This window comes from Salmo salar, chromosome 25 (genome assembly GCF_965601325.2).
Source record: "Salmo salar chromosome 25, fSalSal1, whole genome shotgun sequence".
Taxonomy (NCBI): Eukaryota; Metazoa; Chordata; class Actinopteri; order Salmoniformes; family Salmonidae; genus Salmo; species Salmo salar.
The window spans coordinates 35,106,532-35,178,620 of record NC_138315.1 but is presented as its reverse complement, the minus strand read 5'-3'; the positions used below and the strand labels follow the sequence as shown (position 1 = coordinate 35,178,620).

The window sequence follows — 72,089 nt, the reverse complement described above, 5'->3', positions numbered from 1 at the left end:
GCTGCTCTTGCATTGTCTCTCCTTCATGTACTAAGAAAGTAGCGAGCAGAGGGACACAGTTGATTATTTCACAGCAATAAAGCCATGTGAGGTTGAGGCACTGCCATCATCTGCTGTGCCGTTTCCATAGGGATCATGTCACAGGCCTTTCCATCACAGCCACTACTCCATATTAGATTGCATGAGGTCAATTCTCTGAGTAACAGCATATTAATCAAGTTAGGAACCTGGCCGGAGGCTTAGCATTCAGTTCAGAATATGGTGTAGAGGGCAGAGGCTTAGCAACTAGCATTCAGTTCTGAATATGGTGTAGAGGGCGGAGGTTTGTAAACAGTGACTTCTTTGAGAGAAAGAAGACAGCTTCAGTGTGTGTTCTCTAATATCTTTTTCTTGTGATAGAGAACTAGCAAAATGACTGTCACCCCTCTGTCACTAGTTACATATCCCATATCTGGGCAGGAGTAGTAACCAGATTAAATCGGGTACGTTTTTTATCCGGACGTGAAAATACTGCCCCCTATCCCAAAGAAGTTAAGAAGTTTTTAACATCATCCTTAGCTCTGGCATCTTCCCCAATATTGGAACCAAGGACTGATCACCACAATCCACAAAAGTGGACCACAATAACTACCGTGGGATATGCGTCAACATCAAACCTGGGAAAATCCTCTGCAACATCATTAACAGCAGGCTAGTTCATTTCCTCAGGAAAAACAATATACTGAGGAAATGTCAAATTGGCTTTTTACCAAATTATCGTACGACAATTAGGTAAAATGTCTACTGTTTGCTGATGATCTGGTGCTTCTGTCACCAACCAAGGAGGGCCGACAGCAGCACCTAGATCTTCTGCACAGATTCTGTCAGACCTGGGCTATGACAGTAAATCTCAGTAAGACAAAAATAATCTCAGTGTACAACATAAAACACCAAATAATGCATGCAGAGCAGAATTAGGCCGACACCCGCTAATTATTGAAATCCAGAAAAGAGCCGTCAAATTCTACAACCGCCTAAAAGGAAGCGATTCCCAAACCTTCCATAACAAAGCCATCACCTACAGAGAGATGAACCTGGAGAAGAGTCCCCTAAGCAAGCTGGTCCTGAGGCTCTGTTCACAAACACAAACATGCCCCACAGAGACCCAGGACAGCAACACAATTAGACCCAATCAAATCATGAGAAAACAAAAAGATAATTACTTGACACATTGGAAAGAACTAACAAAAAAACAGAGCAAACTAGAATGCTATTTGGCCCTAAACAGAGAGTACACACTGACCCAAACTTAATGAAAGCTTTGACTATGTACAGACTCAGTGAGCATTGCCTTGCTACTGAGAAAGACCGCCATAGGCAGACCTGGCTCTCAAGAGAAGACAGGCTATGTGCACACTGCCCACAAAATGAGTTGGAAAATAAGCTGCACTTCCTAACCTCCTGCCAAATCTATGACCATATTAGAGACACATATTTGGCATTGTTTAAAGTGACAAGTGATACATTTATTACATCCAATTTTTCATTATTAAAGTGACTAGAGATTTGAGTCAGTATGTTGGCAGCAGCCACTCAATGTTAGTGATGGCTGTTTAACAGTCTGATGGCCTTGAGACAGAAGCTGTTTTTCAGTCTCTCGGCCCCAGCTTTGATGCACCTGTACTGACCTCGCCTTCTGGTGAACAGGCAGTGGCTCGGGTGGTTTTTGTCCTTGATGATATTTTGTCCTTCTTGTGACATCGGGTGGTGTAGGTGTCTTGGAGGGCAGGTAGTTTGCCCTCGGTGATACGTTATGCGGACCTCACTACCCTCTGGAGAGCCTTACGGTTGTGGGCGGAGCAGTTGCCGTACCAGATGGTGATACAGCCCGACAGGATGCTCTCAATTGTGCATCTGTAAAAGTTTGTGAGTGCATTTGGTGACAATGCAAATTTCTTCAGCCTCCTGAGGTTGAAGAGGAGCTGTTGCGCCTTCTTCACCCGCTGTCTGTGTGGGTGGACCATTTCAGTTTGTCCGTGATGTGTACGCCATATACATACTCACTCACACACCCACACTACACTGTCACTCCCACACAAATCCCTCACACATTCAAACACTACATATGCACACATAACACACAGCATACCGACACAACATAAAACACGCATACAGTTGAAGTCGGAAGTTTACATACACTTAGTTTGGAGTCATTAACACTCGTTTTTCAACCAATCCACAAATTTCTTGTAAACCAACTATAGTTTTGGCAAGTCGGTTAGGAAATCTACTTTGTGCAAGTCACAAGTAATTTTTCCAACAATTTTTTACAGACAGATTATTTCACGTATTATTCACTGTATCACAATTCCAGTGGATCAGAAGTTTACATACACTAAGTTGAATGTGCCTTTAAACAGCTTGGAAAATTCCAGAAAATTATGTCATGTCTTTAGAAGCTTCTGATAGGCTGATTGACATCATTTGAGTCAGTTGGAGGTGGATGTATTTCAAGGCCTTCCTTCAAACTCAGTGCCTCTTTCCTTGACATCATGGAAAAATCAAAAGAAATCAGCCAAGACCTCAGAAAACAAATTGTAGACCTCCACAAGTCTGGTTCATCCTTGAGAGCAATTTCAAAACACCTGAAGGTACCACGATCATCTGTACAAACAATAGTACGCAAGTATAAACGCCATGCCACCACTCAGCCGTCATACCGCTCAGGAAGGAGACGCGTTCTGTCTCCTAGAGATGAACGTACTTTGGTGTGAAAAGTGCAAATCAATCCCAGAACAACAGCAAAGGACCTTGTGTAGATGCTGGAGGAAACAGGTACAAAAGTATCTATATCCACAATAAAACGAGTCCTATATCAACATAACCTGAAAGGCCACTCAGCAAGGACGAAGCCACTGCTCCAAAACCGCCATAAAAAAGCCAGACTATGGTTTGCAACTGCACATGAGGACAAAGATCATACTTTTTGTCCTCAGGTCTGATGAAACAAAAATAGAACTGTTTGGCCATAATGACCATCGTTATGTTTGGAGGAAAAAGGGGGAGACTTGCAAGTCGAAGAACACCATCCCAACCGTGAAGCACGGGGATGGCAGCATCATGTTGTGGGGGAGCTTGATTAAACAATTTAAAGGCAATGTTACCAAATACTAATTGAGTGTATGCAAACTTCTGACCCACTGGGAATGTGATGAAAGAAATAAAAGCTGAAACAAATAATTCTCTCTACTATTCTGACATTTCACATTCTTAAAATAAAGTGGTGATCCTAGCTGACCTAAGACAGGGAATTTTTACTACGATTAAATGTCAGGAATTGTGAAAAACTGAGTTTAAATGTATTTGGCTAAGGTGTATGTAAACTTCCTACTTCAACTGCATATACACAATCACACTCACACACCAACATACACACACACTTTCACACATCATTTTCTGCTGCTTCTCTGTTCTTTATTTTACTCTTATTATTATCTATCCTGATGCCTAGTCCCTTTACCCTGCCTTCATGTACATATCTACCTCAAATACTTTATTATTATCTATCCTGATGCCTAGTCACTTTACCTTGCCTTCATGTACATATCTACCTCAAATACCTTATTATTATCTATCCTGATGCCTAGTCCCTTTACCCTGCCTTCATGTACATATCTACCTCAAATACTTTATTATTATCTATCCTGATGCCTAGTCCCTTTACCCTGCCTTCATGTACATATCTACCTCAAATACCTTATTATTATCTATCATGATGCCTAGTCACTTTACATATCTAGTCTAGTCATGTACATATCTACCTCAACTACCTGTACCTTGTACCTCTGCACACTGATCTGGTACTGGTACTCCTTGTATATAGCTCCACATTGATCTGGTACTGGTACTCCTTGCATATAGCTCCATTCTTGTGTATTTTATTCTAGTCCTCTTGCGTTAGTTACTATTTATTGTTTATTTTATTTTACTCTGCATTGTTGGGAAAGGTTCGTAAGCAAGCATTTCACTGTAAAAACTACACCAGGTGTATTTGTCGCATGTGAAAAGTACATTTTGATTGGATTTGACTTTAGAGAGACTGTGAAAGAGTGAGTGAAAGAGAGACAGCGAGGTGGTTACAGTTACTGCAGATATAGAATGTAAATTGACCTACACACAATACCCATACCAAGACAGATAAACAGTGCATTCAGAAAGTATTCAGACGCCTTCCCTTTTTACACATTTTGTTACGTTACAGCCTTATTTTACATAAGTATTCAGACCCTTTGCTTTGAGACTCGAGATTAAGCTCAGGTGCAACCTGTTTCCATTGATCGGCCTTGAGATGTTTCTATAACTTGATTGGAGTCCACCTGTGGTAAATTCAATTGACTGGACATGATTTGGAAAGGCACAATATAAGGTCCCACTGTTGACATTGCATGTCCGAGCATAAACCAAGCCATGAGGTCGAAGGAATTCTATGTGGAGATCCAAAATAGGATTGTGTCAGGCACAAATCTTGGTAAGGGTACCAAAAAATGTCTGCAGCATTGAATGTCACCACGAACACAGAGGCCTCCATCATTATTAAATGGAAGAAATTTAGAACCACCAAAACTCTTCCTATGGCTGGCAGCCCGGCCAAACTGAACATTAGAGGGAGAAGGGCCTTGATCAGGGTGGTGACCAAGAACCCGATGGTCACTCTGACAGAGCTACAGAGTTCCTCTGTGGAGATGGGAGAACCTTCCAGAAGGACAACCATCTCTGCAGCAGTCCACCAATCAGGCCTTCATGTAAGAATGACCAGACGGAAGCCACCCCTCAGTAGAAGGCACATGACAGCCAGGGGTGGAGTTTGCCAAAAGGCACTTAAAGTGCTCTCCGACCATGAGAAACAAGATTATCTGGTCTGATGAAACCAAGATTGAACTCGTTGGCCTGAATGTGAACCATCAAGGCTGGAGGAAACCTGGTACCATCCCTACAGTGAAGGATGGTGGTGGCAGCATCATGCTGTGGGGATGTTTTTCAGAGTCATGGACTGGGAGACTAGTTAGGATCGAGGGAATGCTGAAAAGATTAAGTACAGAGAGATCCTTGATGAAAACCTGCTCCAGAGCGCTCAGGACCTCAGACTGGGGCGAAGGTTCACCTTCCAACAGGACAATAACCCTAAGCACACAGCCAAGACAACGTGGGAGTGGCTTTGGGACAAGTCTCTGAGTGTCCTTGAGTGGCCCTGCAAGAGCGACGCTCCCCATCCAACCTGACATAGCTTGAGAGGATCTGCCTAGCTTGTAGCGTCATACCCAAGAAGACTCCAGGCTGTAATTGCTGAATACTGAGTAAAGGGTCTGAATACTATTGTAAATGTGATATTTCCGTTTTTTATACATTTGCAAAAAAATCTGAAAACCTGTTTTTGCTTTGTCATTATGAGGTATTGTGTGTAGATTGATGAGGGGGGAAAAACGATTTAATCCATTTTAGAATAAGGCTGTAACGTAACAAAATGTGGAAGAAGTCAAGGGGTCAGAATTCTTTCTGAATGCACTGTATGGCACCCATAACAATGACACTTCAGTCTGTGTGCAGTAGGCAGGGGTAAAACTTTAATCCACATATGAGTCAACACTAAGAATTCAGTTGTTTTTGAACCTGGTCTTCCTTTGTTTCAGTTTGATAGATTACAGTAGAGTAGCAGTACAATGAAAGCCTTGTAAAGGTCCATACCACTCTGTGCCTCAGAACTATGTTTAAGCCAAATAAAATAGTTGTTACAAGCTAGATCAAAGGCTTTCCTCTGTGGAAAGGGTTTTACATGGAAAAACGGTTCTACCTGGAACTAATAGGTGTAATTCAAAGTTTCTCTTACAGGGTCAGCCGCATAACCATGTTTGGTTCGGCTGTCTAGACAGACAGGGACTGGTTAGAATGGCTACTAGGCTACAGCTAGTGAAGTCAGTGAGACTCTATACGTAAATTTGTAGTCTATGACAGTGATAGTGGAATATACATTTACGGTGGATGTCTATAGTGTAGGACAGTGGTAGTAGACAGTGGTGTAAAGTACTAATGTAGAAATACTTTAAAGTACTGCTTTAAAGTATCTGTACTTTACTTGTTTTATGTTTGCCAACTTTTATGTTTTTTTTACTTCACTGTATACCTAAAGAAAAGAATGTACTTTTTACTCCGTACATTTTCCCTGACACCCACAAATACTCGTTACCTTTTCGTTACACACTTATTAAGAGAAAATCCCTGGTCACCCGTACTGCATCTGGTCTGGCAGACTCACTAAACCCAAATGCTTTGTTTGTAAATTATGTTGGAGTGTGCCTCTGGCTATCCATCAATAAAAATAAAACATTTTTAAATTGTGCCATCTCATTGCTTAATGTAAGGAATTTGAAATGGCTTATACTTTTATTTAAGTACATTTTAGCAATTCCATTTACTTTTGATACTAAGTAAATGTATATTTAAAAACACATACTTTTAGACTTTTACTCAAGTAGTATTTTACTTGAGTCATTTTTTATTACGGTATCTTTACTTTTGCTCAAGTATGACAATTGGGTAGTTTTTCCCTCACTGGTAGTAGAATATACTTACAGAGGATATTTATAGTGTAGGAGAGTGGTAATATAATATACTTACAGTGGATGTTTATGTTTATGTTGTAGCTCCTTTCTGTTGCCAGGGCAGACTGGTTGACCACACACTGGACCTGCTGCTGATTGGCTGCTCTGGTTGGTACCCTAAGCATGTGGCTGAGTACTGTGATGTTTCCGTTGGGGTACTGGGTGGAGTTAGTCACTGTTCTCAACAAACTGCCCAATGTCTTCCACTTCACATCTGCCTGTGGCTTGGCACCAGCAGCCACGCAGATTGCCAAGACAACCTCATTCTCCCCAATGACAGGAGGAACACACTCACTACTGGAGGAACTATGACCAGAAAACAAACATTCAAACAAATGGAGAATATAAAATGATACATGTGGAACTATACATGAAAGAACTACCAAAACGCACAGCCTGTCACATGAAACTTATCCAAATGCTCATGTTACATGACCAACAAACTTTAAATATACCCTTTTCACGTTATCTATCTGGTCAATTGCAATATACACCATTAGAAGCTACTCATTTACTGTATTGGAGGTTTGGGCAAATCTAGTTTTAACAGGATTTAGCTCACCATGATGAGAGGTACTTGCACCTGAGGTATTATGTTTCACACACATCACAAAATATGTTTTTCTACTTCACCAGTTCCACTGAAAAGCATTCACAGCACAGTGATTACGTCGTTAAGAAATGCTGGATATAGTGATGTATTCGGTATAGTATATTCCAACGTCTGTTCCACCATTAGGGAAACTATTGATGCCTGTACTTTCCTGGTTACAGCTTGAGTAAAAGGATACACTCTTAGAAATGAGGGTGTTAAGTACAACCAAATAGGGTTTTTCGGTTTGTCCCTATTCCTCTTTGGTGCTGGGTAGAACCCTTTGCAGAGGGTTCTACCTAGAACCCTCTATGTATGGTTCTTCCATAGAATTAGGAATTAGAATAGGATCTCTATGGGTACTTCATAAATCCCAGTGTAAATGGATCTGCCTAGAACCCTCTATAAATAATAATGTATCTTTTTAAATGTTTTATTGTCACATACACCAGATAGGTGCCTGGTGCTCAGCCCTCTATTGTCCCTCTTATCACTCTGACATAAATGCAAGTTAATTGAAAATCTAATCAAACACTTCATGAGACCCCATGAGCTCAAGTTGTGCAACATTTCTATAGGCTATGTAATTGGGTGAAAAAACAGAGTTTTGATGGCCTCTATTAAAAAGAGGAGGTTCCCATCAGCTTTCTATAGGCTAGACCAACTATATTTATCAACTTTCTTAACATTAAGCACATTGCTTCACTTTACAACAGGAGTATAGCCTACATGGCTGGCATGAAAATGAACAACCACAGGAAACGCTTCCTCCATTCGCTGATAATTGCGTCCATGACATGTTTTTTTTATTTTCATGCCCATGTTCCGAGACAGGTGCATGATAATGGTCCATTCTAAATCAAAACTAATTTCACACATATATTGTTTAGTGTATGTAAAGACGACACTAAATTAAGAATAGTCTGATGGGTGACAACATTAGCCTATCACTTGTGAATGATGCCCAGGTTGTGCAGTAAGGCAAGATATAGCGTTCCTTTTTTTTGCGACTTTTTCAAATGATAGTCACACACCTCCTGTAGCCTAGCCTATAGACCTATATGTTTTGAAAAGGTTTGTATCACAACTAAAGTGGGCAAATAAATTCTTAAAATTAAGCACATTAACCTGTCAAGGTATAGGGGGCAGTATTTTTCGATTTTGGATGAAAAGCGTGCCCAGAGTAAACTGCCTAATACTCGGGCCCAGAGTCAAATATTTGCATATTAGGAGTAGATATGGATAGAAAACACTCTGTAGTTTCTAAAACTGTTTGAATGATGTCTGTGAGTATAACAGAACTCATATGGCAGGCAAAAACCTGAGAAACATCCAACTAGGAAGTGGGAAATCTGATGCTTGTAGTCTTTTCAAGTCATTGCCTATCTAACACACAGTGACTTAGGGTTCATTTTGCACTTCCTAAGGCTTCCACTAGATGTCAACAGTCTTTAGAACCTTCTTTCAGCCTTTTGCAGTGAACAGAGAGCGAACAAGAAGGCCGGGAAGTTGGTGACTCAGAAAATGACATGAGTTTAGTGGCGCGCATTCACATGATGAGGTAGCTGTGTTCCATAACGTTTTTCAAGACATTGGAATCGTCCGGTTGGAATATTATTGAAGTTTTATGTTAAAAAGGCCCTAAAGATTGATGCTATACAACGTTTCACATGTTTCAACGAATGTAAATATAACTTTTTTTGACTTTTCATTGTGAAATTTTCGGCGCGCTTCCTACATTTATAGTAGCTTACTGAACGCGCAAACAACAAGGAGGTATTTGGACATAAATTATGGACTTTATCGAACAAAACAACATTTCTTGCGGACCTGGGAATCCTGGAAGTGCCTTCTGATGAAGATCATCAAAGATAAGTGAATATTTATAATGCTATTTATGATTTTATATGACTCCAAAATGGCGGGTATCTGTATTGCCTGATGTATTTTTCTGAACGCCGTACTCAGATTATTGCAGTGTGCTTTCCCCGTGAAGCTTTTTTGAAATCTGTCACAGCGGTTGCATTCAGGAGATGCTTATCTATAATTCTTTGAATAACAGTTTAATATTTTATCAACGTTTATGATGAGTATTTTTGTAAATTGTTGTACTGATTCACCGGCAGTTTTAGAGGAAAAATATTTTCTGAACATCACGTGCCAATGTAAAATGTGGTTTTTGGATATAAATATGAACTTTATCGAACAAAACATACATGTATTGTGTAACATTGAGTCCTAGGAGTGTCATCTGATGAAGATCGTCAAAGGTTAGTGCTTAATTTTAGCTGTATTTATGGTTTTTGTGACGCCTCTCCTGCTTGGAAAATGGCTGTGTGGTTTTTCTTGTGTTGCCACTGTCCTAACATAATCTAACTTTATGCTTTTGCCGTAAAGCCTTTTTGAAATCGGACAATGTGGTTGGATTAAGGAGAGGTCTATCTTTAAAATGGTGTAAAATAGTTGTATGTTTGAGAACTTTGAATTATGACATTTTGTTGTTTTGAATTTGGCACTGATTTTTCACTGGCTGTTGAATAGTGTGAACCGTGGGTGGGACGGTAGCGTCCCACGTAGCCCTGAGAAGTTAATCCACTTTATAACCGGTGTAGAGCCAAACTGGCATATTCAGGCTGTGCGTGAGTTTCAAGATTGGGGAAGATCATTTTCACAACAAAAACGCATCTTTATAAGATGGCACTGAAGAAGATGGCAGACGTTTTACGTGCCCCCAGCTGACTGTTTTTTTGTTTGAAACGTATTTTTTTACTTATTTTGTTTATAATGTTGTACCGTCTCTTATAACCGAAAATAACTTCTAGACATCAGGACTGTGATTACTCACCACGGACTAGCAGAATCCTCTTTTTCCTTTTACAACTCTGACGAGCCCGACGCAAAGGATACGCTGCTTCCTCGGGAACAGGCCCCGATCCCCGGGATCTGCGTGAAGAGGAGGCGGGGAAAGAGGGGCCGAAGGTACGGCTGCCTTCTGAGAATTCGTAGGCGATCAAATAAACTCCCACTTCCCTCCATTCTGCCAGTAAACGTGCAATCTTTGGACAATAAAATTGTCGAGTTACGCGGAAGATTAAACTACCAACGGGACATTAAAAATGGTAAAATCTTGTGCTTCACGGAGTTGTGGCTGAACGTGGACAACATGATGTACAGGAAGGATAGAACAGCGACGTCTGGTAAGATAAGGGGTGGAGGTCTATGCATTTCTGTAAACAACAGTTGGTGCACGATACCTAAGGAAGTCTCGAGCTATTGCTCATCTGAGGTAGAGTATCTCATGATAAGCTTTAGACCACACTACCTACCGAGAGAGTTTTCATAGGTATTCTTGGTAGTTGTCTACATACCACCACAGTCAGAGGCTGGCACTAAGACAGCATTGAATAAGCTGTATTCCACCAAAAGAAAAAAAGAAAATGCTCCCCCAGAGGTGGCGCTCCTAGTAGCCGGAGACTATAATGGAGGGAAACTTAAATCTGTTTAACTTCTTTGTGATAGGGGGCAGTATTTTCACGTCCGGATGAAAAGCATGCCTAGAGTAAACTGCCTGCTACTCAGGCCCAGAAGCTAGGATATGGATGTTATTAGTAGATTTGGATAGAAAACACTCTGAAGTTTCTAAAACAGTTTGAAGGATGTTGGTGAGTATAACAGAACTCATATGGCAGGCGAAAACCTGAGAAAAATCCAACCGGGAAATCTGAGGTTTGGAGTTTTTCAAGTGATGGCCTATACAATATACAGTGTAAATGGCGTCAGATTGCACTTCCTAAGGCTTCCACTAGATGTCAACAGTCTTTAGAATGTTGTTTCAGGCTTCTATTGTGAAAGGGGAGCGAATAAGACCAGTCACAGTAGATTGCTCAGCTGAAAGCCTTTAGTTGTTGATCGTGCGTGGCCGTGAGCGCGAGCTCCGTTCCCTTTCCTTTCTAAAGAGAACGGAATTGTCCTGTTGGAATATTATTGAAGATTAATGATAAAAACATCCTAAAGATTGATTATATACATCGTTTGACATGTTTCTACGAACTGTAATTGAACTTTTTTAACTTTTCGTCTGGACTTAGTGCCTGCGCCTTGTGCATTTGGAATAGTGAACTAAACGTGCGAACAAACATGAGGTATTTGGACATAAAAATGAACTTTATCGAACAAAACAAACATTTCTTGTGGATCTGGGATTCCTGGGAGTGCATTCCGATGAAGATCATCAAAGGTAAGTGAATATTTATAATGCTATTTCTGACTTTTGTTGACTCCACAACATGGAGGGTATCTGTATGGCTTGTTTTGGTGGCTGAGCGCTGTACTCAGATTATTGCATTGTGTGCTTTCGCCGTAAAGCTTTTTTGAAATCTGACACAGCGGTTGCATAAAGTAGAAGTGTCTTTAATCCTATGTGTAACACTTGCATCTTTCATCAAAGTTTATGATGAGTATTTCTGTACATTTATGTGGCTCTCTGCAAAATCACCGGATGTTTGGAGGCAAAACATAACATAACGCGCCAATGTAAACTGAGACTTTTGGATATAAATATGAATTTTATCGAACAAAACATACATGTATTGTGTAACATGAAGTCCTATGAGTGCCATCTGATGAAGATCATCAAAGGTTAGTTATTAATTGTATCTCTATTTCTGCTTTTTGTGACTCCTCTCTTTGGCTGGAAAATGGCTGTATGTTATTTTGTGACTACGCGCTGACCTAACATAATCGCATGGTATGCTTTCGCAGTAAAGCCTTTTTGAAATCGGACACTGTGGGTGGATTAACAAGAAGTTTATCTTTAAAATGGTGTATAATATTTGTTTGAGGAATTTTAATGATGAGATTTCTGTTGTTTGAATTTGGTGCCCTGCAGATTTCACAAATCCCAGAGAGGGTAACCAAATTTCTATCATCATGTTAAATGTGCAACCAGAGGGAAAAGAACTCTGGAGCACCTATTCGCCACACACAGAGACGCATACAAAGTTCTCCCTTACCCTCAGTTTGGCAAATCTGACCATAATTCTATATTCCTGATTCCTGCTTACAAGCAAAAATTAAAGCAGGAAGCACCATTGACAAGATCAATAAAAAAGTGGTCAGATGAAGCAGATGCTAAGCTACAGTACTGTTTTGCTAGCACAGACTGAAAAATGTTCTGGAATTCTTTGGATGGTACACCACATCAGACATTGGCTTCATCAATAAGTGCATCGATGACATCGTCCTCACAGTGACCGTACGTACATACCCCAACCAGAAGCCATGGATTACAGGCAGCATCCGCACTGAGCTAAAGGCTAGAGCTGATGCTTTCAAGGAGCGGGACTCTAACCCGGAAGATTATAAGAAATCCCGCTGTGCCCTCTGACTAACCATCAAACAGGCAAAGCTTCAATGCTAAGATCGAATTGTATTACATCGGCTCTGACGCTCGTTGGATGTGGCAGGGTTTACAAACAATTACAGACTACAAAGGCAAGCACAGCCAAGAGCTGCCCAGTGACACGAGCCTACCAGACGAGCTAAACTGCTACTATGCTCGCTTCGAGGCAAATAACACTGAAACATGCATGAGAGCACCAGCTGTTTCGGAAGACTGTGTGATCACACTCACTCACATCGGCTGCGGAGAGCAAGACCTTTAAACAGGTCAACATTCACAAGGCCTCAGGGCCAGACGGATTACCAGGATGTGTACTGCGAGCATGCGCTGACCAACTGGCAAGTGTCTTCACTGACATTTTCAACCTCTTCCTGTCCGAGTCTAATACCAACTTGTTTTAAGCAGACCACCATAGACCCTGTGCCCAAGAACACTAAGGTAACCTGCCTAAATGACTACCGACCCACAGCGCTCATGTCTGTAGCCATGAAGTGCTTCGAAAGGCTGGTCATGGCTCACATCAACACCATCATCCCAGAAACTCTAGACCCACTCCAATTTGCATACTGCCCCATCAGATCCACAGATGCAATTTCCAATGCACTCCACACTACCCTTTCCCACCTGGACAAAAGGAACACCTATGTGTGAATGCTATTCATTGACTACAGCTCAGCATTCAACACCATAGTGCCCTCAAAGCTCATCAATAAGGTAAGGACCCTGGGACTAAACACATCCCTCTGCAACTGGATCCTGTTCTTCCTGATGGGTCGCCCCCCAAATGTTAAGGGTAGGTAACAACACATACGCCACACTGATCCTCAACACAGGGGCCCCTCAGGGGTGCGTGCTCAGTCCCCTTCTGTACTCCCTGTTCACTCATGACTGCACGGCCAGGCACGACTCAAACACCATCATTAAATTTGCCGATGACACAACAGTGGTAGGCCTGATCAACGACGAGACAGCCTATAGGGAGAAGGTCAGAGACCTGGCCAGGTGGAGCCAGGACAGCAACCTCTCCCTCAACATGATCAAGACAAAGGAGATTATTGTGGACTACAGGAAAAAGAGGACTGAGCACGCCCCCATTCTCATCGACGGGGCTGCAGTGGAGCAGGTTGAGAGCTTCAAGTTCTTTGGCGTCCACATCGCCAACAAACTAACATGGTCCAAGCACACCAAGACAGTCGTGAAGAGGGCACGACAAAACCTATTTCCCCTCAGGAGACTGAAAAGATTTGGCATGGGTCCTCAGATCCTCAACCGGTTCGCAGCTTCAACATCGAGAGCATCCTGACTGGTTGCTTAACTACGTGGTATGGCAACTGCTCGGCCTCCGACCGCAAGGCACTACAGAGGGTAATGTGAACTGCCCAGTATATCACTGGGGCCAAACATCCTGCCATCCAGCACCTCTATTCTAGTCGGTGTCAGAGGAAGGCCTTAAAAATGGTCAAACACTCCAGTCACCCTAGTCAAAGACTGTTCTCTCTGCTACCGCACGGCAAGTGGTACCAGAGCGCCAAGTCTAGGTCCAAGAGGCTTCTAAACAGCTTCTCCCACCAAGCCATAAGGCTATTGAACATCTAGTCAAATGGCTACCATGACAGTTTGCAGAGCCCCCCCTCACCCCCTCTTTACCCCACTGCTACTCTCTGTTGTCATCTATGCATAGTCACTTTAATAACTCTACCTACATATACATACTGTAAGTTCAACAGCAGGTTGAAACAGTGTAAACGAAATGGACAGCAGATGATGATTCATTCAGAAGACCCATATACATATTAGAGCTTATGCATATGCATATGCATATTAGAGCTTATACATATGCATATTAGAGCGTATGCATATTAGAGATTATGCATATGCATATTAGAGCTTATGCATATTAGAGCTTATGCATATCAAATCAAAATCAAATGTATTTATATAGCCCTTCTTACATCAGCTGATATATCAAAGTACTGTACAGAAACCCAGCCTAAAACCCCAAACAGCAACACTGTGGCCCCATCCGATGATACCCCCGGACAGGGAAAAACAGGCAGAATATAACCCCACCCACTTTGCCAAAGCATAGCCCCCAGACCACTAGAGGGATACCTTCAACCACCAACTTACCATCCCGAGACAAGGCCGAGTATAGCCCACAAAACTCTCAGCCAAGGCACAACCCAAGGGGGGGCGCCAACCCAGACAGGAAGACCACGTCAGTGACTCAACCCACTCAAGTGACGCACCCCTCCCAGGGACGGCATGGAAGATCACCAGTAAGCCAGTGACTCAGCCCCTGTAATAGAGTTAGAGGCAGAGAATCCCAGTGGAGAGAGGGGAACCAGCTCCAGAGCCTTTCCGTTCACCATCACACTCCTGGGCCAGACTACACTCAATCATAGGACCTACTGAAGAGATTAATCTCGGGTAAAGACTTAAAGGTTGAGACCGAGTCTGCATCTCTCACATGGGTAGGCAGACCATTCCATAAAAATGGAGCTCTATAGGAGAAAGCCCTGCCTCCAGCTGTTTGCTTAGAAATTCTAGGGACAATTAGGAGACCTGCATTGTCACGATTCCTACCGACGGTGGCGCCCCCTCCTGCTCGGGTGGCGCTCGGCGGTCATCGTCACCGGCCTATTAGCTACCACCGATTCCCTTTTTGTTTTTTCCCTTTTTTTATGTTTTCTCACCTGCCCTGAGTTAGGTAATTAAGAGGGCTATTTAGTTCAGCTGGCCCGCACCCTATTGTGCGGGATTGTTTTTCTGTATGTCAACTGCGTTTGTTGACTGTGCTTGTCCATTGTATTTTTCCCTGTTGTTGGGAGACCTCTTATTTTGTACGGGTGGTTCTTAATTAAAATTACCACACAGTGTTCGCTGCTTCCTGCGCTTCTTTCCGCCACACCACAGACAAGACGCTACATGCATCTTGTGACCATAGCGTACGTGTAGGTATGTTCGGCAGAACCAAATCGGAAAGATAGGTAGGAGCAAGCCCATGTAATGCTTTGTAGGTTAGCAGTAAAACCTTGATATCAGCCCTTGCCTTAACAGGAAGCCAGTGTAGGGAGGCTAGCACTGGAGTAATATGATACATTTTTTGGTTCTAGTCAGGATTTTTCTGCATCATTTTTGGACAGAAAGTTTCTGATTTTTGCAATGTTACGTAGATGGAAAAAAGCTGTCCTTGAAACAGTCTTGATATGTTCTTCAAAAGAGAGATCAGTGTCCAGAGTAACACCGAGGTCCTTCACAGTTATATTTGAGACTGCTGTACAACCATCAAGATTAATTGTCAGATTCAACAGATGATCTCTTTGTGTCTTGGGACCTAGAACAAGCATCTCTGTTTTGTCCGAGTTTAAAAGTAGAACATTTGCAGCCATCCACTTCCTTATGTCTGAAACACAGGCTTCTAGCGAGGGCAATTTTGGGGCTTCACCATGTTTCATCGAAATGTACGGCTGTGTGTCATCCGCATAGCAGTGAAATTTAACATTATGTTTTTCAATGACATCCCCAAGAGGTAAAATATATAGTGAAAACAATAGTGGTCCTAAAACAGAACCCTGAGGAACACCGAAATTTACAGTTGATTTGTCAGAGGACAAACCATTCACAGAGACAAACTGATATCTTTCCGACAGATAAGATCTAAACCAGGCCAGAACTTGTCCGTGTAGACCAATTTGGGTTTCCAATCTCTCCAAAAGTATGTGGTGACCGATGGTATCAAAAGCAGCACTAAGGTCTAGGAGCATGAGGACAGATGCAGAGCCTCGGTCTGATGCCATTTAAAGGTAATTTAACACGTTCACAAGTGTGGTCTCAGTGCTAGGATGGGGTCTAAAACCAGACTGAAGCGTTTCGTATACATTGTTTGTCTTCAGGAAGGCAGTGAGTTGCTGCACAACAGCTTTTTCAAAAATTTTGGAGAGGAATGGAAGTTTCAATATTGGCCGATTAGTTTTTTATATTTTCTGGGTCAAGGTTTGGCTTTTTCAAGAGAGGCTTTATTACTGCCACTTTTAGTGAGTTTGATACACATCCGGTGGATAGAGAGCCGTTTATTATGTTCAACATAGGAGGGCCAAGCACAGGAAGCAGCTCTTTCAGTAGTTTAGTTGGAATAGGGTCCAGTATGCAGCTTGAAGGTTTAAAGGCCATGATTATTTTCATCATTGTGTCAAGAGATATAGTACTAAAACACTTTAGTGTCTCCCTTGATTCTAGGTCCTGGCAGTGTTGTGCAGACTCTGAGACAACTGAGCTTTGCAGGAATATGCAGATTTAAAGAGGGGTCCGTAATTTGCTTTCTAATGATCATGATATTTTCCTCAAAGAAGTTCATGAATTTATTACTGCTGAAGTGAAAGCCATCCTTTTTAGTTAGCTTTGCGACAGTATCAAAAATAAATTTCGGATTGTTCTTATTTTCCTCAATTAAGTTGGAAAAATAGGATGATTGAGCAGCAGTGAGGGCTCTTCGATACTGCACGGTACCGTCTTTCCAAGCTAGTCGGAAGACTTCCAGTTTGGTGTGGCGCCATTTCCGTTCCAATTTTCTGGAAGCTTGCTTCAGAGCTCGTGTATTTTCTGTATACCAGGGAGTTAGTTTCTTATGACAAATGTTTTTAGTTTTTAGGGGTGCAACTGCATTTAGGGTATTGCGCAAGGTTAAATTGTGTTCCTCAGTTAGGTGGTTAACTGATTTTTGTCCTCTGACGTCCTTGGGTAGGCAGAGGGAGTCTGGAAGGGCATCAAGGAATCTTTGGGTTGTCTGAGAATTTATAGCATGACTTTTGATGCTCCTTGGTTGGGGTCTGAACAGATTATTTGTTGCGAATGCAAACGTAATAAAATGGTGGTCCGATAGTCCAGGATTATGAGGAAAAACATTAAGATCCACAACATTTATTCCATGGGACAAAACTAGGTCCAGAGTATGACTGTGGCAGTGAGTAGGTCCAGAGTCATGTTGGACAAAACCCACTGAGTCGATGATGGCTCCGAAAGCCTTTTGGAGTGTGTCTGTGGACATTTCCATGAGAATATTAAAGTCACCAAAAATTAGAATATTATCTGCTATGACTACAAGATCCGATAGGAATTCAGGGAACTCAGTGAGGAACACTGCATATGGCCCAGGAGGCCTGTAAACAGTAGCTATAAAAAGTGATTGAGTAGGCTGCATAGATTTCATGACTAGAAGCTCAAAAGACGACAACGTCTTTTTTTTTGTTGGTAAATTGAAATTTGCTATTGTAAATGTTATTAACACCTCTGCTTTTCTGGGATGCACGGGGGATATGGTCACTAGTGTAACCAGGAGGTGAGGCCTCATTTAACACAGTAAATTCATCAGGCATAAGCCGTGTTTCAGTCAGGCCAATCACATCAAGATTATGATCAGTGATTAGTTCATTGACTACAAGTGCCTTTGAAGTGAGGGATCTAACATTAAGTAGTCCTATTTGAGATGTGAGGTATCATGATCTCTTTCAATAATGGCAGGAATGGAGGAGGTCTTTATTCTAGTGAGATTGCTAAGGAGAACACCGCCATGTTTAGTTTTGCCCAACCTAGGTCGACGCACAGACACGGTCTCAATGGGGATAGCTGAGCTGACTCCACTAAGCTGGCAGGCTGGCTAACAGCCGGCTGCCTGGCCTGCACCCTATTTCATTGTGGAGCTAGGAGAGTTAGAGCCCTGTCTATGTTCGTAGATAAGATGAGAGCACCCCTCCAGCCATCACAAATCAAAATCAAATCAAATGTATTTATATAGCCCTTCTTACATCAGCTGATATATCAAAGTGCTTTATAGAAACCCAGCCTAAAACCCCAAACAGCAAGCAATGCAGGTGTAGAAGCACGGTGGCTAGGAAAAACTCCCTAGAAAGGCCAGAATCTAGGACGAAACCTAGAAAGGAACCAGGCTATGATGGGTGGCCAGTCCTCTTCTGGCTGTGCCGGGTAGAGATTATAACAGAACATGGCCAAGATGTTCAAATGTTCATAAATGACCAGCATGGTCAAATAATTGTAATCACAGTGAACAGGTCAGGGTTCCATAGCCACAGTCAGAACAGTTGAAACTGGAGCAGCAGCATGGCCAGGTGGACTGGGGACAACAAGGAGTCATCATGCCAGGTAGTCCTGAGGCATGGTCCTAGGGCTCAGGTCCTCCGAGAGAGAGAGAGAAAGAAAGAGAGAAAGAGAGAATTAGAGAGAGCATACTTAAATTCACACAGGATACCGGATAAGACAGGAGAAATACTCCAGATACAACAAACTGACCCCAGACCCCCGACACAAACTACTACAGCATAAATACTGGAGGCTGAGACAGGAGGGGTCAGGAGACACAAAGCCCTGACCTCAATCCCATAGAACATTTGTGGGCAGAACTGCAAAAGCATGTGTGAGCAAGGAGGCTGTCACGGTTTTCGTCGGTAATGGAGGACCAAAACGCAGCAGGTATGTGTAAGCTCATCTTGACGTTTATTAACTTCCCAAAATAACAAAACAAGTGAACGAACGATATACAGCCAGTCTGGCAAGGCACAAGGCTAAACACAGCACAATCTCCCACAAACACACAGACAAACACACCCAACTAATATAGGACTTCCAATCAAAGGCAACACCACACAGCTGCCTTCAATTGGAAGTCCACCCTAATTAACTCTACATAGAAACACACTTACTAGACTACACATAGAAATACATAAACATAGACCATAAACCAAAAACCCGGAAATACTAAATCAAACACCCTTTTACCAAAACACCACCCCGGACCACATAAAACAAATACCCTCTGCCACGTCCTGACCAAACTACAATAACAATTAACCCTTATACTGGCCAGGACGTGACAGATGCCTACAAACCTGACTCAGTTACACCAGCTCTGTCAGGAGGAATGGGCCAAAAGGCAATGCTACCAAATACTAATTGAGTGTATGTAAACTTCTGACCCACTGGGAATGTGATGAAATAAATAAAAGCTGAAATAAATCATTCTCTCTACTATTATTCTGACATTTCACATTCTTAAAATAAAGTGGTGATCCTAACTGACCTAAGACAGGGAAATGTTTACTAGGATTAAATGTCGGGAATTTTGAAAAACTGAGTTTAAATGTACTGTGCTAAGGTGTATGTAAACTTCCGACTTAAACTGTATATATAGTGTCTTAACAAAGTGTTAGGCCACCACGACCTGCCAGGTCAGCTTCAATGTGCCTTTGCATCGATTCTAAGAGTGGACAGAGTAACAGTTCTCAGAGTAACAGCATATTAATCAATTTAGGATCTTGGCCAGAGGCTTAGCTAGTAGCATTCAGTCCAGAATCTGGTGTAGAGGGCGGAGGCTTATAAACAGTTACTTATTTGAGAGAAAGAGCTTCAATGTCCGTTATCTGATATCTCTTTGTCTTGATAGTTCTTTTTACAGTTTTTTGTTTTCATCAATCTCTCTGTATCACCCCTCTGTCACTGGTTACACATCCCAAAGGGAAACTCCCCATCTCCGGGGAACAGAGTAATGTGAGGGAGTCATGTTTTTGCTGTGTATGCACTGTACTGTTGAATTGTATGTGCTTTTTTGTATTTACTGCTGGCCTTCTGGCCAGGTCTCCCTTTTCTGGCCCCAACGGAACTTCCTGGTTAAATAAAGGTTAAATAAAATATTATAAAAATAGCAATTCTTTACATACTGCACATAACACGTAAACATATAATAATAATAATATAATAATAATAATAATAATAATGATAATAATACAATAATACTATAATAATCTGTAGACTCAGACTCAAACTTCTGAATGATTTTTAACAGTTTACAATATGTTCAAAAGCACTGAAACTAAAGAGTAGTTGAAAATATATTCTCAGGAAGGAAACAACTTCTAACTGTCTAACAGACATTCTAATTTCATTCTTTATCTCTGATGCAAGTTTGGTGATTGCAACAAACTGTGGTTTTCCCTGACTTCTTCTTTCTTCTTCTCCTTTTTTGAGTGGTCAAACAGCTACTGTTCACTGCAGTGCCTGGTCACTAGAGGTATTGGATTATTTTTAATTTCACTGAAGAACGAAATGCATGTCCCACTCAGTATAGTATAGGTTTAATTAGCATCCAACCAATCAGTATGTGTGAATGAAACCAACACAAAGAAATGTACACTAGTAATGTAAAGAGGGCAACGTCATGACAGTACACACACACTAACCACTGCCACTACCACCCCTAAACCCACAGACATGTCTCTTCTTGTTGATTAAAAGGCAGAAGTGCACACTAGGTTAATCTTTAGGAATGCTTCAACTTGATAAGAATTAACGTATTTTGGAAGATTTTGTTGGGAGGAAGTTGAGGCTAAAACAGTTCATGGATCTGGAGGGAATTCATCTGCCTTGAACCCCATGTGGTCTATAAGAGCCACTCCCATATCATCAATCAAGCAGACAGAACAGAGCCACAACGACCAGGAAACAGCTTGTCCCTGTGTGTTCCTAGTTCCAAGGTTGAAATACAAGGACTTTACAGTGCACAAAGCAAGGCCTTGTGAAAATTGTGTGTACATTTTGAACAAGACATGACATAACAGTCTCTTTCTAACCTGCATTCTAACAATTAACTTAGTGAAAATATCTGCATTGTAACTACTATTGTAGTGAAAAGACCTGCATTCTAACTACTAATGTAGTGAAAAGACCTGCATTCTAACTAATAATGTAGGGAAAAGACCTGCTTTCTAACTACTAACTACCTACATTAACTACTGGTGGACAAAATGCCATGCTACACTAATGCTAGGCTAAAACAACAAATAATACAGGGTTCATCAGGGATAGGGTTAATGCATGGATCATAAGGCAGCTGTTAGTGTAGCTTCTGTCCCCAGTGGATCACTAGCCATGGGTGGCAGGTAGCCTAGTGGATTGAGCATTGGACTAGTAACTGAAAGGCTGTAAAATCAAATCCCAGAGCTGACAAGATAAAAATCTGTTGTTTTGCCCCTGAATAAGGCAGTTAACCCACTGTTCCTAGGCTGTCATTGAAAATAAGAATTTGTTCTTAACTGACTTGCCTAGTTAGGTTTCATGGCTCCTCATATAACTGCTCCCTGTACCAAGACTACATATGGCTGCATACTATGAAGGAATTCATTTTAGAGCAGCTGCAAGTACCACCATCAGCCAGGGTTTGGCTAGTCATTACTGACAATATTCTCCATTTGTACATGTTATTTAGATTATACCTGGCCTCCCATTAGTTGGCTTCAACATGCACCATTCATATATACATACATACAGGAGAGTTGTTGTTCCCGCTGAAGCAACAATGCCCCTCCACCACGGCAAGGCGGAGTCCATGAGAGGGGAACAACAAACTGAAACGAGGACCAACTGTTTATAGCTGTTTAAAGCTGTGATGGAGGAGAGGCCTAGCTGAGGTTTCTAATGTCAAAGAGAATACTGCATAGGGTCCCTGTTCATTAGGCTCCCAAGTGGCACAGTGGTCTCTCAGTGCTAGAGAGATCACTACAGACAACCTGGTTTGAATCCAGACAGTATCACAACTGGCTGTGATTGGGAGTCCCATAGGGCGTCGCAGAATTGGCCCAGTGTTGTCCAAGTTTGGCCGGTGTAGGCCGTCATTGTAAATAAGAATTTGTTTTTATGTGACTTGCCTAGTTAAATACAGGTTAAATAAATGTTTTTTTTTTAAGTTGGAGAATGTGCCTGTTCTTTGCAAATGGCTGTAGCGTTGGAGAATGTGCAGACTGGAATTCTTCCCCCACATAGTGCATGTCTGCGATTCTTCTGGCACCTGTTCTCAGCCTGTCCGGTGATTTCTTTAAAATAGCAAAATAATCATACCTCATGAATAGACAATACCTCAAACAAGATATAAATAATATTAAAAATACAAAACAATAATAAAAATAATGTGTGTTCCTTACATCACGTTCCTTCTCCCTTATTCGCCTTCCTGGTTTGGAGTGTTAGAACCCAGACGTCTCAGGTTCATCTTCCTCAACCTTGTCATCAGACATTATAACAGCATTATTACATAGCAAAAAGTGGCTGATGAGATAAGTTAATCACACAACAATGGTGGATTTTAACATGGTCACATACCTGATGTGGTGCCTGGAACTGGTGATTGGCTATGATTGGACTCCTGGAATATCGTGAAAAAAAAAATATGATCTGAATTTGATCCAAATAAATATATGATCATCAAATGAAAATGATTTTTTTTTCATAATGGAAAATTCTGTTCATAACATTACAGTAGTTGATATTACCAAGGAAACTGTCCGTATTTGCACCGGTACCCTATGAGTGCAGCCGCAGCAACAATCAGACAGAGAATGACAATGAATAGAACCCAACAGACAGCAGAGGTCTCTGTGAAGAGAGAGATACAATTAATATAAGAAACAGTCTTCAATTACAATGACATGTAATCTTGTTGCCCTAGCAAACATAATGGCTCTGATGCAAACAATTTCCTGCAGAAAGCGAAGAGATAATACTACAGTCGTGGCAAAAAGTTTGAGAATGACACAAATATTAATTTTCACACAGTATGCTGCCTCAGTTAGTATGATGGCAATTTGCATATACTCCAGAATGTTATGAAGAGTGATCAGATGAATTGCAATTAATAGTGAAGTCCCTCTTTGCCATGCAAATGAACTGAATCCCCCCAAAAAACACTGCATTTCAGCCCTGCCACAAAAGGACCAGCTGACATCATGTCAGTGATTATCTCGTTAACACAGGAGATCACTCTGTCATGCTGATTGAGTTTGAATAACAGACTGGAAGCTTCAAAAGGAGGGTGGTGTTTGGAATCATTGTTCTTCCTCTGTCAACCATGGTTGCCTGCAAGGAAACACGTGCCGTCATCATTGCTTTGCACAAAAAGGGCTTCACAGGCAAGGATATTGCTGCCAGTAAGATTGCACCTAAATCAACCATTTATCGGATCATCAAGAACTTCAAGGAGAGTGGTTCAAACGTTGTGAAGAAGGCTTCAGGGTGCCCAAGAAAGTCCAGCAAGGGCCAGGACTGTCTCCTAAAGATGATTCAGCTGCGGGATTGGGGCACCAGCAGTACAGAGCTTGCTCAGGAATGGCAGCAGGCAGGTGTGAGCACATCTGCACGCTCAGTGAGGCAAATACTTTTGGAGGATGGCCTGGTGTCAAGAAGAGCAGCAAAGAAGCCACTTCTCTCCAGGAAAAACATCAGGGACAGACTGATTTTCTGCAAAAGGTACTGGGATTGGACTGCTGAGGACTGGGGTAAAGTAATTTTCTCTGATGAATCCCCTTCCTGATTGTTTGGGACATCCGGAAAAATGCTTGTCCGGAGAAGACAAGGTGAGCGCTACCATCAGTCCAGTGTCATGCCAACAGTAAAGCATTCTGAGACCATTCATGTGTGGGGTTGCTTCTCAGCCAAGGGAGTGGGCTCCCTCACAATTTTGCCTAAGAACACAGCCATGAATAAAGAATGGTACCAACACATCCTCCGAGAGCAACTTCTCCCAACCATCCAGGAACAGTTTGGTGACAAACAATGCCTTTTCCAGCATGATGGAGCTCCTTCCCATAAGGCAAAAGTGATAACTAAGTGGCTCGGGGACCAAAACATCGATATTTTGGGTCCATGGCCAGGAAACTCCCCAGACCTTAATCCCATTGAGAACTTGTGGTCAATCCTCAAGAGGCAGATGGACAAACAAAACCCCAAAAATTCTGACAAACTCCAAGCATTGCTTATGCAAGAATGGGCTGCCATCGGTCAGGATGTGGCTCAGAAGTTAATTGACAGCATGTCAGGGCGGATTGCAGAGGTCTTGAAAAAGAAGGGTCAACACTGCAAATATTGCATCAACTTCATGTAATTATCAATAAAAGCATTTGACACTTATTAAATGCTTGTAATTATACTTCAGTATTCCATAGTAACATCTGACAAAAATATCTAAAGACACTGAAGTAGCAAACTTTGTGGAAATTAATATTTGTGTCATTCTCAAAACTTTTGGCCACGACTGTAAGCTAAACGACATGTACATATGCAGTAAGAGGTAAGTGTGTATCATGACCATCTTAATTAGTGGTTATACAGTAACTTCCAATAGAAAGGGTAATGAGGCCATAAGTCTGATATTAACACATGCAGTGAAAGAGAAGTGAGCATCTTGCTCAACTTTCTTATCCATGCTACATCACATTTCTCAACCTCATGTGTTTTATGTGTATACCAGGAATGCCTGTATTGTTATCAGACAAATTTCCCCATGGGACAATAAAGTATTCAATAAATCAGGCAATCAATCAATTATAAGCAACTTGTGTGTGTGTGTGTGTGTGTGTGTGTGTGTGTGTGTGTGTGTGTGTGTGTGTGTGTGTGTGTGTGTGTGTGTGTGTGTGTGTGTGTGTGTGTGTGTGTGTGTGTGTGTGTGTGTGTGTGTGTGTGTGTGGGCTCAGGTGCATCTCACCAGAGGATATGTGTACATAGAGGGAGCCAGTTGCTCGTCCGTAGGGGTTGGAGGTCTCACAGACATAGAAACCATTCATCTCAGAGCTGAGACTGAGGAAGTGCAGTATGTCTCCCTCTGCTTTCACTGAAGACCCAGGCCATGGCTGGACCACTCTGAGGGGGAGAGAGAGAGAGGAGGAGAGGGGCTGAGTGTATGTGTGTGACTGTGTGTGTGTGTGTGTGTGTGTGTGTGTGTGTGTGTGTTAAAGACAAAGGCATGATTTGACTGCCAGCATAATTCAACAACTGTCCTTAAGCTAATTTAGATATCATGTCTTAACAAGTGCAGATAACATTTACATTTAAACTGAATTGAACTAGTTTACATAGGAGTGAGTACCTGCTCCAGGTGTAGTTGGGTTGTGGGTTACCATCTGCTACACATAGTAAGACTGTGGTTTTAGAGGCCTCACTAAGTGTGATGTTCACTGACTGAGGTGGATCTATGAGAGAGAGAGAGAGAGAGAGAGAGAGAGAGAGAGAGAGAGAGAGAGAGAGAGAGAGAGAGAGAGAGAGAGAGGTCAGCCTACAGGGAAGAAGTCAAAAACTTAGCAGTGTGGTGACCAAGGAGCTGTTTGTGGACTATAGGAGAAAGAGGGGAGAGCACTTCCATCCACATCGATGGGGCTGTTGTGGAGTGGGTCGAGACCTTTAAGTTCTTTGGCGTCCACATCTGTAAGTACTTAACATGGTCCACACTCACCCGCACAATCCTGAAGAGAATGGGCCCTCAGATACTCAAAAAATTATACAGCTGCATCATCGAGAACATCCTGACTGACTGCATCATCGCTTGGTATGGTAATTCACCTGCCCTTGACCGCAAAGCGCTACAAAGGGTGGTTCAGACAGCCCAGTATATCACAGGGGCCAAGCTCCCTGCCATCCAGGATCTCTATAGCAAATGGTCCCAGAGGAAGACCCGAAAAATTGCCAAAGAGTCCAGCCACCCAAACCATAGACTGTTCACTCTGCTACGGTCCGGTAAACGGTACCAGAGCATCGGCTCTCGGACCAACAGGCTCAGAAACAGCTTCTACTCACAAGCCATAAGGCTGCTAATTAATCAATTATGGTACCTAAACTATCAGCACTGACTCTATCTTGCACTGACTGTACACTTTATATATACACTGACCTGATACATACTGACCCTACGCATACTCACTAGACTATATATGCACACCATATACACACACACACACACACACACACACACACACACACACACACACACACACACACACACACACACACACACACACACATACTGACACAACACAAACACACAAATACAGACAGACACTCACACACCAACATACACACACACTTTTACACATAATTTGCTGCTGCTACTCTGTTCTTTATTTTACTCTTATTATTATTACTATCCTGATGCCTAGTCCCTTTACCCTGCCTTCATGTACATATCTACCTCAAATACTTTATTATTATCTATCCTGATGCCTAGTCACTTTACCCTGCCTTCATGTACATATCTACCTCAAATACTTATTATTATCTATCTGATGCCTAGTCACTTTACCCTGCCTTCATGTACATATCTACCTCAAATACCTTATTATTATCTATCCTGATGCCTAGTCACTTTACCCTGCCTTCATGTACATATCTACCTCAAATACCTTATTATTATCTATCCTGATGCCTAGTCACTTTACCCTGCCTTCATGTACATATCTACCTCAAATACCTTATTATTATCTATCCTGATGCCTAGTCAATTTACCCTGCCTTCATGTACATATCTACCTCAAATACCTTATTATTATCTATCCTGATGCCTAGTCACTTTACCCTGCCTTCATGTACATATCTACCTCTAATACCTTATTATTATCTATCCTGATGCCTAGTCACTTTACCCTGCCTTCATGTACATATCTACCTCTAATACCTTATTATTATCTATCCTGATGCCTAGTCAATTTACCCTGCCTTCATGTACATATCTACCTCAACTACCTGTACCTTGTACCTCTGCACACTGATCTGGTACTGGTACTCCTTGTATATAGCTCCACATTGATCTGGTACTGGTACTCCTTGCATATAGCTCCATTCTTGTGTATTTTATTTTAGTCCTCTTGTGTTAGTTACTATTTTTTTTTTTTTAACTCTGCATCGTTGGGAAAGGATTTTAAGCAAGCAATGCACTGTAAAGTCTACACCAGTTGTATTCGGCGTATGTGACAAGCAACATGTTATTTTTTTTAATTTGAGAGACAGAGAAAGAGAAACAGAGAGGTGGTTACAGTTACTGTAGGTATAGAATGTAAATAGACCTACACTCACACACCAATACCAAGACAGCTATATTACAACTATAACAATGACAGGAGTGGAACTTTAATCCACATATTTTTTTTATTTTAATTGAACTTTTGTTTAACGAGGCAAGTCAGTTAAGAACAAATTCTTACTTACAATTATGGCCTAGGAACAGTGGGTTAACTGCCTTGTTCAGGGGCAGAACGACAGATCTTTACCATGTCAGCTCAGGGATTCAATCTAGCAACCTTTCAGTTACTGGCCCAAAGCTCAGATGAGGCAAAGCCTTGTCTTCCTTCATTTCAGTTTGATTACTTGCAGTAGAGAAGCAGTACAATGAAAGCCTTGTAGAGGTCCATACCACTCTGTTCCTCAGAACTATGTTTAAGCTAAAGAAAATAACAGTTGTTACAGGCTAGATCAAAGGCTTTCCTCGGTTGAAAGGGTTTTACATGGAACCCAAAAGGTTTCGACCTGGAACCAAAAAGGGTTCTACCTGGAACTGATAGGGGGTTATTCAAAGGGTTCTCCTATTGGGACAGATAAAAAAAATGTTGGTTCTAGGATAGAACCTTATTTTCTAAGAGTGTGTAGACCAGGGGTGTCAAACTAATTTTAGCTCAGGGGCCACATGGAGGAAAATCTATTCCCAAGTGGGCCTGACCGGTAAAATCATGGTATATATAACTTAAAAACAAAAACTTCAGATTGTTTTCTTTGTTTTAATACGATCAACATAAAACTGGAGCCTGAGGACAGTGTGTCCACAATAGTACAAGCACAACATCACTATTAATCATAAAACACCTCAAGTTTATTTGAAAATTCTAAAGAAAAAGAACACACAAACACACAATGCCTCAGTGATTCACAGAAGTATATCACAGATCACAGAACTATATCAGGGTCTCTCATGCAGCACTTTAAGTGGGGTTGCATAGTTTATTTGACTCCTGATACCTGGCATCTTTTAGCTTTCACCAGCGCATCAATAACAGGCGTCACATCCTGAGTGGCAGCCAACTTCAGGATGCGATTCAAGTGCTTGTGCGTGAGCCTTGAGCGCAGCTTTGTTTTATTTATGCTCATTACAGAGAAAACTTGCTCACAAAGATATGTGGTTCCAAACATGCACAACAGTTTTGCAGCGAGGGCTGTCAAGTTGGGGTAACCTGGCAAGAGATTCTGATAAAATGTGTCCAAGCCAGCTGTGGCAAATTTGCCCTTCATATCCGAGTCACACTGCAAGTCTATTATTTCATGTTGGATGCTGACGGGCAGATCAGAGGGATTCACGGTGAATGGCGAGCAAAAAACGTTGAAGTCTTTCTCCAGTTCACCAAAAATCTGAAAGCGTTGCTCAAACTCCCGTAACAGTCCCGTTATTTTATCTTTGAACCGCTTCATGTCTGCCACATGTTGGGTCGCGCACACATTTTTCAGACAGGGGAAGTGAGCTGCATCACCACCGGCGAGTTGCGTCTCCCACAATGACAGCTTCAACTTGAAAGAACGTATGCTGTCATAATACTGGGTGATGACTTTGTTGCGCCCTTGCAGCTGTTTGTTCAAGTTATTCAGGTGCTCTGTAACATCCACCATAAATGCAAGGTCCTGCATCCATTCTGCGGAATGAAATTCTAACACTGGTTTGCCCTTTTCTTCCATGAACTGTTCAATTTCTTCTCTTAAATCAAAGAAACGCCTAGGCACAGCACCTCGGCTTAACCATCTTACCTCAGTGTGGTATGGCAGGCCATAGATGTGGTCTTTCTCTCTGAGAAGGCTGTCAAACTGACGGTGATTCAGGCTTCTGGATCGGATGAAATTAACAGTTTGGATGACCACCTTCATGACGTTATCCATCTTTAATGACTTGCAACACAAAGCCTCCTGGTGCAAAATACAGTGAAAAGTCCAAAAATCACGTCCTCCATTTGCAGATTGCACTTTCTCACTGAACATTGTCACAACGCCTGCTTTTTTCCTGATCATTGAGGGCGCACCATCTGTAGCCAGGCTGACAGCGCGGGACCAGTCCACTCCGACCCTGTCCAGCGCGCCGACGAGTGCGGTGAAAATATCAGCTGCTGTCGTTGTATCTGTCATCTGCACCAACTCCACGAACTCCTCGGTGACGGTCAATGTGTCATCAACTCCGCGGATGAAAATGGCCAGTTGTGCAACATCTGTAATGTCCGTGCTTTCATCAATTGCAACTGAAAACCCAATAAATGACTTTACTTTTTGCTTCAACTGGCTGTCCAAATCCACTGAAAGATCGGAAATCCTGTCTGCAACTGTGTTTCTTGTCAGGCTGATATTTGCAAAAGCCTGGCGCTTTTCAGGGCACACAATCTCCGCTGCCTTCATCATGCATGTTTTTACAAATTCACCCTCACTAAATGGTTTTGAAGCCACTGCGATTTCATTAGCAATGAGGTAGCTAGCTTTCACTGCAGCGTCACTGATGTCTCGGCTGTGAGTAAACACAGACTGCTGTTTCTTCAGACCCGCCAACAGTTCATTCACCTTCTCCGCTGTCCTTGAAAGTGACCATTTTTCTTGGAACACTCTGCACTCTGCGTCCACTTTTCTCTTTTTTGACAGAGACATATTGGGGCAATGAGGGTGCCAAAGCACATAATGTTAAAAGTAGAAGCCGTAATAAATATCGCGGGCAAAACAAAGTAGCTCATCCGGACTGGCTGCACTTGCTTGACCTACTTGCTCTGCTCCGGTATTAACAGTTTGCTTGCTTAACACAATTGCTATTGCGCCTTCCAGTGGACGCAATTGGAACAGCAGTTTCTTTTATTGAAAAATTGCAGCTCATTTTTATACTTTACAAAATCATCTCGCGGGCCGGATTAAACCCCTTTGCGGGCCTGATCCAGCCCGCGGGCCGGACGTTTGACACCCCTGGTATAGACAGACATGGACTGGTTAGAGGGGCTACTAGGCAACAGTCAGTGAAGACAGTGACACTCTATACATACAGTGGATGTCTATGGTCTATGACAGTGATAGTGGAGTATACATTTACAGTGGATGCCAATAGTGTAGGACAGTGGTAGTAGAATATATTTACAGTGTCTGTCTATAGGGTAGGGCAGTAGTAGTGGAGTATATACTTACAGTGGATGTCTAAGTTGTAGTTGTAGCTCCTTTCTGTTGCCAGGGCAGACTGGTTGACCACACACTGGACCTGCTGCTGATTGGCTGCTCTGGTTGGCACCCCGAGCAGGTGGCTGAGTACTGTGGTGGTTCCGTTGGCGTGCTGGGTGGAGTTAGTCACTGTTCTCAACAAACTGCCCAATGTACCTGTCTTCCACTTTACATCTGCCTGTGGCTTGGCACCAGCAGCCACACAGGTTGCCAAGACAACCTCATTCTCCCCAATGACAGGAGTAACATCAACTGTCACATTCACCACTGGAGGAACTATGACCAGAACACAAACCAACAGAGAATAGAAAACATGAACAAGTCACTCATTGTAAATTTCAGACTATACATGGAAAAACTACCAAAACAGACCTCACATCACGTGAAATGCTCATGTTATATGTCCAACAAACTTTAAATAAACCATATTAAATAAACCATATCATATCATTTATTTGTTCCATTGCAACATACATCATTCGTAGCTACACATCTACTGAATTGGAGGTTTGGTCAAATCAAGTTTTAACAGGTTTTAGCTCACCCTGATGAGAGGTACTTGCACCTGAGGTATTATGTTTCACACACATCACAAAATCTGTTTTTCAGCTTCACCAGTTCCACTGAAAAGCATCCACAGCCCAGTGATTATGCCGTTAAGGAATGCTGGATATAGTGGTGTATTCTGTATATTCCAACATCTGTTCCACCATTAGGAACACTATTGGTGCCTGTACTCTCCTGGTTACAGCTTGAGTAACAGGATACACTCTCACAAAGGAAGTTGCTAAGTACAACCAAATAGGGTTATTTAATTTGTCCCTATACGGGATCCCTTTTTTGTTCTACCTAGAACCCTCTACGTAGGGTTCATCCATAGAATTAGGAATTAGAATTGGATCTCTATGGGTTCTTCATCCCCCTTTAAATGGTTCTGCCTGGAACCCTCTATAAATAATATAATCTATTTTAAAATGTTTTATTGCAGTGAAATGTGTTGTTTTACAGGGTCAGACATAGTAGTACAGCACAGCTGGAGAAAATTAGGGTTAAGTGTCTTCCTCAGCCAGAATGAAGATATCCAACAGTTGGAACTTTTAATCGCCTTCAATATGCATTTTAGAAAGACTGCCAGGTTAGGGAAGTATGATAAAATATCTACCTAAATAATTTAATCTGGAACAATTATCTCAGTAACGGATGCAATAAGTCTAACTATTAAAAGATCGGAAAAATTTCGAAAAATATTGTTATTTTTTTACGTGTAGCATAAGGTTAATCAACTAATCAATTCACATACAAAAACACAGATATTGAAACAAACAAATCTACCTGCAATAGATGCATGCTGGGAAATATTATAATAATGGGCATGGTTATGGGTGTTTAGGCTTCTCCAAACTCTGATGCTGCTGATGGTCATTAGTAACCTACCAATCTTGCTTACTGCTTGGTACTCTGCACACTACTGTCCCTCTAATCCCTCTGACATCATTGCAAAGGTAATTGAAAATCTAATCAAACACATTTCTGTAGGCTATGCAGTTGCATGAGAAAACAGAGTTTTGATGGACTCTATTAAAAAGGGGAGGGAGTATCCCATCAGCTTTCTATAGGCTAGACCAGTGGTGTAAAGTGCTTAAGTAATAATACTTTTAAGTACTACTTAAGTCGTTTTTGGGGGTATCTGTACTTTACTATTATTATTTTTGACAACTATTACTTTTACTCAACTACCTTCCTAAAGAAAATAATGTACATTTTACTCCATACATTTTCCCTGGCAGCTAAAGGTACTCCTTACATTTAAAATGCTAAAGCAGGACAGAATTATGGCACCTATCAATATAACGCTTTGTCATCCCTACTGCCTATGATCTGGCAGACTCACGAAATGCAACTACTGTGTTTGTAAATTATGTCTGAGTGTGCACCTGTCTGTCCCTAATTAAAAATAATAATAAGATCGTGCCTTCTGGTTTGCAAAGTATAAGGAATATGATGTATAGCACTTACTTTTACTTTGTACTTTTACTCAAGTATGACAATTGAGTACTTTTTATACCACTGTACTTAAGTATATTTAACTTATAACCTATACTTATTTGAACCTTTATTTAACCAGGCAAGTCAGTTAAGAACAAATTCTTATTTACAATGATGGCCTATCCCGGCCAAACCCAGACAACGCTGGGCTAATTGTGCACCTCCCTATGGGACTCCCAATCACAGCCGGATGTGATGTAGCCTGGATTCGAATCAGGTACTGCAGTGACGCCTCTTGCACTGAGATGCAGTGTCTTAGATCACTGCGCCACTTGGGAGCCCAAAATTATGTGTGCTTATTATATACAGTGGGGGAAAAAAGTATTTGATCCCCTGCTGATTTTGTATGTTTGCCCACTTACAAAGAAATTATCAGTCTATAATTTTAATAGTAGGTTTATTTGAACAGAGAGACATAATAACAACAAAAAAATCCAGAAAAACGCATGTCAAAAATGTTATAAAATGATTTGCATTTTAATGAGGGAAATAAGTATTTGACCCCTCTGCAAAACATGACTTAGTACTTGGTGGCAAAACCCTTGTTGGCAAGCACAGAGGTCAGACGTTTCTTGTATTTGGCCACCAGGTTTGCACACATCTCAGGAGGGATTTTGTCCCACTCTTCTTTGCAGATCTTCTCCAAGTCATTAAGGTTTCGAGGCTGACGTTTGGCAACTCAAACCTTCAGCTCCCTCCACAGATTTTCTATGGGATTAAGGTCTGGAGACTGGCTAGGCCACTCCAGGACCTTAATGTGCTTCTTCTTGAGCCACTCCTTTGTTGTTTTGGGTCATTGTCATGCTGGAATACCCATCCACGACCCATTTTCAATGCCCTGGCTGAGGGAAGGAGGTTCTCACCCAAGATTTGACGGTACATGGCCCCGTCCATCGTCCCTTTGATGCAGTGAAGTTGTCCTGTCCCCTTAGCAGAAAAACACCCCCAAAGCATAATGTTTCCACCTCCATGTTTGACGGTGGAGATGGTGTTCTTGGGGTCATAGGCAGCATTCCTCCTCCTCCAAACACGGCGAGTTGAGTTGACGTCAAAGAGCTCCATTTTGGTCTCATCTGACCACAACACTTACACCAGTTGTCCTCTGAGTCATTCAGATGTTCATTGGCAGACTTCAGACGGGCCTGTATATGTATTCTTCAGCAGGGGGACCTTGCGGGCACTGCAGGATTTCAGTCCTTTACGGCGTAGTGTGTTACCAATTGTTTTCTTGGTGACTATGGTCCCAGCTGCCTTGAGATCATTGACAAGATCCTCCCGTGTAGTTCTGGGCTGATTCCTCACCATTCTCATGATCATTGCAACCCCACGAGGTTAGATCTTGCATGGAGCCCCAGGCCGAGGGATATTGACAGATCTTTTGTGTTTCTTCCATTTGTGAATAATCGCACCAAATGTTGTCACCTTCTCACCAAGCTGCTTGGCGATGGTCTTGTAGCCCATTCCAGCCTTGTGTAGATCTACAATCTTGTCCCTGACATCCTTGGAGAGCTTTTTGGTCTTGGCCATGGTGGAGAGTTTGGAATCTGATGGATTGATTGCTTCTGTGGACAGGTGTCTTTTTTACAGGTAACAAGCTGCGGTTAGGAGCACTCCCTTTAAGAGTGTGCTCCTAATCTCGGCTCGTTACCTGTATAAAAGACACCTGGAAGCCAGAAATCATTCTGATTGAGAGGGGGTCAAATACTTATTTCCCTCATTAAAATGCAAATCAATTTATGACATTTTTGACATGCGTTTTTCTGGATATTTTTGTTGTTATTCTGTCTCTCACTGTTCAAATAAACCTACCATTAAAATTATAGACTGATCATTTCTTTGTCAGTGGGCAAACGTACAAGATCAGCAGGGGATCAAATACTTTTTCCCCCCACTGTACGTATTACGGACACAGTATCTTTTACATTATTTATTTTGTGTTCAACTGTCTCTGTCTCTTAAAACCATCTATATTTGATTTCTATTTGCCATATATTTCAACTGTTCTGTGATGTTCCACAAAGGTTCTGAACCTTTCTATTCTCATTGTTTCTACAGATTATACATTGAAAATACAATGTTTGCTGAAAGTATTATTATATTATTGATCGATTGACTATGACTTTTCAGATCACCCAGTAGTGCAATCTGCAGAGTTAGCTCCAGGTAAATATTGCAATTCTTCAGTCATTTCTGGACCTGTGACCAAAAACAAGCTACATATGGACAGTATCAAAACAAATGATCTAATGATTCTGTCTCTTCGCAGCAAAATCTGCAGAGCTGGGAAGGTTGTATCCCCCATATAAATAGCATTATTTTGGTTGCAAAAATGTTGTATAATAATTTAAATGTAACAATTCAAAGTTTTGAATCGGTGTCATTTTGCATATCTGTTCATAAACCATGTGCCATTTACAGTATACAGTGACTTAGGGTTCATTTTGCACTTCCTAAAGCTTCCACTAGATGTCAACAGTCTTTAGGACCTTGTTTGAGGATTCTATGGTGAATTTGAAGGGAATAACAGCCCAAGGAAGTAGGTGTTCCATTATAAGGCATGGGTTCAGTCACGCACAGAGACTTGGGAGCGAGCTGAATTCATATTAATTCCTAAAGAGAACGGATAGGTCCGGTTGGAATTTTATTGAAGATATATGTTATTAAAAACAACTTAAAGATTGATTCTATACATCGTTTGACATGTTTCTACAAACTGTAGTTTAACTTTTTTGACTTTTCGTCTGGACTAAGTAAGCACGCACGTTGTGGATTTGGATAGTGAACCTAACGCGCGAACAAAATGGATGTATTTGGAGATAAAGATAAACTTTATCGAACATTTATTGTGGAGCTGGGATTCCTGGGAGTGCATTCTGATGAAGATAATCAAAGGTAAGTGAATATTTATAATGTAATGTCTTAGTTTAATTGACTCCAAGATGGCGGGTTTCTGTTTGCTTGTTGTTGGTGTCTTCTGGGATGTACTCAGATTATTGCAAATTGTGCTTTCGCCGTGAACCTTTTTTGAAATCTGACAAAGTGGTTGCATTTAGGAGAAGTGTATCTATAATTCTGTGCATAACACTTGTATATTGATCAAAGTTTATGATGAGTATTTCTGTGATATGTGTGCTCATTGTGCTCATTCACCGGAGGTTTGGAGGGAAAACATTTCTGAACATTACACGCCAATGTAAAATGGGGTTTTTGGATATAAATATGAACTTTATTGAGCAAAACATACATGTATTGTGTAACATGAAGTCCTATGAGTTCCATCTGATGAAGATCATCAAAGGTTAGTGCTTAATTTTAGCTGTATTTCTGTTTTTTGTGACGTCTCTCCTTGCACGGAAAATGGCTGTGTGGCTTTTCTTGTTTAGGTGGTGTCCTAACATAATCTAATGTTTTGCTTTTGCCGTAAAGCCTTTTTGAAATCGGACAATGTGGTTCGATTAACCTGTTAGGGCTAGGGGGCAGCATTGACACGGCTGGATAAAAAACATACCCGATTTAATCTGGTTACCACTCCTACTCAGTAACTAGAATATGCATATACTTATTACATATGGATAGAAAACACCCTAAATTTTCTAAAACTGTTTGAATGGTGTCTGTGAGTATAACAGAACTCAAATGGCAGGTCAAAACCTGAGAGATTCCTTTACAGGAAGTGGCCTGTCTGACCATTTCTGGAACTTCTTTGCCATCTCTATCATTTACTAAGGATCTCTGCTCTAACGTGACACTTCCCACGTCGTCCATAGGCTCTCAGAGCCCGGGAAAAAAGAGAATGTCGTCATTCCAGCCCCAGGCTGAAACACATTATCGCCTTTCTCAAGTGGCCCATCAAGAGACACTAGCTTATGCGCGTGACCCCGACCGCCCCCGCCTTTGGGATTTTTTCCTCTGTTTGCCGAAAAGGAGATTCCCTGTCGGAATTTTATCGCTTTTCTACGAGAAAAATGACGTAAAAATTGATTTTAAACAGCGGTTGACATGCTTCGACGTACGGCAATTGAATACTTTGAATTTTATTGTCAGGAATTGCGCCAAGCGCGCGACACTTCTTTACTATTTCGGATAGTGTCTGGAACGCACGAACAAAACGCCGCTATTCGGATATAACGATGGATTATTTTGGACCAAACCAACATTTGTTATTGAAGTAGACGTCCTGGGTGTGCATTCTGACGAAGACAACAAAAGGTAATGACATTTTTATAATAGTAAATATGATTATGGTGAGTGCTAAACTTGCCGGGTGTCTAAATAGCGAGCCCGTGATGCCTGGGTTATGTACTTAGAATATTGCAAAATGTGCTTTCACCAAAAAGCTATTTTAAAATCGGACATATCGAGTGCATAGAGGAGGTCTGTATCTATAATTCTTAAAATAATTGTTATGCTTTTTGTGAACGTTTATCGTGAGTAATTTAGTAAAATGTTAGCGAATTCCCCGTAAGTTTGCGGGGGGTATGCTAGTTCTGAACGTCACATGCTAATGTAAAAAAGCTGGTTTTTGATATAAATATGAACTTGATTGAACAAAACATGCATGTATTGTATAACATAATGTCCTAGGGTTGTCATCTGATGAAGATCATCAAAGGTGAGTGCTGCATTTAGCTGTCTTCTGGGTTTTGGTGACATTATATGCTGGCTTGAAAAATGGGTGTCTGATTATTTCTGGCTTGGTACTCTGCTGACATAATCTAATGTTTTGCTTTCGTTGTAAAGCCTTTTTGAAATCGGACAGTGTGGTTAGATTAACGAGAGTCTTATCTTTAAATGGCTGTAAAATAGTCATATGTTTGAGAAATTGAAGTAATATGATTTTGAAGATTTTGAAAATCGCGCCACAGGATGGCAGTGGCTGTTACGTAGGTGGGACGAATTCGTCCCGCCGGTCCCATAGAGGTTATGGAGAATCTTATCTTTAAAATGGTGTATAATACTTGTATGTGTGAGAAGTCTTAATTATGAGATTTTTGCTGTTTTGAATTTGGCACTCTGATTTTTCACTGGCTGTTGTCAAATCGATCCCGCTAACGGGATCCGCCTGTTAAGGGGTCACTAAGAGGTTTAAATGAAACTGGTATACTTTTTTATTTATCATACATTTCTTTCACCAATTATGGTCTTTAATGCAGGGCAGACAGACAAGTTCCTTACTTTTTCCCCCTTCCACTTTACTCTTAAATTTTTGCGGTATTTCTGAAATGATTTGGTTGTAATTTTGGGTAGAGCGGACATTTCCACATGTTTTTGTTAGCTGCATGTCCTGCCTATGATATCATTTGCAAAGATTACCTTATTTATTTATTTTTTCAAAAAGTATGTATTTTTTAATCAATTAGTGTATTTGAGTTTAACCACAATATTTGTTGCATTATTTGTTCTGTTGTTTTTGTACCCTTTACATAGATTGTTTTAATATGAAATTTGTAGAGTTTATTTTAAGGTTAGGGATAGTGCCACTTTTTAGGATGTCAATATAAATGTATTCATGCTTGTTTGTCATTTAATCATTATGTGTGTTATTGTTTTTACCATTGAGGACCACTTTGGAAACAAGCGTTTTAATTAATACTATATTCTGTTATCCAAAATCATTTCAATTCAATACATTTTGAATGTTCAACAGAACAGGAAAATTGTGAAATTCACTCACTTATCAAGAGAACACATGATCATCCCTACTGCCTATGTTCTGGCGGACTCACTAAACACAAATGCATCTTTTATAAATAATGTCTTAGTGTTGGAGTGTGCCCGTGTGTCACGCCCTGGCCATAGAGAGGGTTTTATTCTCTATTTAGGTTAGGCCAGGGTGTGACTAGGGTGGGCATTCTATGTTCCTTTTTCTATGTTCTTTATTTTCTATGTTTTGGCCGGGTATGGTTCTCAATCAGGGACAGCTGTCTATCGTTGTCTCTGATTGGGAACCATACTTAGGTAGCCCTTTTCCCTCCTTGTGTGGTGGGAAGTTGACTTTGTTTATGGCACATAGCCTTTAGCTTCACGGTTTGTTGGGTAGTGTTTATTGTTTTGTTCGGCATCTTTTCTAATAAAAATAATATGTACGCTCACCATGCTGCACCTTGGTCCTCTCCTTTCAACCGACGTGACACATTGGCTATCCTTACATTTTTAAAGCAATAACATTGTGCAGTCTGATTTGCTTAATATAAGAAATTTGAAATGATTTATATTGTAAGTTTTACTTTTGATACTTAAGTGTATTTTAGCAATTACATTTACTTTGATAATTAAGTATATTTAAAATCAAATACTTTTAGAGTTTTACTCAAGTAGTATTTTACTTGGTAACTTTCACTTTTACTTGAGTAACTTTCTATTAAGGTATCTACACTTTTATTCAAGTATGACACGTTGGTAGTTTTCCCACCACTGATGATTTGAAAAAGTTGCAAAAAAAGTTAAGCTGTGTCTTGCCTTACTGCACAACATGGGCTTCATTCCTAAGTGATAATACATAATTCACACGTGATAGGCTATTATTGTCACCTATCAGACTATTCTTAATTTAGTGTCGTCTTTTCATATACTAAATAATATATGTGGGAAATTAGTTTTTATTTAGAATGGACCATTATCATGCACCTGTCATGGAACAGGGAGAGGTTGAGGGTAGAGGAAGGACAGGAGTAAAAACAAACAAAATAGAACAATTGTGAAATTGACTGTGTCTATAAAATGTATATAGTATTCACTAGTTTACTCCAATTATGGGAGGGTTGATAGGATTAGAAAGTAACAAAGTAAAATATATTTTAAAAAATGGGATCTGTATTTATATACGTGTGTATGTATGTGTATATATATATATATATTTGCAAAGAATATATGGGGGATTGGAAGTGATGCAGACAATTACATTGATGGAAGTTAGAATCTATCTGCAACATTAAAGCTGATCTACCCCTTAAAATAAAAGTACTATGAGTTGTCAGGGAAAATGTGTGGAGTAAAAAGTATCATATTTTCTTCAGGAATGTAGTGAAGTAAAAGTTGTCAAAAATATAAATAGTAAAGGAGAACCCGTTGGACACCTTTTTTTCTAAGCGCAGAGATGAGGGTTCTGTAGATGAGGGCTCTGCTCTTGCTTCACTTGAATTATGAAACTACCAACTTCTTACCTTTCTAGTATTGATTATCACATTCAGTCTTTCCACACTGTCAATCATAGAAACAGTGATGCAAAGAGTGAAGGAAGAGTTCTTACCAAGCACAGTCAGGGGTATCTCTGTAGTGTATGCTCCACTGGGGTAAACACTGAAGATACATGTGAAGGTGCCTTCATCAAACAGTCTGACAGCTGTTATTCGAATAGATCCAAGGTTTTCCAATGGGTTCCCAATAAATTGGACTCTACCTACCAATCCATTCTGTGCAATAACCTTAGTATCCCCATTGGGATAAATCAGCATAAAATTATGGTTCTGTGTTTCTTCCCAAGTACTTTTCTGCCATGTTATCTGTTCGAGATCCTCAGTTGTCTCTATCAGTCTGCAGGATAAATCCACATCCTCCCCCTGTACCACAGTCCTGTGTCCTCCAATCACCCGTGTACCTGAAGAGAAAACATAAGCCAAAAAAACTGTCCAAAAGATACCTGTAGAATAGATGTTTATGAACTCTAATAAACAGAGATGTTACCTAAACACACAGATAAGGCCATTATTAGTATTTAGCTGTGCTTATGAACTATGATATCCTATTGATGGTGAAATGTGGCTATTGTAAAAACAAATGAGCCAATTGCTCAATATTTTACCCTAAGCCAAATTGGGCAGCCATAGTCAGAGGAGATGGCTAAAGCACATACTGATCTGGGTCCAGTCTCGGCTGAAACTACTTAGTGAATATGTTATTAGAATAATAAGCCAAAAGCCCTGACTCTATTCTTACACTTAATCAAGACTAAGATATTCAATACATTCCCAGATACTTGTGCATGCTCAGCATGTCTCAAAACAAAGGACAAGGACTACAGCTGAATGGTGGGATTGTGTGTTTGGTGGGTGTTATTGTCTTGCCTTGTGTCAGTAAGAAAAAAGAGACAAAAACATGAGCTCAATAGTATGGCATTTTATGACATCAATTGGAAACCTACTTTCTGTATCCCTCTGGATCATGAGTAGAATAACACAGCACAGATTCCGTAACATGCTTTGCTCTTCTCATTGCTATGGTCAGAGGGGAAATGTAATTATGGAATTATATAACATTTTAAAATTGGTGATTTGTAAAAATGAGGACCTATTCATTGTTTATGTAAGACAGTTATGTAGGCTAAACTCTATGTAAAATAATGTTGTGTGCAATAAAATGTATTCAAGCAATGGTCTCCAATCATCACTCTTTGATGGAGACTATGCACATCTTGCAATGTAGCCCAAACCTTTTCACAAAAATAAACAACCAGTCCTACATTGGTCAGTAATAATGGAACAAAACAGATGCTTCTGTAAATTTAATAGACCACTAACCTTTGATGAATGGAAGTTCCTCTGCTGTAATAGCTGAGACATTTGTTTTTGACGTTTGTGCTGACAGAAAAATGTCCTCCTGCTGTAGGAAAACGCTAATTCAGTAAGCCACAGCAGCTATAGCACAATGGGGTGTTTCATGGATGAGACAGTCTCCACCCCACTCGCAGACTCCGGGCTTTTCATAGGCTGTGTGCTTCCTCTTTGAAAGCCTCTACCACCTTATACTGGTTATGAAACATACAATTAGCCCTCATTACAAAAAAACAAGAATGATGGGACAAAATTATGTATTTTCTTTAAGAAAAACAAAGTTAAAAACAGCAACAGGCCAGAATCTGTATGACTTGGGACCCCCCTCTCTGATGATGCACTATATACACTACCGTTCAAAAGTTTGGGGTCACTTAGAAATGTCCTTGTTCTCCATGAAAACACACATGAAATGAGTTGCAACATGAATAGGAAATATAGTCAAGACATTGGCAAGATTAGAAATAATGATTTTTCATTGAAATAATAATTGTGTCCTTCAAACTTTGCTTTTGTCAAAGAATCCTCCATTTGAAGCAATTGCAGCATTGCAGACCTTTGTCATTCTAGTTGTCAATTTGTTGAGGTAATCTGAAGAGATTTCACCCATGCTTCCTCCACCATGCTTGTCAGATGGCGTCAAGCTCTCCTCAAGCATCTTTTCATTTGGTCTGCGTCTCACGAATGTTCTTCTTTGTGATCCGAACACCTCAAACTTAGATTTGTCTGTCCATAACACTTTTTTCCAATCTTCCACTGTCCAGTGTCTGTGTTCTTTTCCCATCTTAATCTTTTCTTTTTTAGCCAGTCTGAGATATGGCTTTTTCTTTGTTTTGCAGGTAACATTATTGCAAAAGGGTTTTCTAATGATCAATTAGCCTTTTAAAATGATAAACTTGCATTAGCTAACACAACGTGCCATTGGAACACTGGAGTGATGGTTGTTGATAATGGGCCTCTGTACGCCTATGCAGATATTCCATACAAAAACCAGCCGTTTCCAGCTACAATAGTCATTTACAACATTAACAATGTCTACACTGTATTTCTGATCAATTTTATGTTATTTAATTATTTTAAGTGACCTCAATCTTTTGAACAGTAGTGTACATATTACCTCAATTACCTTGACTAACCTGTGGCCCCGAAAATTGACTCTGTACCCGTAACCCTGTATATAGCCTCTCTACTGATATTTTACTGCTGCTCTTTAATTATTTGTTATTTTCATTTTTTACTTATCTATTTATTACTCTGAACTTTTTTTTACTGGATTGTTGGTAAAGGACTTGTAAGTAAGCATTTCACTGTAAGGTGAAATTTGATTTGATTTATTTCAGAAATAGAGCCCAGGAGTCAAAAAAAAGTATTTAATTTCAGGTAAACAATCATGTTGTCACGTCCTGACCAGTATTAGGGGTTATTTGTATTGTAGTTTGGTCAGGACGTGGCAGGGGGTATCTGTTTTATGTGGTTCGGGGTGGATGGTTGTTTAGAAGGGTGTTTGATTTATTATTTCCGGGTTTTGGGCTATGTTATATGTTTTGTATTTCTATGTTCATTCTAGTATTAGTATTTCTTTGTTTAGGTCATTGGGTGTTGGACTCTCAATTGGAGGCAGGTGTTTCCTAGTTGCCTCTGATAGAGAGTCCTATATATAGGTATGTGTTTGTGTTGGTAGTTTGTAGGAGATTGTGCTAGGTATAGCCTTAATGCTTTACTGGCCTGTTATTCGTCATTGTGTTTTGTGTACGTGTTTATTTTGGTTTTTCCTTCTTTGCCAATTAAATAAAGGAAGATGAGTGCACATAACCCCGCTGCGTTTTGGTCCGACAATGATTTTTCTTTATCATCTGACGAAGAAGAATGTGACACGTTCATTTTCAATTGTTTGGGAACATTTCCCCAATCCCCCCCCATCAAACACCCCAAGTCAAACATTTCAATACATTTTACAATTACATTTATTGTACCAGCCGTTATAAGCCTACTTTCCACAGTAGTGCTTCAGGGTGTGGTATTTGCAATAAGCAAGGAACTGCACACAAGGCTGTGTTACATGACTCACACCTGTACTTGGTCATCTTCCTTTGTTTCTGTCATCGGGTAGATGTTAGACAGACCTTGCAATGCCTCCTTGTGCTTTTTTCTTGCAGGGTGGTCTGAGGGACATCACTTGGAAAGTGGTGTCCAGTGAGGTGTAGAGGATTGTCAGAGGCAGTAGACGGACAACGAGAAGTGTGGTGTGGTTTATCCTGTACTTCTGGTATAAGATCACCTGTCCTGTGACCTGCCGTTGAACAATGTGGCCGTTGAAGAGACCTACAATATGTCTCTTAGCTGGAAAAATTGCTTCTTGTACCATTTAAAGGACTTTCTGGCACCCTCAACAAAACTGTTCTGCATGTCCACTTTGTCAACTGCTCCCATCTTCTTGTTGTACTTCAAGACACAGTCTGGCTTTATTTTCCTACCTCCGGTGACATAGTCCAGTTTTCCTGTGTCCTACATTTTGGAGGTAAACACAGTGGACAGAACAAGAACATTGCGCTTGTCATGACATTTCACTGCCATTATCTTCCCGTTCATTTGGAACTCCACCTCCCCCTTGCAATTTTGTTTTTAATATTGTCATTCTCTTCCTGTTGGATCTCACTGTGCCACAGGCCCCTGTGTTCTCCCCCTGTGTTCTCCCTACTGTAGCAGTGTCTTCCCTGTGGCTCAGTTGGTAGAGCATGGTGTTTGCAACGCCAGCATGGTGTGTGCAACGCCAGGGTTGTGGGTTCGATTCACATGGGGGGACAGTACAACAAAAAAAAAAATCCATGAAATGAAATGTATGCATTCACTACTGTAAGTCGTTCTGGATAAGGACGTCTGCTAAATGACTAAAATGTAAAATGTAAAAATGTTATGCTCCACTGGGGATAACTTGTTATGGATAGGGGGCAGTATTTTCACAGCCGGATAAAAAACGTACCCGATTTAATCTGGTTACTACTCCTGCCCAGAAACTAGAATATGCATATAATTATTAGCTTTGGATAGAAAACACTCCAAAGTTTCTAAAACTGTTTGAATGGTGTCTGTGAGTATAACAGAACTCAAATGGCAGGCCAAAACCTGAGAAGATTCTGTACAGGAAGGACCCTGTCTGACCATTTCTTGGCCTTCTTTGTCGACTCTATACAAAACAAAGGATCTCTGCTGTAACGTGACACTTTCTAAGGCTCCCATAGGCTCTCAGAAGGCGCCAGAACGTTGAATGATGACTCTGCAGTTACTGGCTGAAAAACAGTAGCGCATTTGGTAAGTGGTCGATCTGAGAACAATGAGACGGGCGTGCGCATGCACGTGAAGAGTCCATTTTACTTTTTCAGTCTTTGAACGAAAACAACGACTCCCGGTTGGAATATTATCGCTATTTTACGAGAAAAATCGCATTAAAATTGATTTTAAACAGCGTTTGACATGCTTCGAAGTACGGTAATGGAATATTTTGAAATGTTTTGTCACGATACGCGTCCGCATGTCACCCTTCGGATAGTGTCTTGAACGCACGAACAAAACGCCGCTATTTGGATATAACTATGGATTATTTGGAACCAAACCAACATTTGTTGTTGAAGTAGAAGTCCTGGGAGTGCATTCTGACGAAGAACAGCAAAGGTAATCCAATTTTTCTTATAGTAAATCTGAGTTTGGTGAGTACCAAACTTGGTGGGTGTCAAATTAGCTAGCCCGTGATGGCGAGCTATCTACTCAGAATATTGCAAAATGTGCTTTCACCGAAAAGCTATTTTAAAATCGGACACCGCGATTGCATAAAGGAGTTCTGTATCTATAATTCTTAAAAGAATTGTTCTGTTTTTTGTGAACGTTTATCGTGAGTAATTTAGTAAATTCACCGGAAGTGTTCGGTGGGAATGCTAGTTCTGAACGTCACATGCTAATGTAAAAAAGCTGGTTTTTGATATAAATATGAACTTGATTGAACAAAACATGCATGTATTGTATAACATAATGTCCTAGGAGTGTCATCTGATGAAGATCATCAAAGGTTAGTGCTGCATTTAGCTGTGGTTTTGTTTTTTGTGACATTATATGCTAGCTTGAAAAATGGGTGTCTGATTATTTCTGGCTGGGTACTCTGCTGACATAATCTAATGTTTTGCTTTCGTTGTAAAGCCTTTTTGAAATCGGACAGTGTGGTTTGATAAAGGAGAGTCTTGTTTTTAAAATGGTGTAAAATAGTCATATGTTTGAAAAATGGAAGTTTTCGGATTTTTGAGGAGTTTGTATTTCGCGCCACGCCCTATCATTGGATATTGGAGTGGTGTTCCGCTAGCGGAACGTCTAGATGTAAGAGGATAACATTGAAGATACATGTGAAGGTGCCTTCATCCAACAGTCTGACAGCTGTTATTCGAATTGATCCAAGTTTTCCTGATGAGTTCCCAATAAACTGGACTCCATTTGGTGCAATGAAGTCAGTAACCCCATTTGGATAAATATGCATCAAATTATATTTTTTTCATCCTGAGTACTTTTCAGCCATGTTATCTGTTTAAGCTCCTGTGTTGTCTCTATCAGTTTGAAGGATAAGTCCACATCCTCCCCCTATACCACAGTCCTGCATTCACCAATCACCTGTGTACACGAAGAGAAAACAAAAGCCAAAAAAAACTGTCCAAAAGAGACCTGTAGAATAGATGTTTATGAACTCTAATAAACAGAGATGTTACATAAACACACAGATAAGACCATTATTAGTATTTAGCTGTGCTTATGAACTATGATATCCTATTGATGCTGAAATGTGGTTGGGCAGCCACAATCAGAGGAGATGGCTAAAGCACATACTGATCTGGGTCCAGTCTCGGCTGAAACTACTTAGTGAATATGTTATTAGAATAATAAGCCAAAAGCCCTGACTCTATTCTTACACTTAATCAAGACTAAGATATTCAATACATTCCCAGATACTTGTGCATGCTCAGCATGTCTCAAAACTACTGAGTTAAAAACATAGTAAACACACTGAGCTGATGTGTGTGCCTTATTGTACCCTAAAAGGACAAGGACTACAGTTGAATGGTGGGATTGTGTGTTTGGTGGGTGTTATTGTCTTGCCTTGTGTCAATAAGAAAAAAGAGACAAAAACATGAGGTCAATAGTATGGCATTTTATGACATCAATTGGAAACCTACTTTCTGGATCCCTCTGGATCATGAGTAGAATCACACAGCACAGATTCCGTAAAATGCTTTGCTCTTCTCATTACTACAGTCATATGGGAACGGTAATTATGTAATTATACTACATTTTGAGATTGCCATTTTATAATAATGAGGACCTATTAATAGTTTATGTAAAACAGTTATGGAGGCTAAGCTATATGTAAAATAATGCATATTATGCACATCTTGCAATGTAGCCCAAACCTTTTCACAATAGGCCAGATTCTGTATGACTTGCTACCCCTCTCTCTAATAATACACTATATATACAAAAGTATGTGACACCCCTTCAAATTAGTGGGTTCAGCTATTTCAGCAACTTAGCCCAAACCTTTTCACAAAAATCAACAAACAGGCTTATATTGGTCAGTAATAATGGAACAAAACAGATGCATCTGTAATTTAATAGACCACTAACCTTTGATGAATGTAAGTTTCTCTGCAGAAATAGTCGAGACATTTGTTTTTTGACGTTTGTGCTGACAGAAAAATGTCCTCCTACAATTAAACAGGACATAAAGCAAAATATCAACAGTTAGTAAATAATATTTAAATTAATAGTTAATTATATATATTTCAAAATATAGTCTGTATTATTAAATTCTCATTACCGAAACAGAAGTTCTCTCTACCGCAACTGGCCTTAAATTGCAGCGATAAGTGAGAATAGTGTTGTGGAGGATGAGGAACCTTAGCATGTTTTGCTAACAATAGAGAAGACATGATGACTAAGCACATTTGAAGTAATCTGAAGAGATTTCACCCCATGCTTCCTGAAGCACCTCCCGCAAGTTGGATTGGCTTGATGGGCACTTCTACGTACCATACGGTCAAGCTGCTCTCACAACAGCTCAATAGGGTTGAGATCCGGTGACCGTGCTGGCCACTCCATTATAGACAGAATATCAGCTGACTGCTTCTTCCCTAAATAGTTATTGCATAGTTTGGAACTGTGCTTTGGGTCATTGTCCTGTTGTAGGAGGAAGTTTGCTCCAATTAAGCGCCGTCCACAAGTTATGGCATGGCGTTACAAAATGGAGTGATAGCCTTCCTTCAAGATCCCTTTTACCCTGTACATCTACATATCTAAATGTGTAGATGAGATTGACAATACACAGTATTTCTACACACTCATAGTTTTTACCAAGCACAGTCAGAGATATCTCCGGTTAGTTGAGGTAGTATGTACATTTAGGTAGAGTTATTAAAATGACTTTGCATAGATGACAACAGAGAGTGGCAGTGGTGTTGACGGGGGGAGGGGGGGGACCAATAGTCTGGGTAGCCATTTGACTAGATGTTCAGGAGTATTATGGCTTGGGGGTAGAAGCTGTTTAGAAGCCTCTTGGACCTAGACTTGGCGCTCCGGTACCTCTTTCCGTGCGGTAGCAGAGAGAACAGTCTATGACTAGGGTGGCTGGAATCTTTGACAATTTTTAGGGCCTTCCTCTGACACCGCCTGGTGTAGAGGTCCTGGATGGGAGGCAGCTTAGCCCCAGTGATGTACTGGGCCGTACGCACTACCCTCTGTAGTGCCTTGTGGTCAGAGGCCGAGCAGTTGCCATACCAGGCAGTGATGCAACCCGTCAGGATGCTCTCGATGTTGCAGCTGTAGAACCTTTTGAGGATCTGAGGACCCATGCCAAATCTTTTCAGTCTCCTGAGGGGGGAATAGGCTTTCTGGTGCCCTCTTCACAACTCTCTTGATGTGTTTGGAGCATTCTAGTTTGTTGGTGATGTGGACACCAAAGAACTTGAAGCTCTCAACCTGCTCCACTGCAGCCCCGTCGATGAGAATGGGGGTGTGCTCGGTCCTCCTTTTCCTGTAGTCTACAATCATCTCCTTTGTCTTGATCATGTTGAGGGATAGGTTGTTATTCTGGCACCACCAGGTCAGGTCTCTGACCTCCTCCCTATAGGCTGTCTCGTTGTTGTCGGTTATCAGGCCTACCACTGTTGTGTCATCTGCAAACTTAATGATGGTGTTGGAGTCATGCCTGGCCACGCAGTCATAGGTGAACATGGAGTACAGGAGGGGACTGAGCATGCACCCCTGAGGGGCTACTATTTAATGAAGCTGCCAGTTGCAAATCATGTGTTAAAGTGTGTGTAAGTATAATAGTGTGTGTGTCCGTGTGTATTTATGTGTTTGTGTTGTGTCAGTATGCATTTGTGTTATGTGTGTGTGTGTGTTTGTGTGCGTATATAGTGTTTGACTGTGTGAGGGATTTGTGTGGGAGTCACAGTGTAGTGTGTGAGTGATTGTGTATATGGTGCGAATATAAAGTCTAGTTGTGTGGATAGGGTCAGTGCAAGATGGAGACAGTGCTGATAGTTTAGGTACCATAATTGATTATTTAGCAGCCTTATGGCTTGTGGGTAGAAGCTGTTTCTGAGCCTGTTGGTCCTAGAGCCGATGCTCTGTTACCGTTTACCGGACGGTAGCAGAGTGAACAGTCTATGGTTTGGGTGGCTGGACTCTTTGGCAATTTTTTGGGCCTTCTTCTGGCACCACTTGATATAGAGATGGCAAGGAGCTCGGTCCCTGTGATGTACAGTACTGTGCTGTCCGCACCATCCTTTGCAGTGCTTTGTGGTCAAGAGCGGTGCAATTGCCATACCAAGCGGTGATGCAGTCAGTCAAGATGTTCTAGAGAGTGCAGCTGTATACTTCTTTGAGGATCTGAGGGCCCGTTCTCTTCAGGACTGTGCGAGTGTGGACCATGTTACTTCCTTACTAATGTGGACGCCAAAGAACCGAAAGGTTACGACCTGCTCCACAACAGCCCCGTCGATGTGGATGGAAGTTTGCTCTCCCCTCCTTCTTCAATAGTCTACAAACAGCTCCTTGATTTTATTGACGTTGAGGGAGAGGTTGTACTGACTTCCTCCCTATAGGCTGACTCTCTCTCTCTCTCTCTCCTCTCTCTCTCTCTCTCTCTCTCTCTCATAGATCCATCTCAGACAGTGAGCATCACCCTTAGTGAGGCCTCTAAAGCCACAGTCTTCCTATGTGTATCAGATGGTAACCCACAACCCAACTACACCTGGAGCAGGTACTCACTCCTATGTAAACTAGTTCAAACCAGTTTAAGACATGAGATCTAAATAAGCTTGAAGCTTCAGAATTTTCATATCTAAAGGACAGTTGTTGAATTATGCTGGCAGTCAAATGATGCCTTTGTCTTTCACACACACACACACACACACACACACACACACACACACACACACACACACACACACACACACACACACACACACACACACACACACACACACACACACACACACACACACACACACACACACACACACACACACACACACAGCCCCTCCCCTCCTCTCTCTCTCTCCCCAGAGTGGTCCAGCCATGGCCTGGGTCTTCAGTGAGAGCAGAGGGAGACAAACTGCACCTCCTCAGTCTCAGCTCTGAGCTGAATGGTCTCTATGTCTGTGAGGCCTCCAATCCCTACGGACGAGCAACTGGCTCCCTCTATGGTCACACATCCTCTGGTGAGAAGCACCTTAGACACACACACATGCATACATACATACACACACACTATTCATACTGGTTGCTTATACTTCTTTATAAATTGCTTATAGTTGTTAAGCAATTTATTTATTTATTGGATCGTTGATTGATTGCCTGATTGATTGAAAACTGTATTGACCCATAGGTAAATGTGTCTGGGAACAATACAGCCATTCCTGGTATACACATAAAACACATATATTAAGTTTTGAGAAATGTGATGTAGCATGGATTACAAAGTTGAGCCAGATGCTCACTTATCTTTCACTGCATGTGTTAGTATCAGACTTATGGCCTCATTCCCCTTGCTACAGAAAGTTACTGTATAACCACTAACTAAGATGGTCATGGTACACACTTATTTCTTACTGCTTATGTACATGTCTTATAACCTAGTATTATCTCTTTGTTTTCTGCAGGAACGTGTTTGCATCAGCGCCATGATGGCTGCTGGGCAACAAAATGATATGTAATTGTAAATACAGACTGTTTCTTATTAACTGTATCCCCTCTCCTCACAGAGACCTCTGCTGCCTGTTGGGTTCTACTGGTCATTCTCTGTCTGATTGTTGCTGCTGCACTTGTATGGTACCGTTGCAAATACAGACAATTTCCTTGGTAATATCAACTACTGTAATATTATGAACAGAATTTTGCATTATGTAAAAACTTTTTTTTTCATGAGATGATCATATATTGATTTGGCTCAAATTAATATGATATTGTTTTCTGGACGATATCCCAGGAATTCAATCATGGCCAATCATCAGTTCCAGGCACCACCACAGGTATGTGACTATGTGTAACGATGTGCGTTGAGAGTCACGAAGCAAGTTCAAGGAGTGAGTGTTTTCATAAATAAACGCAACATAAAACAAAACAACAAACACGAACAACGCACAGACTTAACACTGAAACAGAAACAATAACGCCTGGGGAAGTAACCAAAGGGAGTGACATATATATAGGGAAAGTTATCAGGGAGGTGATGGAGTCCAGGTGAGTCTGATAATGAGCAGGTGCTCATAACGATGGTGACAGGTGTGCGCCATAACGAGTAGCCTGGTGACCGAGAGGCCAGAGAGGGAGCACACGTGACACTATGTTAAATTCCATTGTTGTGTGATTAACTTATCACATCAGCCACTTTTTGCAATGTAATAATACTGTTATAATGTCTGATGACAAGGTTGAGGAAGATGAACCTGGGACGTCTGGGTTCTAACACTCCAAACCAGGATGGAGGAAGTATCATGATGTAAGGAACACACATTATGATTGAAATATATATATATATATATATATATATATATATATATATATATATATATATATATATATATACACATATATATATGTACACACACTACCGTTCAAAAGTTTGGGGTCACTTAGAAATGTCCTTGTTTCCTTTCCTTATCCTTAATTCCTCAGAACAAGAATAGACTGACGAGTTTCAGAAGAAAGTGCTTTGTTTCTGTCCATTTTGAGCCTGTAATCGAACCCACAAATGCTGATGCTCCAGTGACTCAACTAGTCTAAAGAAGGCCAGTTTTATTGCTTTTTTAATCAGAACAACAGTTTTCAGCTGTGCTAACATAATTGCAAAAGGGTTTTCTAATGATTAATTGGCCTTTTAAAATGATAAACTTGGATTAGCTAACACAACGTGCCATTTGACACAGGAGTGATGGTTGCTGATAATGGGCCTCTGTATGCCTATGTAGATATTCCATAAAAAATCTGCCGTTTCCAGCTACATTAGTCATTTGCAACATTAACAATGTCTACACTGTATTTCTGATCAATTTGATGTTATTTTAATGGACAAAAAAATTGCTTTTCTCTCAAAAACAAGGACATTTCTAAGTGACCCCAAACTTTTGAACAGCAGTGTATATTATAAAAAATATATTTTGTGTGAGCTATTGTCTATTCATGAGGTACAGTCATGTGAAAAAGTAAGTACACCCCCTAGAAAGTTGTAATTTGTTTTACATATTTGGACAGATTGATATGTAATCTTCACTTCAACACTATTGACAGATAAAGGTAACCTAATTTAACAAATGACACTGAAAGATTATACTTTGCAATCATTTATTCATCAAAAATCAACAGAAATGCAATTCCATAGTGCGGAAAAAATATGTACACACCTAACTTCAATAGCTTGTGTTGCCCTCTTTGGCTGAAATAACTTCATGTAGACGTTTCTTGTAACTGTCTATCAGTCTCTTACATAGACTGGTGGACATTTTTGCCCACTCTTCCTTACAGTACTGCTTCAACTGTGTCATGTTCGAGGGCTTTCTTGCATGCATGACCCACTTCAAGTCCCCCCACACCATTTCGATAGGATTGAGATCTGGGCTTTCACTTGGTCATTCCATAACCCTCCATTTCTTTTTCTTGAGCCATTCTGTTGTAGCTTTGCTTTTGTGTTTTGGATCATTGTCATGTTGCAAGATCCATGCTAGGTTCAGCTTCAGCTTTTTGACAGATGGCATCACATTCTCCTCAAGAATTCTCTGGTACAAGATAGAATTCATGGTTGACTCAATGATGGCAAGTTGGCCAGGCCCTGAGGCAGCCCCAAGCCATAATGCCACCGCCTCTATGCTTTACTGTTGGTAGAGGTTCTTCTGTTCAAAGGCAGTGTTTAGTTTTCGCCAAACATGTCGTCTGGCATTGCGACCAAACAACTCCACCTTTGACTCATCTGTCCAGAGCACATTGTTCCAGTAGTTTTGGTCTTTACCCAGGTGTTGACCCTCCTAAGTTTGTCTTTAATGATTTCCTAATCATTTGCACCTGTTTTGGTGTACCTGATTCTAATTTTAGCCATTTTATTTGAATGTAAAGTTAGGGGTGTACACATTTTTTCCGCATGAGGAAAAGGCATTTTTGTTTATTTTAATTGCATAACTGTAATGGGTGTCGTAATGATCAGACCAAAACGCAGCGGGAATATGTATACTCATCTTCTTTTTTAATGGCAGAAAGAAGGGAAAACCGAAAACAAACACGTATACAAAAATAACGACGATAACGGAACAGTCCTGTCAGGTGCACAAACACTAAACAAGGAGACAACTACACACAAATCCCATAGGAAAAACACCCCTCTTAAATAAGACCTTCTATTAGAAGCAACGAGGAGCAGCTGCTTCCAATTGAAGGTCAACCCCATTAACTAAACATAGACATAGAAAGACTAGAAATAACATAGAAATAAACTAACAAGAACATAGACCAAAAACCCCAGAACACTCTAAACAAACACCCCTCTATATAAACACATAGCCCAACAAACCCCGAGCCACATAAAACAAACACCCCTTGCCACGTCCTGACCAAACTACAATAACAAATAACCCCTTTACTGGTCAAAACGTGACAGTACCCCCCCCCCCCCCCCCCCCCCAAAGGTGCAGACCCGGATGCACCTTAAACAAAAAACACAAAAATAACCCCAAAACAAAAATAATCCCAAACTAAAGGGAGGGAAGGGAAGGTGGCCATCGTCACCGATGGTTCTTGTGCTACACCCCCCCCTCCCCAACCCACCTACTATGGAGGTGGCTCAGGCTCCCGCCTTACTCCCCAACCTAACCTGTCCATCCCCGCTAAATACTTATTAAATGTTACCCCTCAGTCCCCGTCCATAGCTTCCGACGACAGTGCCTCGTCCAGAGCTTCCGGCAACAGGGCCTCGTCCAGAGCTTCCGGCAACAGTGCCTCGTCCAGAGCTTCCGGCAACAGTGCCCCGTCCAGAGTGTCCGGAGACAGTGCCCCGTCCAGAGCTTCCGGCAACACTGCCCCGTAGAGAGATGGCCCACAGTCCGGAGCCGAGAGAGACAGCCCACAGTCCGGAGCCGAGAGAGACGGCCCATAGTCTGGAGCCGAGAGAGACGGCCCATAGTCCGGAGCCGAGAGAGACGGCCCACAGTCCGGCGCAGCGAGAGTCGCCCTACAGTCCGGAATCGGCGCAGCGAGAGTCGCCCTACATTCCGGAATCGGCGCAGCCAGAGTCGCCCTTCAGCCCGAGGTCTCCAGCGACACGCATCAGCCCGAGGTCTCCAGCAACGCATATCAGCCTGAGGTCTTCAGCGATGTGCCAGAGACTTCGGGACTGCGCACTGAAGGCCTGATGCGTGGGGCTGGCTTAGGATGCGCCAGACTAGGGACACGCACCACAGGGCTAGTGCGAGGAGCAGGAGCAGGGCGAGCTGGACTGGGCTGACGCACTGGAGGCCTGGTGCGTGGGGCTGGTAGTGGAGGTACCAGACTGGAGACACGCACCCCAAGGCTAGTGCGAGGAGCGGGAACAGGATACACCGGGCCATGGGTAAGCACTGGAGGTCTGGAGCGCACCTCCTGCACAACCCGTCCTGGCTGGATGGTAATAGTAGCCCTGTACAAGCGGAGTGCTGGCACAGGGCGAACTGGGCTGTGCAGAGGCCTGATGGTTGCTGTGCGTAGAGCAGGCGTAGGGTAGCCTGGGCCTAGGAGGTGCACTGGTGGCCAGATGCGCTGCGCAGGCATCCTCCTTCCAGGCTGGATGTCCACTCTAGCACGGCACTTGCGAGGGGCTGGGATCGATCGCACCGGACTGTGCGTACGCATGGGCGAGATCGTGTGCACTTCCGCGTACTCCGGCGCTCTCCACTCCATACGCTCACCATAATAAGCACGGGGAGTTGGCTTAGGGCTCACCCTTAGCCCAGCAAACTACCCGTGTGCCCCCCCCCCCCCCCCAAAATAAATGTCTTGCCGGTGCCTCTCGTGCTTCCCAATCGGCGCGTATAAAGCCTCATAACAGCGCCGCTCCGCCTTGGCTGCCCCTATCTCCTCCGATGGGCGACGGTATTCACCAGCCTGGTGCCATGGTCCAGCCCCGTCCAGAATTTCCTCCCATGTCCACGACTCCCTGTAGTCCACCTGCTGCACCTTCCTCCGCTGCTTGGTCCTTTGGTGGTGGGTAGTTCTGTCACGGGTGTCGTAATGATCAGACCAAAACGCAGCGGGAATATGTATACTTATCTTCTTTTTTAATGACAGAAAGAAGGGAAAACCGAAAACAAACACGTATACAAAAATAACGACGATAACGAAACAGTCCTGTCAGGTGCACAAACACTAAACAAGGAGACAAGTACACACAAATCCCATAGGACACATCCTGACCAAACTACAATAACAAATAACCCCTTTACTGGTCAGAACGTGACAATAACATTTTCAAATAATTTTATGTTTTGTGCCATTTGTTAAGTTGGGTTACCTTTATCAATGAATGTGGTGGGAATTTAGCTCAAATATCCATGTGTCCAAATATGTGAGGAACAAAAAGACCACTTTCCAGGGGGTGTACTTACTTTTTCATGACTGTTTATTTATTGTGCTATTTTAAAGAAATCGCAGGACAAGCTGATAGCGGATGCCAGAAGAATCTCAGACATGCACTGGGTGTGGGAAGATTTCCAGTCTGCACATTCTCCAATGTTCTAACCATTAGCAAAGAACAGGCACATTCTCCAACCATCTAATGAACAGAGACCCTATGCAGTATTCACTGTGACAATAGAAACCTCGGCTCGGCCAATTCCTAAACCACAGCTTTACACAGTACTGTCCCAAGTTTCAGTTTTTTGTTCCCCTCTCGTTGACTCCGCCTTGCCGTGGTGGAGGGGCTTCAGGGTTACTTCAGCGGAAACAACAACTCTCATGTATGTATGTATGTATGTATGTATGTATGTATGTATGTATGTATGTATGTATGTATGTATGTATGTATGTATGTATGTATGTATGTATGTATGTATGTATGTATGTATGTATGTATGTATGTATGTATGTATGTATGCATGTATGTATGCATGTATGTATGCATGTATGTATGTATGTTGAAGCCAACTAAAGGGAGGCCAAGTATAATCTAAATAACATGTACAAATGGAGAATCTTGTCAGTAATGACTAGCAAAACCCGGGCTGGTGGTGGTACTCTTTAGAACAGGAGTATAGCCTACCTTGCTGGCATGAAAATGAACCACAGAAAAAGCGTCCCCCATTCGCTATTTCAGCGCATAGATAACATGTTATTTTTCCCCCTGCCCCTGTTTCAAGACAGGTGCATGGTAATGGTCCATTCTAAATCAAAACAAGTTTCATGTTTGGGGAAGATCATTTTCACCCTAAAAATGCATCTTTATAATAAAAGCAATAAATGCATAATCGCATTTGCTTTTGATAATAGTGTTTCCCGCTAATTGACCATTTGTGCTTATAGCCTATTGCGTCGCTTATAATGTAAAGAAATAGCCTAATAGTTTATCAACGTTTTAAGTTAAATGTTCTGATCTGTTTCGTCAACCTCATTGCATAAATTTTTTTTTTTTTAAATTCTTTATCACACAAATGTCCCAGACTAAGTTTGGAATATTTATACCTTACACAGAAAAAAATAGGTAAACTGTTGTACTATGGGGGATAGTAGATTGACTTAGGCGAGTGTTTTTGCTGTTTGTTGGGCCTAATCATCTTGTTGGCTGACAAAAAGTAAATGTGGACAGTTCTTCCAATATCTTCAATATGCGCCTCGGAATTGGACAAGGAATCGCGCAGTAGCATCTCCGATGTGTCTGTCTTCACTTGTAGCCTGTGAGAAAGACCGATCATGTGACGGGCATTGACTTATAAGAATTGAGCTATTTGATAGAGCTATGTGAGTGAGTGGTGCTTTGGAACATGCAGCATGCATGGAGAATTGAATTACAATTATTATATTCAGCCTAAGGGCACAATGGCCAATCAAATCAAATCAAATTTATTTTTATATAGCCCTTCGTACATCAGCTGATATTCTCAAAGTGCTGTACAGAAACCCAGCCTAAAACCACAAACAGCAAGCAAAGCATGTGAAAGAAGCACGGTGGCTAGGAAAAACTCCACAGGAAAAACTCCCTAGAAAGGCCAAAAACCTAGGAAGAAACCTAGAGAGGAACCAGGCTATGAGGGGTGGCCAGTCCTCTTATGGCTGTGCAGGGTGGATATTATAACAGAACATGGTCAAGATGTTAAAATGTTAAAATATTCATAAATGACCAGCATGGTCAAATAATAATAATCATAGTAGTTGTCGAGGGTGCAACAAGCACGTCCGGTGAACAGGTCAGGGTTCCATAGCCGCAGGCAGAACAGTTGAAACTGGAGCAGCAGCACGGCCAGGTGGACTGGGGACAGCAAGGAGTCATCATACCAGGTAGTCCTGAGACATGGTCCTAGGGCTCAGGTCCTCCGAGAGAAAGACAGAAAGAGAGAAAGAGAGAATTAGAGAGAGCATATTTAAATACACACAGGACACCGGATAAGACAAGAGAAATACTCCAGATGTAACAGACTGACCCTAGCCCCCCGACACATAAACTACTGCAGCATAAATACTGGAGGCTGAGACAGGAGGGATCAGAAGACACTGTGGCCCCATCCGATGATACCCCCGGACAGGGCCAAACAGGCAGGATATAACCCCACCCACTTTGCCAAAGCACAGCCCCCACACCACTAGAGGGATGTCTCCAACCACCAACTTATCGTCCTAAGACAAGGACTTGTACATTTAATTATTTGTTATTTCTTATTCGAATTTTTTGCTTATCTTTTTTTTACTTTACTTTTAACTTATTTTTTAAAATTGCATTGTTGGTTAAGGGCTTGTAAGCAAGCATTTCACTGTTGTATTCGGCGCATGTGACAAATAAATATTTGATTTGATTTGATTTGAGCCTTCAGAACTGGGAACACACAGGGACAAGCTTTTGCCTGTGGGTTCTTTGTGGCTGTGCTCTGTCTGCTTGATTGATGATATGGTAGTGGTTCTTATAGACCACCATCAACTGTCTTAGCCTCAACTTCCTCCCAACCCCATCTTCTAAAATATGTTAATTCTTATCAAGTTAAAACATTCCTAACGATTAACCTAGTCTGCACACCTGCCTTTTTATCCACAATGAGAGACGTGTGTGGGTTTAGGGGTGGTAGTGGTAGTGGTTGGTGTGTGTGTACAGTACTAGTGTACATTTCTTTGTGTTGGTTTTATTCAAACATACTGATTGGTTGGATGCTTATTAAACCTACGCTATACTGAGTGGGACATGCACTTCGTTCTTCAGTGAAATAAAAAATAATTCAATATCTGTAGTAACCAGGCACTGAAGTGAACAGTAGCTGTTTGACCACTTTAGGGGAAGGAAGTCAGTGAAAACCACAGTTTGGAGAAAAATAATGACAGTTAGAATGGCTGTTTCCATCATGAGAATATATTTTTAACTACACTTTAGTTTCAGTGCTTTTGGTCACTGTTCAAAATCATGCAGAAGTTTGAGTCTGTTATGGTGACCTAGTATTATTATCACTATTATTGTTGTTATTATTATGATATATTATTATTATTGTATTATCATTATTATTATGAATATTAATATTGTATTATTATATGTTATACGTTTTGTGTACAGTAATAATATTTTTATTTAACCTTTATTTAACCAGGAAGTCTCATTGAGGCCAGAAAAGGGAGACCTGGCCAGAACGCCAGCAGTAAATACAAAAAAACACATAGAATTCAACAGTACAGTGCATACACAGCAAAAACATGACTCCCTCACATGATTTATGTCATTTAGCAGACGCTCTTATCCAGAGCGACTTACAAATTGGTGCATTCACCTTATGATATCCAGTGGAACAACCACTTTACAATAGTACATCTATATATTTTTGGGGGGGAGGGTGGGGGGGGAGGGTTAGAAGGATTACTTAATCCTATCCCAGGTATTCCTTAAAGAGGTGGGGTTTCAGGTGTCTCCGGAAAGTGGTGATTGACTCCGCTGTCCTGGCGTCGTGAGGGAGCTTGTTCCACCATTGGGGTGCCAGAGCAGCGAACAGTTTTGACTTGGCTGAGCGGGAACTGTGCTTCCGCAGAGGTAGGTAGGCGAGCAGGCCAGAGGTGGATGAATGCAGTGCCCTTCTTTGGGTGTAGGGACTGATCAGAGCCTGAAGGTACGGAGGTGCCGTTCCCCTCACAGCTCTGTAGGCAAGCACCATGGTCTTGTAGCAGATGCGAGCTTCAACTGGAAGCCAGTGGAGTGTGCGGAGGAGCGGGGTGATGTGAGAGAACTTGGGAAGGTTGAACACCAGATGGGCTGCGGCGTTCTGGATGAGTTGTAGGGGTTTAATGGCACAGGCAGGGAGCTCCGCCAACAGCGAGTTGCAGTAATCCAGACGGGAGATGACAAGCGCCTGGATTAGGACCTGCGCCACTTCCTGTGTAAGGCAGGGTCGTACTCTGCGAATGTTGTAGAGCATGAACCTACAGGATCGGGTCACTGCCTTGATGTTAGCGGAGAACGACAGGGTGTTGTCCAGGGTCACGCCAAAGCTCATAGCACTCTGGGAGGAGGACACAATGGAGTTGTCAACCTTGATGGCGAGATCATAGAACGGGCAGTCCTTCCCCGGGAGGAAGAGCAGCTCCATCTTGCCGAGGTTCAGCTTGAGGTGGTGATCCGTCATCCACACTGATATGTCTGCCAGACATGCAGAGATGCGATTCACCACCTGGTTATCAGAAGGGGGAAAGGAGAAGATTAATTGTGTGTCGTCTGCGTAGCAGTTGTACTGCTGTAAATACTGTAAATAATGATAACAATTTATGTTTTTATTAAATAGTGATCTATTTATCAGTGCAGGAAATTATATGATTTTGTATTCGGAAATGTATTCAAAAACAAAGTTTATTTAAAAGTTTGACACATGCACAAACTATTTCCCAGGCCTCTCTACCACTTCTTATTTCTCCCATCATTATGCAATGTGCATGTTTCTCTATATGTGTACACATTACTATAGTTGTCCTTCACTCATGTTGTTATTCATAATAGAGATGATTTTCATGAGGACATTTTGTTGTTGCTGTTATTATATAGATCTAGTTCCTACCAGGCCTTCTTATTGCTTTATGTCTATTTCAGGGCCTGGACACATATTAACTGGGTGGATACATTCTTTGAATGTTGTTCTGAATAGAAAAATAAAGCAGGGAGGCCACTGCTATCTAGAAACAACGTGTGACTTTCTGAGAAATATTGCATTTGACCCATAGATAAAACCCCATTGGCTTGTTGTTTTTCTGTAAACAAGCCTTAGATTTCCATCTTCCATGCAAATCCTTGCCCACAACAGACTCGCCAGCACTTAACCCTAAGCACCACCTTCTGGCTATAGAGTACAGAGGTGTATCTGCTCTGGTACAAATTAAGTCCATATATTTCCATCACCTCAGCACTGTTGTTATCAGGTGGTCAATGCCTGAAATAGAAATGCTGTACATTCTCTTGTCCAAACCTCCACCCCTCAGTTGCATTCTCTGTTCTCCTCCTGTTTTCTCTGCCTCCTTTTCTCTGTGTTGTGGGTCCATATTAACAGTGATGTGCAGCATCCGTTGCTAGACAGTTTTCATAAATCATTGCTTTCCTGCTACACCTAAGAAAACAACAAAAGTAAATAACATTATGGAGAGATGGAACATAAAGAGCAGACTGGGAGCAGACTGGGGAATTAATTCAGTTCAACATTGGTTTCGGTTTGCCCCGGGCAATTTTTTTTTAATTTAACCTTTATTTAACCAGGTAGGCTAGTTGAGAACAAGTTCTCATTTACAACTGCGACCTGGCCAAGTTAAAGCAAAGCAGTGCGACACAAACAACAACACAGAGTTACACATGGAATAAACAAACATACAGTCAATAATACAATAGAAAAAGATCTATATACTGTGTGCGCAAATGAGGTAGTGTGACGTTCGTCAAAAGGAGTAGACCAAGGTGCAGCGTGGTGAGTGCTCATGATAATTTATAATATATCAACTCAGAACACTATACAAACTAATAAATAACGGAAAACGATCGTCACGTTCTGCAGGCTTACTGAGCTGTACAAAAAACAAGATCCCACAACTCAAGGAGGGAAAAGTGCTGCCTAAGTATGGTTCCCAATCAGAGAAAACGATGGACAGCTGCCTCTGATTGGAAACCACACTCAGCCAAAACAAAGAAATAGAAAAACTAGATTGCCCACCCCACATCAAAACCCTGACCTAACCAAACTAGAGGAAAATAAACGTCTCTATGGTCAGGGCGTGACAGGTAGGATAAGGGAGGGAAGGCAATAAATAGGCCGTAGTGGCGAAATAATTACAAAATAGCAATTAAACACTGGAGTGATAGATCTGCAGAAGATGAGTGTGCAGAAGATGAGAGTGCTCCTTTGCACCCCAGAGATACTGGGGTGCAAAGGAGCAAAATAAATAACAGTATGGGGATGAGGTAGTTGGATGGGCTATTTACATATGGGCTATGGACAGGTGCAGTGATCTGTGAGCTGCTCTGACAGCTGGTGCGTAAAGCTAGTGAGGGAGATATGAGTCTCCAGCTTCAGTGATTTTTGCAGTTCGTTCCAGTCATTGGCAGCAGGGAACTGGAAGGAAAGGCAGCCGAAGGAGGAATTTGCTTTGGGGGTGACCAGCGAAATATACCTGCTGGAGCGCGTGCTACGGGTGGGTGCTGCTATGGTGACCAGTGAGCTGAGAAAAGGCGGGGCTTTACCTAGCAAAGACTTTAGATGACCTTTAGATGACCTGGAGTCAGTGGGTTTGGCGACGAATATGAAGCGTGGGCCAGTCAACGAGAGCATACAGGTCTCAGTGGTGGGTAGTATATGGGGCTTTGGTGACAAAACGGATGGCACTGCGATAGACTGCATCCAATTTGTTGAGTAGAGTGTTGGAGGCTATTTTGTAAATGACATCACGGAATTCAAGGATCGGAAGGATAGCCAGTTTTACGAGGGTATTTTTGGCAGCATGAGTAAAGGAGGCTTTGTTGCGAAATAGGAAACCGATTCTCGATTTGATTTTGGATTGGAGATGCTTAATGTGAGTCTGGAAGGAGAGTTTACAGTCTAACCAGACACCTAGGTATTTGTAGTTGTCCACATATTCTAAGTCAGAACTGTCCAGAGTAGTGATGCTGAACGGGCGAGCAGGTGTGGGCAGCGATCGGTTGAAGAGCATGCATTTAGTTTTACTTGCATTTAAGAGCAGTTGGAGGCCTCGGAAGGAGAGTTGTATGGCATTGAAGCTTGTCTGGAGGTTAGTTAACACAGTGTTCAAAGAAGGGCCAGAAGTATACAGAATGGTGTCGTCTGCGTAGAGGTGGATCAGAGAATCACCAGCAGCGAGAGCGGCATCATTGATGTATACAGAGAAGAGAGTCGGCCCGAGAATTGAACCCTGTGGCACCCCCATAGAGACTGCAAGGGGTCCGGACAACAGGCACTCCGATTTGACACACTGAACTCTATCAGAGAAGTAGTTGGTGAACCAGGCGAGGCAATCATTTGAGGAACCAATGCTGTTGAGTCTGCCAATAAGAATGTGGTGATTGACAGAGTCGAAAGCGTTGGCCAGGTCGATGAAGGTACGGTGGGATTCGAAATGGTCGGTGATCTGTTTGTTAATAACATGGCTTTCGAAGACCTTAGAAAGGCAGGGTAGGATAGATATAATATATAATGAAATGCCACACCTGACCAACAAAGACCTACATGTAAATGCTCTTCCCTGAGTGCTGTTTCCTTGGCGTTTGTGGGGAAGCTTGCTTGTTTCAGTGATCCTGAAAGCTATACAGGCTGGGTTTTGGCCCGAGGCAGGTTTAACCATGCCAGGCAGGTTCCAGGTGAGAGGCTAGAATAAACACAACACCTCGTAATCCAGGTTGGGGGTTGGGTGTGGGGCTAACAACCCCACCCTGTGTAAACACACTTTGCTACAGAAACTAAAACAACTTTGAAAACTACAGCAACAAGGGCGTGAATGTAAATTGTCCGGTGGCGATTTCTGTGAATTGTTCAGCAGTCTAACGGCTTGGTGGTGGAAACTGCCTTTTGGTCCTAGACTTGGCGCTCCGGTACTGCTTGCCATGCGGTAGCAGAGAAAACAGTCTGTAACTTGTGTGACTGGAGTCTCTGACGATTTTATGGGCTTTCCTCTCACACCTCCTATTATATAGGTCCTGGATGGCTGGAAGCTTGGCCCCAGTTATGTACTGGGCCATTCGCACTACCTTCTGAAGAGCCTTACGGTCAGATCCCGAGCAGTTGCCATACCAGGGGAGATGCCACCGGTCAGGATGATCTCAATGGTGCAGCTGTAGAACCTTTTGAGGATCTGGGGGCCCATGCCAAATTTTTTCAGTCTCCCGTGGGGGAAAAGGTTTTGTCGGGCCCTCTTCACGACTGTCTTGGTATGTTTGGACCATGATAGCTCGTTGGTGATGTGGACACCAAGGAACTTGAAACTCCATGTGCTGAGGAGGCTGCCAGAAAGGATCCCCAAAGTTGCCCTCAGATGGACACCAACTGGAAAGCGCAAACAAGGCAGGCCAAAATCAAAATGGCAACGGACAGTGATAGCTGAGCTGGAATAAATTGGGTCTCTCAAGGGACAGGGTGCAAACTGTGGCCAAAGACAGACTCCAGTGGCAGAAAATTGTTGCAGCCTTATGTCGCACCTGGGACGAAGATTACTAAGTAAGTACTGTAAGCACATGAAAAATCTCATGTAATTTGTAATTTTAGTAACATTACATTGACCTACCATTTTGTTATTCTGTCTCTCACTGTTCAAATAAACCTACCATTAAAATTATAGACTGATCATTTCTTTGTCAGTGGGCAAACGTACAAAATCAGCAGGGGATCAAATACTTTTTCCCCCCACTGTATGTTCTGTTTTATTTATTTGGTATTTATGTATTTGATGTCTCTTGGGCAACCCATGACCTGGGCCCAGGGGCTTCAGCCATAATCTGCCCTTGCACACACTATTATCCACCTCAATTGACTCACCTTAATAACCTCTGCAACTGCATCCCCAAAAAGAGGTAGGAAATAAGGATGTGTCTTCAGGGCTACTTATGAGCATTTATCTGCACTTCCTTCTATTTATCTGCACTGATATGAGACAATACTGTAGGACAGGGGTAAGAACACTCCCATTTGGCATATTGCATTTATCTGTCATGTGTTCTTAGACCAAAGCAGAAGAATGTGAGAGGAAGCTACATAAAACCACTGAAATGGACCCCAGATCCTAGAATAGTTGATCCTACCCTGTGAGATAGGGACCTCTAGTGGACTCCATATGAACTGCATGGTGGTGTCGTACAGCACTGGGACCCCTAGGTACTCAGGGGGTCCTGTAAATTTTTTTGTTCAATGTTTTTATGAATATTGCTAGCAAAAACAGAATAAACTTTTTTATGACATACCTACAGTAGAAAAGAGGAGAAAACATGTATTTTAATGCTGTGACATACACTGCCTTCATAAAGTATTTTTACCCCTTGACTTATTCAACATTTTGTTGTGTTACAGCCTGAATTCAAAATGGATGAAATCAAAAGAAATTCTCACCCATCTACATACAATACCCATAATTACAAAGGAAAACATCTGACAAATGTTTAGAAAATAAAATACATAAATATCTAAGGTACATAGGTATTCACACCCCTGAGTCAATCAGTGGTGGTCGGTGGTGTTTAAGATGAGGGAGGTCTTTTTTTTCTGAGCCTGGACTTATTTCTATTACAGCATATTGGTTGACTGCCATTCATATTCCATTCACCCAGTTAAATGTAACATTGATTTGTTTAGGCTACTACATGATACTCACATTTTCCCTATACCCATCATGAGGTTGGTACAACCTAGCCTATGAATTAAAGTTACTACATGATACTCACATTTTCCCTATACCCATCATGAGGTTGGTACAACCTAGCCTATGAATTAAAGCTTACAATGTAGATGCAGACATGTTGAGAGAAAGATTTGAGGTGACACACAGTGACACATGGACAGACAGTGATACATTCAATACCTCCTTGAACACTCTTGCCTGCATCTAGCTGATCTATGGTGTAATCATTAGTCCAACAATTGCAAACGAGAGTTTCTGTTTGACAAATTCATGGATGTTTATCCCCGGTTTTTCCCCGTTTTGCTTCCATTTAAGAAACGTTTTGCAACAGAATTTACGGAATGAGTACATTCATCCCTGAGAACACGCAAACTGTTCACTATCATAGCCACATACAAACAGCTTGTTGTATTCCTTCTCACATCTACTCACACTCCTCCTCTCACCTTTTTCCCTTCGCTTGTGGACTTGCACAACACATCAGCTGTCTGTGACCAGACAGACATATTTTTCAAAGCAAAACCATCATATCATAACCGCTACACACAGCCTACATCCAATCCAAGATGGTGTAGCAGTCAGACATATTTGTCTTTGTCCTGTCGTGTCCCTTGTATATATCTTTTTATGTCTTTTTCTTCGCATATCTTTTTAAAATATTTTCCTAAACCTCAACTTCTAAATACTCTCCTGCAACCAGCCTCACCCAATGTGGCGTGGATCTGTTTTTTTCTAAAGTATTTCTATTTACTTCGGATCTGGAATCCCTCAACTGAAGCTAGCCAGCTAACTACCTACCAGCTATCAGTCAGCAAACCACTGCTAGCGGTCAGCTAACCTTTAGCTCGGAAAGAGCTAAAGGTTAGAGCACAATGGACATATTTTTTTTCTATCCATATCCCCGGATTCTCCATACAGCAAAATCTGAACATTTTCATCTGGATCTTTGCAACTAGCTAACCGCAATCCCGGGTGACTACTCCTAGCTAGCATTTCCATCCCGGAGCAAGCACCAATTAGCCTGAAGCTAGCCCGGCTAGGGCTCCTGGGCTACCACCGAAGCCCACTCCTGGGCTAAAATATCCAGACCCCTTCTACTGCCGGTACGGGGCATGGAACCCCGCCGATCCTCTACGACTTGAATACCGACATAATCTGCCTGAGGATTCTAACAGGCCACTCACGCGCGACGTCCGCTGAAGGCCCATTCTGCTAACCACGGCCACCTGGAACCCTACTAATCCACGACTGGTCTATCGACGTCACCATACGAAGAGGCAAAAACTGACTTACCTCCATGGCGACGTCCCCCAAAGGCCCTTCTGCTAACTTGCTAGCCCCGGTCTGCTAACTGCCTGCTTGCTAGCCCCTGTCTGCTAACTGCTAGCTTGTTGGCCCCGGCCGACTAATTTCTAGCTTGTTGGCCCCGGCCTACTATCTGCTAGCTTGTTAGCACCTGCCTGCTAACTGTCTGAATCACCGTGTCCCCAGCCAGCCCAACCACTCACTGGACCCATATTTTCACTTGGCTACACATGCCTCTAAAATCAACATGCCTTGTCCATTAGTGTCCTGGTTAGTGATTACTGTCTTATTTCACTGTAGAGCCTCTAGCCCTGCTCAATACGCCTTAACCAACCATGTTCTTCCACCTCCTACATATGCGATGACATCACCTGGTTTAAACGTCTCTAGAGACTATATCTCTCTCACCATTACTCAATGCCTAGGTTTACCTCCAATGTACTCACATCCTACCTTACCTTTGTTTGTACACGATGCCTTGAATCTATGCTAGAAACCTGCTCCTTTTACTCTCTGTTCCGAACGTGCTAGACGGCCAGTTTGTATCGCCTTTGGCCGTACCCTTATCCTACTTCTCCTCTGTTCCTCTGGTGATGTAGATGTTAATCCAGGTCCTGCAGTGCCTAGCTCCACTCCCACTCCCCAGGTGCTCTCATTTGTTGACTTCTGTAACCGTAACAGCCTTGGTTTCATGCATGTTAACATTAGAAGCCTACTCCATAAGTTTGTTTTACTCACTGCTTTAGCACACTCTGCCAACCCGCATGTCTTAGCCGTGTCTGAATCCTGGCTTAGGAAAATCACCAAAAACCCTGAAAACTCCATCGCTAACTATAACATTTTCCACCAACATAGAACTGCCAAAGGGGGCGGTGTAGCAATCTACTGCAAAGATAGCCTGCAGAGTTCTGTATTACTATCCAAGTCTGTACCCAAACAATTGGAGCTTACACTTCTAAAAATGCACCTTTCCAGAAACAAGTCTCTCACTGTTGCCGCTTGCTATAGACCACCCTCTGATTGCCCCCCATCTATCTTCTGAGCTCGTGCTGCTAGGTGACCTAAACTGGGACATGCTTAACACCCCGGCCATCCTACAATCTAAGCTTGATGCCCTCAATCTCACACAAATTATCAATGAACCTACCAGGTACAACCCCAAATCCGTAAACACGGGAACCCTCATAGATATCATCGCTTACTAATTCGCCCTCCAAATACACCTCAGCTGTTTTCAATCAAGATCTCAGCGATCACTGCCTCATTGCCTGCATCCGTAATGGGTCTGCGACCAAACGACCACCCCTCATCACTGTCAAACGCTCCCTAAAACAATTCTGCGAGCAGGCCTTTCTAATCGATCTGGCTGGGGTATCCTGGAATGACATTGACCTCATCCCGTCAGTAGAGGATGCCTGGTCATTCTTTAAAAGTGCCTTCCTCACCATCTCAAATAAGCATGCCCAATTCAAAAAAAATTGAACTAGGAATACTCAAGACCTGTCTGACCTTGACCAGCACAAAAACATCCTGTGGCATTCTGCATTAGCATCGAATATCCCCCGTGATATGCAACTTTTCAGGGAAGTTAGCTTCCTAACTGCCTGTGTATATTTGTAGCTAAGGCTAGCTTCCTAACTGCCTGTGTATATTTGTAGCTAAGGCTAGCTTTTTCAAACAGAAATTTGCATCCTGTAGTACAAACTCAAAAAAGTTCTGGGACACTGTAAAGTCCATGGAGAATAAGAACACCTCCTCCCAGCTGCCCACTGCTCTGAGGCTAGGAAACACTGTTACCACCGATAAATCCACTATAATTGAGAATTTCAATGAGCATTTTTCTATGGCTGGCCATGCTTTCCACCTGGCTCCCCCTACCCCGGGAAACTGCTCGGCACCCTCCACAGCAACCCGCCAAAGCCTTCACCATTTCTCCTTCACCCAAATCCAGATAGCTGATGTTCTGAAAGAGCTGGAAAATCTGGACCCCTACAAATCAGCCGGGCTAGACAATCTCTCCTTCTAAAATGATCTGCCAAAATTCATCCCCCTCTTCAAACGGGGTGACACTACAGACCCAAACTGCTACAGACCGATATCTATCCTACCGTGTCTTTCTAAGGTCTTCGAAGGCCAAGTTAACAAACAGATTACCGTCCATTTCGAATCACACCGTACCTTCTCCGCTATGCAATCTGGTTTCCGAGCTGGTCATGGGTGCACCTCAGCCACGCACAAGGTCCTAAACGACATCATAACCGCCATCGATAAGAGACATTACTGTGCAGCCGTACTCATCGACCTGGCCAAGGCTTTCGACTCTGTCAATCACCACATTCTTATTGGCAGACTTGACAGCCTTGGTTCCTCAAATGATTGCCTCGCTTGGTTTACCAACTACTTCTCTGATAGAGTTCACTGTGTCAAATCGGAGGGCCTGTTGTCCGAACATCTGGCAGTCTCTATGGGGGTGCTACAGGGTTCAATTCTCGGGCCGACTCTCTTCTCTGTATACATCAATGATGTCGCTCTTGCTGCTGGTGATTCTCTGATCCACCTCTACGCAGACGACACCATTCTGTATACTTCTGGCTCCTCTTTGGACAGGGTGTTAACTAACCTCCAGACGAGCTTCAATGCCGTCCAACTCTCCTTCCGTGGCCTCCAACTGCTCTTAAATGCAAGTAAAACTAAATGCATGCTATTCAGTCGATCACTGCCCGCACCTGCCCATCCGTCCAGCATCACTACTCTGGAAGGCTCTGACTTAGAATACGTGGACAACTACAAATACCTAGGTGTCTGGTTAAACTGTAAACTCTCCTTCCAGACTCACATTAAGCATCTCCAATCCAAAATTAAATCTAGAATCGGCTTCCTATATTGCAACAATGCATCCTTCACTCATGCTGCCAAACATACCCTCGTAAAACTGACCATCCTACCGATCCTCGACTTCGGCGATGTCATCTATAAAATAGCCTCCAACACTCTACTCAACAAATTGGATGCAGTCTACCCACCACTGCGACCTGTACGCTCTCGTTGGCTGGCCCTCGCTTCACTCTTGTCGCCAAACCTTATCTCAGCTCACTGGTCACCATAGCAGCACCCACTTGTAGCCCCGCTCCAGCAGGTATATCTCACTGGTCACCCCCAAAGCCAATTCATCCTTTGGCTGCCTTTCCTTCCAGTTCTCTGCTGCCAATGGCTGGAACGAACTGCAAAAATCACTGAAGCTGGAGACTCATATCTCCCTCACTAGCTTTAAGCACCAGCTGTCAGAGCAGCTCACAGATCACTGCACCTGTACATAGCCCATCTGTAAACAACCCATCTATCTACCTGATTCCCATACTGTATTTATTTATTTATTTATCTTGCTCCTTTGCACCCCAGTATCTATACTTGCACATTCATCTTCTGTACATGCACTATTCCAGTGTTTAATTGGTATATTGTAATTACTTCGCCACCATGGCCTATTTATTGCCTTAACTCCCTTATCTTACCTCATTTGCACTAACTGTATATAGACTTTTTTTCTACTGTATTATTGTCTGTATGTTTTTGTTTATTCCATATGTAACTCTGGGTTGTTGTATGTGTCAAATTGCTATTCTTTATCTTGGCCAGGTTGCAGTTGCAAATGAGAACTTCTTCTCAACTAGCCTACCTGGCAAAATAAAGGCAAAATAAAATTAAAATTAAAAACATCGTTGTCACCATATTAGCTAAAGTAACGTCATAGTCAACATAGCTAATAGAACTATCGCGTTAGTAAACCCACTACAATCATGCAAAACAGAATACAGTCAGTAAGCAGTTTAGCAGTTACACCGGCGGGACCCGGTGATCAAAAAAGATTGTAAAACCAAAAGCTTCCTTGAGTTGGAAGAGTTCCGGTGTTGGATAGTCATAGCCAGCTAGCTAACATAGCATCCCTCTGTTTGAGCCGGGTTTTTGAGTAAGCCAAACTAGCTAGCTGCATTACATAACAACGTAAGGGATGGTGAAAGTTAAACATTTAAAAAAAATATATATAGTTAACGCTCTCCTCTCTCTCTCTCTCTCTCTTGTTCCTCCTTAATTTTTGAAGAATGTTATTCCACTGTCTTTTTCTCTCTTTGAGTCAACTACTCACCACATTTTATGCACTGCTGTGCTAGCTAGGCGTAGTTTATGCTTTCAGTACTAAATTAATTATCTGATCCTTTGATCGGGTGGACAACATGTCAGTTCATGCTGCAAGATCTCTGATAGGTTGGAGGTTGTCATAATGACCGTTTGTCTATGGAAAGGGGTGAGAATCATGAGCCTCCTAGGTTTTGTATTAAAGTCAAGGACGGAAGCTCGCTATCCTCCGGCTACACCATGGTGCTACCCTACAGAGTGCTGTTGAGGCTACTGTAGATCTTCATTGCAAAACAATGTTTTTTAATCAATTATTTGGTGATGTGAATATATTTTGTATAGTTTTATAAAAAAAATATATCTTTACATTTTTTCACTAAGAAGGATGATCCTCCACATTCTCCTCTGAGGAGTCTCCACTGGAGTCAAAACATGTTAGAAACACCTTTGGCTTCGATTACAGCTTCTAAATATTTCTGGGTAAGTCTCTAAGACCTTTGTACACCTGGATTGTATAATATTTTTCTTTTAAAAATTCTTCAAGCTCTGTGAAGGCCACTACAGCTCTCTGTCTCCCTATTCTAGCATTGACCACTGTTAATTTCATATTATTTTTATTTCCTTGATGCATAAAACATTTCACTATTCCTCTCCATTCCCACCACTCACACAACCACAGAAACACGCTCACACTCACACACACACACAGTTACATAGGGTTGAAATTAGAGGTCGACCGATTATGATTTTCCAACGCCGATACCGATACCGGTTATTGGAGGGCCAAAAAAAGCCGATACCGATTAATCGGCCGATTTCTTTATATATTTGTAATAATGACAATTACAACAATACTGAATGAACACTTATTTTAACTTAATATAATACATAAATACTATCAATTTAGCCTCAAATAAATAATGAAACATGTTCAATTTGGTTTAAATAATGTAAAAACAAAGTGTTGGAGAAGAAAGTAAAAGTGCAATATGTGCCATGTAAAAAAGCTAACGTTTAAGTTCCTTGCTCAGAACATGAGAACATATGAAAGCTGGTGGTTCCTTTTAACACGAGTCTTCAATATTCCCAGGTAAGAAGTTTTAGGTTGTAGTTATTATAAGAATTATAGTACTATTTCTCTCTATACGATTTGTATTTCATATACCTTTGACTATTGGATGTTCTTATAGGCACTTTAGTATTGCCAGTGTAACAGTTTAGCTTCCATCCCTCTCCTCGCTCCTACCTGAGCTCGAACCAGGATCACATTGACAACAGCCACCCTCAAAGCAGCGTTACCCATGCAGAGTAAAGGAAACAACTACTCCAAGTCTCAGAGCGAGTGACGTTTGAAACGCTATTAGCGCACACTCGCTAACTAGCTAGCCATTTCACATCGGTTACGACAGGCTTGAAGTCATAAACAGCGCAATGCTTGAAGAATTGCTAAGAGCTGCTGGCAAACGCAAGGTGCTGTTTGAATGAATGCTTACAAGCCTGCTGCTGCCTACTATCGCTCAGTCAGACTGCTCTATCAAATATCAAATCATAGACTTGATTATAATATAATAACACACAGAAATACGAGCCTTTGGTCATTAATATGATCGAATCCGGGAACTATCATCTGGAATACAATTTTTTTTATTTCAGTGAAATACGGAACCGTTCCGTATTTTATCTATCGGGTGGCATCCCTAAATCTAAATATTCCTGTTACATTGCACAACCTTCCATGTTATGTCATAATTACGTAAAATTCTGGCAAATTAGTTCGCAAC

The 72,089-nt window shown here is 41.8% G+C and overlaps 1 protein-coding gene across 2 annotated transcripts; it reads right to left on the bottom strand.

Annotated features, from left to right (window-relative positions):
- Positions 1 to 19,115: 19,115 nt before the first annotated feature.
- On the bottom strand, positions 19,116 to 41,391 carry LOC106586644 (nectin-3). Of its 2 annotated transcripts, XM_045707602.2 has the most exons (10): positions 41,233 to 41,391; positions 40,857 to 40,929; positions 39,966 to 40,313; positions 30,641 to 30,946; positions 25,551 to 25,653; positions 25,170 to 25,324; positions 22,963 to 23,065; positions 22,793 to 22,835; positions 22,615 to 22,692; positions 19,116 to 22,506 (listed from the first exon to the last, which is right to left on the bottom strand). In XM_045707602.2, exons 2-9 carry the CDS (start codon positions 40,909 to 40,911, stop codon positions 22,657 to 22,659), a joined length of 1,149 nt encoding a protein of 382 aa, XP_045563558.1. In that variant the 5' UTR covers positions 40,912 to 40,929; positions 41,233 to 41,391; the 3' UTR covers positions 19,116 to 22,506; positions 22,615 to 22,656. The 2 variants fall into 2 exon arrangements, with proteins under 2 accessions (XP_045563558.1, XP_045563559.1); XM_045707603.2 differs by lacking the exon at positions 40,857 to 40,929 and having other exon boundaries at positions 41,233 to 41,364.
- Positions 41,392 to 72,089: the final 30,698 nt, after the last annotated feature.

Excerpts from the sequence above, each read along its gene's own strand:
- LOC106586644 (XM_045707602.2), bottom strand. The coding sequence starts at position 40,911 with ATGTTACGGAATCTGTGCTGTGTTATTCTACTCATGATCCAGAGGGAT. Across the intron at positions 30,947-39,965 it reads GATACCCCTGACTGTGCTTG|TTCCTCCAGTGGTGAATGTG; the intron begins GTAAGAACTCTT and ends TTCTGGTCATAG. Across the intron at positions 22,693-22,792 it reads AGTTCCAGGCACCACATCAG|GTTGAGGAAGATGAACCTGA; the intron begins GTATGTGACCAT and ends TCTGATGACAAG.